The 72,089-nt window shown below is 42.6% G+C and overlaps 1 protein-coding gene across 1 annotated transcript; it reads left to right on the forward strand.

Annotated features, from left to right (window-relative positions):
• Window positions 1-2,830: 2,830 nt before the first annotated feature.
• Window positions 2,831-18,353, forward strand: Gp2 (glycoprotein 2). Its single transcript, XM_003478174.4, has 11 exons — window positions 2,831-2,975; window positions 4,173-4,303; window positions 6,847-7,287; window positions 8,092-8,199; window positions 9,065-9,276; window positions 9,744-9,892; window positions 11,319-11,564; window positions 12,369-12,531; window positions 13,946-14,030; window positions 15,193-15,237; window positions 17,939-18,353. The coding sequence occupies exons 2-11, from the start codon at window positions 4,231-4,233 to the stop codon at window positions 17,995-17,997; spliced, it is 1,581 nt and encodes a 526-aa protein (XP_003478222.2). The 5' UTR covers window positions 2,831-2,975; window positions 4,173-4,230; the 3' UTR covers window positions 17,998-18,353.
• The last annotated feature ends 53,736 nt before the right edge of the window (window positions 18,354-72,089 follow it).

The following is a 72,089-nucleotide window of genomic DNA, read 5'->3' on the forward strand; positions in this document are numbered from 1 at the left end:
GTTATTTTTAAGAAGTTTTTCATTTCATTCTCCCATATTACAAGTCTGCCCTCCAGCTCAGATAGTCTGTCCTTAGTTTCTTTCAAGCTGTTATGCCAGTCTTGGATAGACTTCTTAATTTCTTGATAGTCCCTTTGAACCTGCTTCACGTACTCTATGCTTTCTCTGTTTTCTCCATCAAACAATTCTCCCCTCTTTTTCTGTTCTTCCATTCCAGCATCTGTTTTTTCCTGGGTGGTGCTTAGCATTTCTCTAACTATTCTGCATACTTCTAGCTTCAGGTCGTTGATAACTTCATTCCTGAATTGGTCTATGAGGCTCTCTATATGGCGCTTAATGTCTATTGGTGCGGTGTCCGCTATTGCCTGTTTCTCAGAATTGGGGGCCGAGGAGCCTTTCTTGTTGCTTCCCTTCCCCATATTCTCTGTTCCTTATAAAATGCAAGCTTACATAGGAGGCCCAGCTTCCCTGCCTGTCAGCCACAGCCTGATCAAATTGTGCTGGCTAGGTGTTCCCGCCCACCGCTGCGCACCAGGGAGTTACGGACTAGGCAGCCTAAGCGGGAGTCAGTCGCCCCTCTGGGCCACCGTCAGGCTCTGGGATCTGGGTTAGGCCAGCCTACCAAGTCCGCCCGCAGCGTCACGCAGGCCAGGCACTTTTCACCAATCCCGTCCGAGAGGGGAATGTGTGGCTGGAGTCACCACCGCGCCCTGCTCTTACAGGACTGCCTGAGACCAGAAAGTCCTCCACTGGAGTCAAACTGTGGTAGAGTGTCAGTTTCTCTCACTCACCTCGCCACCAGTCAGTGTACGCCTCCTTGTCCGTCCTGTTTTCGACTCCGTTCGCAGACTCCCGTTCACAGAGCTTCTGCGCGTCTCTCCTTGCCGAGTCGCTGTGGAGGCAGCCAGCTGCTGAGTGGCGGGAAATCCAAACCGTGGTTTCCAATGGCGCAGGGTCCAGCCTCCACACCCAGTCTTTTCTGTTCCTATTTTAGCGCCAGGACTGCATTCCAAGTTGGTTTCTCTCAGCCCAGTTCGTTCCTGAGTCAGCAGAGCATATCTCTACCGGCTCATGTCTCCTTAGTCCGCATCATTCCTGATTTCTGAGCCGAGCCTTTCAGAGAGCCTCCGGTAGTTGCTGTTATCTATCCACCATGTTCTCCCGGAAGTCAGAAAAATTTTTTTCTATGTACTTCTGTGTAGCTAATTGGCAGACCAGAAAATTATATTACCTTATTTTGACTTTACATCAATAAAACACACCTTGGAAACTCAAAAAACTTAAAGTTCAGGGTTTTTATATATTCTCAGTTTTTTAAAAAAAGGTAACTATAGAAAGGCATGCATTTGATCATTAGCTAGATCTAAGCACCCTATCATGTATATGTCCTTCAGCATATCACGTTGAATGTGAGAGAAACATGCAATGTTATCTTTCTGCTTAAATAACTTAATACAACAAATGTTTAAAACAGAAGAGCAAAAGGGGAAAGAATACATCTTAAGTTGGGTGGGGGATTGAGTGGGGCTGGGTATAGAATGGTGATACCGCACTTTTCTGGCATGCAAGTAGTCCTGAGTTTGATCTGCAGTACTGCTAAGAGGAGAAATAAGAGGAGGAGAATGAAGAGAAGGAAAATAAAAAGAATGAGAATAAAGAGGAGGAGAAAGAGGAAGAGGTAGATAAGGAGGAGGAAAAAGAGGAGGAGGGCAGAGAGAAGTGGAGGCAAATATTTATACATTAGTGGGAGAAAGACCAAGGTCGGGTGCTGTGGACGCAGGATATCTGCCAAGAATGACGGGGTGAGGGGTAATGGTTGTTCCAGACATAGTTGATAAGAATGGAGATGGTGAGAAGTGACCACTGTGGATCCTGGGGAGAGTATCTGGGCAAACTGAATGATGTAGTGGGCTATACAGTGGGTCCAATTCCTGTGAGTTCCACATATGGGGGACTTTTCCCCATCTGCATCCAGAGTAGCATCTTTTCGTTGTCCAGATTAAAGTTTTGCTAGAAGGTGTCAGAGAACAGTGTTAAAGATTCCCCATGTGCCTCATCTCTAATAACCTCAGCCCCTTAAAGAATCCCAGAGCAGCAAAGAGAAGGCAGGGGCCATTTGTTCTGCAAAAGAAATAACTCTTTTATTAACCCCATGATTTCCATCATGTCTTGGAAACCCAGTGCAAGCCTGGAGTTTAAAGATCCAAGATCCTCTCCATTCCCATCTATGAAGTAGCTCACATGGTAGAATGGATCAGGGAAGGAGCTGAGTTAGTGCTGATTCTGTCCAGAAGCTTGTTGTTCTTTTCCATTCTGAGTCACCCTGACAAACTGCCCATTTCAGGCTGCCTCAGCATTAATCTCTGAAGTTGAGTAGAATGTAGGGGTCAGGGATTGGAAATACTTCTTAATTTTTTTTCTCTTGCTCTTATGGGCTCTAGGCTGCTTGAAGCAGAAGTGCTTTAAAGTAATTAGCTAGGAGCGCAAGGTACATTGGAAATCCATTGTGCAAACAAGTACCTGTTTTGATTTCTTTCCACTTTCCTTTGAGTATTAAACTTCCTTCTCACTAGTGTTTGTTTGGGAATAAATATGGCACCGGCTTCATGGGTTTATTTTAAGGATTAAATGTAAGAAGCAATGGTTGCAAAGAGCTTGACATTGCTCAGGGTAGTCAGCATTCAGTACATATTGTAATTGTTTATAAAGAAGCATTTGTATCAAGGAAAGACTTGCTTATATCGTGAGAGAAAGGGCAAAGGGATTTTTTTAAACCATCTGTTGCGGGAAATCACTTATCTTACCTACACCCAAGGCTGGTGTGTGCCTGGGAATCTAATGCCAGTCCTACCTAAGAGCCAATCCTGGAGAGCCACATGGGTGGGAGATAGCAATAAAAAAAAACAATCCACAGCAGGCTGCATTCACATAGTTAACTGGAGGAGGAGGAAGAAGTCTCTGGGTTCTCACCTAAGGTAAGTGTGGCTCTGTGACCCAGCAAACTTTCTCTGAATCTGGGAGAATTCAGTCTCTTGATCCACTGCAAGTGCTAAGGTTTTTTTTTTTTTTTTTTCTTTCTGGGAACTTGCTGAATCGTGGCAAGAAACTTGGACTTTAGCCACTGTCAAATGCTCTCAAAATCTCTCAGGTCCAGAGCAACTATAGTTCCAGCCACTGGCTGTCTGTTCCAAGCCTGAAGATCTCCCCTTCACTCTTTCCACCAGAAAGACAGATGTCCATCTGGGACCACATCTCCTGAAGTGTGGACCAGTGCTCCTGACCCTGCCTGCTCAGGGTGTAGCCATAATATTCCTCCCAGAAACGGACTCTCCCCAAATCTTTCAGGGAGAAGACATGCCAAGAACCATTTTCTCAAGGAGAGGTTCCCAGAAGAGGATGTGTCATTTGAGTGCCAGCAGGCTTTTCAAAGTTCTTTCTTTTCTGCCTGCCTGCTCATTTATTCATTTATTCATCCTTTACATCTCTCCAAGGCAGCCCTTGTGTGCCAGATTCTGTGTTAAGAGCGAGGAGCACAACACTCAGTGTGATATGGTTCCACCTTTATGAAAATCTACTTGTGTAGAGGACATTTTGGGGGCTCTGTAGCAAGACCTGACATATACAACAGAGGCAGGAAGTCATTTCTTTTGTTGGTAGGCATTCACGGGCTCTGTACCTTCCTCCCTCCATCAGTCTCCTGGCAGCTTCTACTTCAGCCTGAAAAGGAACCATCCTGAGACCCCTCTAGGACAGTCTACAACACTGGCATCTTTTGGCTTCCTATTAACTTCATCCCCTTGGTAATTCCCTACTCCTATCATCCCACTCCTTTTCTGTGACTCATGCTTGCTTTGAAACTATTTAGCACTTTGTGAAGGAAACCAACAGTTCTGTTTCTGAGATCATGGCCATCAGCAAGGTGCCTGTGCATGGGGAAGATGTACCATATATTGCTTGAATTAATGCCTCCTGAATCTCACATGCTTTGTCTGTAATCGGGGTCAATAATAGCATCTTCCCTGTAGGATGGTTTAGAGTTTTAAATGAGAGAAAGTATGAACAGTGCTTAGTGCAAATGCTGTCACACCATAGGTGTGAACTGATGTGAGTGCCTGTCTTGTCTCTGCACACAAGTGTGCCTCAACCTTATATGGGCCTTTCTTCTCCTGCAGCTGCATGAACAGTGTCCGCACTGGGGAGTGAACTTGTGTGCCTCGCCTTGTAGGAAGGATGGTGGGTTCTGATCTCCTGGGGCAGACCTTGGCCTCTTGCATTTTGGTCCTCTCACTGAGTGTCCAGCAAGGTGAGTACTCCGCTCACCTGCATCACAGGTGGCCAACAGGACGGGAGGTGTGAGCAGGGCAGACCAGAAATAGCAGTTTGGGTCAGTGAAAGGAACAGGTAGGTCTAAACCAAAGACTGAGTTGGTGGTGAAAGGGAGGAGCATAAGACAGAAAGGACTCAAGTCACAGTGTCTCAGAGCCAGCAGGTGAGATGCCTGAAAGGATACCTTCCCACGCCTGTGTCTGGGGATGATCAGAAAGCCAGGAAGAAGAAAAATGAGGGAATAAATCATCCTCGCCGTGTGCTGGCAAGTTCTTCCTGTTATCATCACACTCATCTGTTAGACTTATCGACGGTTCTGGTCTCTTCCTAAACTATTAAGACCGTTTCTGATTGCTGATCTTCCTTTTCTTCTGGAAAGCTTTCAGGGATGTGAGGTATGAGAAGGTAGAGATGTAAGGAAGAGGTGAAGGGTAAAACTGGCTGCTGGCCAGACTGGCTTTAAGTTCAACTCTGTGCCTGCTGACGCCACACCATGAAGATGAATGACGGAGCACTCTTAAGACTCATCAGCATCTCATCTCTGTATGCATCAGGCAACTGAAATACTCGTAGAAAGAGTCTCAGGTTCCAAACTGGGGTGCGACTTCAGCCTTACAGAGAGAGAGCACTGGGCAGAGAACTCAGCTGGGTCTCTGATGGGAAAATACACAGCATGTGGGAAATGCCCCAAGAATAAGTACAGTGGTTTCTTTCCTTAAAACACAGGCATGCATGAGAAAAGCTTAAGGATCTCTTCTTCTAAGAAGTCCCTCTGACAAGAATCATAAGAATGTAAAACAACATTTTAAAGTGTATGTTAATTGGTTTCATTCAACCTGCTAGTTTCTTTTTGTTCATTGAAAAAATCTTTTGTCCTTCTGTTTATTAGTCTCTTGCTTGTAAGAGAATTTTTTTCTTTGTCTATGGCTTGCACTCTGAGGAACACTTTGACCATTCTTTTAAGATCATGACTCATCGTATCTATTATTATATTATTCTTTATTTTGTTTTGAAATTTTGTTTTATTTTTTCTTAGAAGAGTGATTTTATATTTACTTTATTAATATAAATTGCTTTTAAATTCAAAAGGGAAAATAGACAAAACAGAAAAAGTGTCAGCCCTTGTTTGTAGCTTTCTTCATCACGCATTCATGTGCTAATCAGAGCATTCAGCTGATCAGAGCCAGAGATAAGAACAAGCTTGATTCCAGTACTGAGATTGGTGTTTTACGGAAATCATCTCATTGCCTCTTCTAAGAACCTTTAAGCTTTTATTTCCCAAATGGTGCATGTGTATCCCAAAATGCCTGGCAGTGCCTGGCAGATTCTTTAGATACTTAAAGTTTGTATAGTTATTTTCATGCATATTTAAAAATATAATTCATTCATTGTACCTTCAATAGTATTCCTTTAGGTGAAACTAAATTTTAAAGGAAATCACTTAAAGAAACATTGTAAGTCCATAACAGGACAGGCAGACGAAGGTATAGCAACATTATGACACAAGTTGTCAGAACCAAATTTGGGGTTCTCACTAGCTTGAAGAAGTCTCAGAAGACCTCAGTCACCTGCCAACTTGTGACCACAGGAGGTGTGGGCCTGGGTTTAAATCCAACATGACCAATTACATCTCTGCCTTATCATATATCACATTCCCCTGAATCTTAAAAAAAAAAAAAAAAATGGAAGATCAACAATATGAAATGATCCCATAAGATCAGTGGTTATCAATTGGAGGTGATTTTGCTCCTGAAGAGGGACATTTGATAATGCCTAGGGACAACTTCAGGATAATTCTGGCACCTTGCTGATAGGGGACAGAAATCCTTTCAAAATATACAGGACAGGGCAGTTCCACAATGAAGAATGACCCAGACAACCTGTCAACAGTGCCAAGGTTGAAAAATCTTAGACTCTATGTCTGATACAGAAAAACACCTGTGCTGTATTAAATAAAACTGCAAATGGGAAAAAATTAGCACTAACTTGGGTTTTATTTCTAAAAAATCATTATCAATTTATATGCATGGGAAGAAACTAAAAACTACAATTTTATGAATACCTTGGGGATATGGTGCACTCACAACTTTCATTTCAGTATATGCGAGGCTGAAGTGGGCACTGTGACGCATTTCATGTTTACTTTTTTCATTTTAATATTTGAGGGTTTTACCCCCAGTGAGCCTGCATTATGATTCCCCCTCCCCAAAAAAACAAACAAACAATAAAACCCAAATATACGTCAAGGTCTGCCTGGGGCAGTCCTACAGGAATGTTCTCTGTAACTCTAGGTGGGGTAGTGGCGGTTGGTGCAACACAGTGGCTTAACTGTCCTCAGCGTCTATAAAGTACTGCACAAAGTTCTCCCCACGGTGATAATGTTTTATGTTTCATTCATAGAGTGGGTGCTTTTGGCCTCACTGGGGTCCTTAGCACATCAAAAGGAAAGTGTAAGGGGGGGTTAGAATTCTGTAGTCTTGAGTTGCTCAGTAACCCGAGCATGCTCTGTCCTTTTCACAGGTTACACAAACGTCACAGAAGCCAGTTTCTATGAGCAGGGCCTGGTCTGCGGAGACCCTGGCACTCCAGAGGCCGAGCTCTGTTTTGACCCCTGCCAGAATTACACAGTTCTGGATGACCCCTCCCGAAGCAGAGAGGACACAGGGAGTGGCAGGTTCTGTGATAACGGTTTGCGCGGCTGGTACCGCTTTGTGGGTGAAGGAGGAGAGACAATGTCTGACAGCTGTGTCCCAGTGTACAGATGTCAGACAGATGCTCCCTTGTGGCTGAATGGGACTCACCCTGCCCTTGCTGACGGTATCGTCCAGCTCACTGCATGTGCCCACTGGAGTGGAAGCTGCTGTCTCTGGCACACTGATGTGCTGGTGAAGGCCTGTGAGGATGGATACTACGTGTACAGGCTGGAGTCCACCCCAACGTGCTCTCTAAGATACTGCACAGGTGAGCAGCACCTGCAGGCAGGGCTTCTGATGCGATGCCTGAAACTCACAGAGTGAGGAGAGCTGGTTAGCAGGAGACCAAGCAGCTTCGGCCGTTTCCACTTAGCTCCCGACAACAGTTACCTGGCAGAAAAGTATCTCAACAGTTACCAGCCCTTCTAACAGTGTGAGTCAAGCCAGAAATTTTGATTCAAGAGTAAAACGTCCTGATTTGTGTACACAACATATCAAGAACTCAAACTTATTCAGATTTTGTTTTCATTTGAGGACATTACCTCTCAGAGCCTCAGTTTTCTGATCTGAGAAACTGAATAATAGCAAAGTAACGGCCAATGCATAGAGTTCACAGCACACCTACTGCTGTGCTCATCACATTCAGTGTATTAACTCACTGATTCCTCCCAGTAGCTCCATTAAATAAGTGCTCAGTTACCCAGATTAGGGGTCTGGGACACTGAGAGGTTAAGTACCTCTTCCAGTATCACAGAACTGCCATTTGAACCCTGGCTCACTCGCTCTGGCATCAGTGAGCTGAGCTATCAGGCTGTCTTGTCTCACATTGTCGCCATGAGGAACAAATAGACTAAAATGTGGAAAATAATAGCTCCTGCCTGGCCTGTAGTAAATGATTTGATGGCAGATTCAGCTTCCCCATCACACCACTGGATTGAGAATCAGGCATTTTCTACCAATCTCACATTGTTAACAAGGTTGCAGTGCATTGCTGGAAAGAGGGGTTGGACTTGGGGGCCTCAGACTTATCTGCTCTGCATCCTGATATTTTCTATCATTCTCTGTCTCCGAGACCCTCCCCCTATACCAACATGTGAGTCTTCCTGCCGCCCTGAGGAAGAGTGTCGTGAAGAAGATGGCATCTGGGGCTGTTTCTGCAGACAGAACATCAGTGTCTCTGGTGAGCAGCTCTCAGGGCTGGTGGCCACTGTCCTGGGTGGACAGGGAAGGAAGAAGGAGCTTTGGAGGGCCAGGAGAAGGTATGGATCAAAGTCAGAGGTATGGAACTGAGGTTGAGAGACAAACTCTGGGTTCTGCTATATCTTTGCTTTAAGGTCAAGGGGTTTGTAAGGATAGGAGACCAGAGTTGGAAAATTTTTGGACCATAACTTCAGTAACTGGTTCTGGCATGAGCAAGCTTGATCTAGAAGGGATAAAGATGTTAAGGATGAGAACTCTACACGTGTAGGAGTTATCCAAATACCTAGAGTCCTCATGTTTAGGAAAAGAGCAGATTCCTGGGGCAGAACTCAAATAGTAGATGCTCAAGAAATGTTTGTGGAATAAACAAATGAGTGAGTGAATGAATGAATGGATACAGTGACTCTGAACCTCATCAGATGTGCTAGTTTCACAAAGTAGAGTGTACCTAGCTTTGATGCTAGTTTGGAATGCAGGATCATTTTGCCTCTCCAAACATACCAATCCCCAAGGGGAACTCAGCCAAACCTGCACATAGGATGCTTGAATGAGTTCAAGTTCCCAAAAGGTGTTGCTAGCATTGTGTGGACATCATAAAATACGGCAGAAGCAAGTGTGTTGAAAGTCAAAGTGGGTCAAAGGGCAAGGGTCAGGGCCATACCTTACAATGGGCTGAAGTGAAGCCCATTGAAGTCCTGGGCCAGAAGTCTTTGCCAGGCTGAGTGTCAATCCCACCTGGATCCAGAATCCTTCTAGTCTATCCAACTTCCTGATGAGCATAGTGACTTTTGTTCACAGCTTTCAGATCTCTTTTCACTCTACCAAGCTCCCTCTTGGTTTTCCAGATGGTGAAAGTTTGCAGCCTCAGTTGGACTGTGGGGCCAGTGAGATCAAAGTGAAGCTGGACAAGTGTCTGCTGGAAAACCTGGGTTTTGGGGAGGAGGTGTTAGCCTACCTCAATGACAGGAATTGCAACAGCATCTTGCAAAGAGAGGATGACAACTGGCTATCTGTGATCAGTCCTGTCCAGGCGAGCGCCTGTGGGAACATTCTGGAGGTAAATTGGTGTGGCTCAGGCTTATTGGTTTAGTTTAGAAACTGTGAGATTTGGGGAAGGTCACTTAGCCTTTCATAGCCCTCTAGGTGATGTGAGGTCATACAACTTGGTTCATTTAAAGAACTTATGACAGGTGGACACTTGAACTTAGTCAATATAAATTGTAATTATGACTATTTTAATTAAGGCTGGCATGGGAGAGGTGTACTGAGGTTCATTCATGTTGGTCTCTGGCTCTCCCCAGTGTTAGTCACTCATAACAACACTTTTATTTAGTCTAGGCTCCTCATTCCCTTTCACATAAATATCAGTGCCACAGAAAAAGGAGGAAGAGGCCTCCTTATTTCCTTGAGACAGAAGGCACGGTGGCTGCATGGTTGGTATCACTGACTCTGAAATCAGACATATCTAAGTTAGAGATAGACCTAAACACATCTATGTAGATGTGATTTCATTTTGTCTCAAAGAAAAATGGAACCCATGCCATCTACAAAAACACCTTCCACTTGGCCAGCGATTTTATCATCAGGGACATGCTCCTCAACATCAACTTCCAGTGTGCCTACCCCCTGGACATGAAGGTCAGCCTCGAGGCTTCACTTCAGCCCATTGTAAGGTATGGCCCTGACCCTTGCCCTTTGACCCACTTTGACTTTCAACACACTTGCTTCTGCCGTATTTTATGATGTCCACACAATGCTAGCAACACCTTTTGGGAACTTGAACTCATTCAATAATTCAATTTACAAATATTTGGTGATTGTATATTAAATAATATTCATATATATTAAAGATTATTATTATGAAACAATGCTGCAGCAGGAAACTATGCTTGTGAATGTGCTCAAGAACCATGACCTTGAATAAGATATTCTCCTTGTGGAGGATAATTAAATCAAAAATTTCTTACAAATATGCAATGTAGGAGAATCATGGGGTACTATGGGAGTAGGATACAAGCTGGACCTAATCCTAGTGAGTAGGATGGTAGACAAAGGAAAATTTCATAGCTGATTTGAGAATTAAATTGAGGTCACCTTTGTTTGAATAAGCAGTGCCTCCTTCCACACCAAAGCAGTTTGCATGGGATTCTATCTAGCTAGGGTTCTTGCCTATTTTATTCAATACTATAATTCTTTACCTGGTGAGGAGCCCTGTTAAGTCAAACATTTATATTTCTAGACTTGCTGAGTGGTTAGGTGTTCAGAAATCCAGAGTGCCTGTTCCATTCATTATTATTTTCTCGGTTCCAGGAGTAAAAGAATCAAAAGGATCAGAAACTTTCAAGTTCAATGGTTTTCAGAATATACTATTTTGAGACCCACGGTTCATACAGAATTAAAAATGAAGGCTGAGGGTGTAGTTCAGAGGTAGAGCACTTGCCTAGCACATGGAAGAGTTCCTGAGTTCCATCACTAGCAACAACCTCCCACACACACAATTTTTCTTGTTAAAATGGTGTTTAACAAATGGTGTTTAATTGTGAGCAGAGGAATGAAACTAAGGCTAAAAATTATGAACCCGCAGAACTGATCACAAATCTCATTCTCCAAGTAATAAGACAGCAGTATACACTAACCCTTATTTCTTAAGTGAGTGATAGATGGTCCTACAACATAAAGTCAGTGAATGTAAGGGTTAAACATTAAATCAGACCTGTTGTAATCCTAGCATTTGGGAGGCTGAGGCAGGAGGATTGCCTCTAGTCTGAGGCCATCCTGGGCTTCATAGTGAGTTCAAGGCCAATTTGGACTTGGTAGGGCACCCTTGTGTCAAAAAGACAAAAAAAAAGGAATAAAGATTAATTCATATAAGGAATAAAGGTTAGTGCAGGGAGAATCAGTGCAAATTATCAAGACAGACTTGTTTGTATGTCAAGTTTAGCACCTAGAAGCTGGTAAACATTCCATTTAAATGGTAGGTTGAATACTTTATTTAGAGGTCAAATATGTGCTCTTATTTTTTATCCAAGTAGATTGGTTGATTTATATTGTTTTTTTGGTCAAAATCTGATGTTTCTTCTGCATTTTTCCTTGTCTCAGTTCCTTGAATATCAGCTTGGATGGGTATGGAGAATTCACAGTCAGGTTGGCCCTCTTCCAAGATGAGAGCTACATAAATCCTTATGAAGGGGAGTCAGTTGTGCTGTCAGTGGAATCCATGCTCTATGTGGGTGCCATCTTGGAGAGGGGAGACACCTCCCGGTTTAATCTGCTATTGAGGAATTGCTATGCTACCCCCTCTGAAAACAAGGATGACCCTGTGAAGTACTTCATCATCAGAAACAGGTATCAGATGACTCTGGGATGCATTTTGGGGCTTACCAACGTTTGGAGGAGAATATTCATTTCATCCATACCTGGTGATTATGTACATTAACTTGCCTCTTTGGGAAAAAAGTCAGTATTGTATATTGTAAGTACATCTTATGACCCAGGAATCTAACTCTTGATATTTTAGTATAAAGTATTAATACAAAATAGATGAACAGAATAAAGTAATGCCAGTTATTTTCCATTTTGGTATTCTTTATAATGTTGATCATGGGTTCATTGTTCAAAAAATAGGGATAAATTAAGTAATGATGGACTATTATACAGATGTTAACATTGATCAACATGGAAAAGACATGACAAGTATTATAAAATATCATTGAGTAACATTAACTGACAAAAACAAAGGCAAATGCATAACCATAGATCATGATTCAAAGCATAGTAATACTATCTGGTGATATTTATCTTTGAGCTTAGCTACGTGCCAAGTTCTGTGCTAAGCAATATGCACAATATCTTATTAAGACTCCACCTCCATTCTATGAGGTGGATATTTTTGTTTCCATATTTTTATGAGAACACTGAGGATCACTAAGGTTAAGAAACATCTTAGGATCATTTAGCTAGAGATTGGGTTGTGCTGCGTGTAAAATCAGTCTTTTTCACTCCAGAGATTGTGCCTCAAGTAATTTAAAGCATATAAACTTATGGCAGAAACAGAGGAACAGAAAGTCTGTGGGACCGTGACGGAGGAACTGCAGCTGGGCTGTGCAGCTTCTCACTTTCTCCAATGCTTGCTCTCTCCCCTCATTCCAGCTGCCCAAATCAACATGATTCCACTATCTCTGTGAAGGAGAACGGGGAGTCTTCGCAGAGCCGGTTCTCAGTCCAGATGTTCATGTTTGCTGGAAATTATGATCTAGTTTTCTTGCACTGTGAGGTTCATCTCTGTGACTCCTTTAAGGAACAGTGCCAACCAGTGAGTGTCTTTTTGAACCGGAAAATTCAGAGTGTGGCATAGAGCCTGCAACTGGCAGCTTCTCTATTTGTATCTTTTGGGAAGGTGGACTGATAGATGAATGAGTGAACAGATGGACAGGTGGGTGGGTGGAATGGATGGGAAAATGTAGATTAGCTGGATAAATGTCTAAAGAGATTGAAAGCCAGATGAGTGGCTAAATATGAAGAAAAGAGGGAAGAAAGAAGGATTAGTAGATAGACAGCATTTAAGGATTTTGAAAGCTCATTTATAGCAATTTTTCTGTCCCCAGAAAGGCAGGTAAGTTTTCCCTGATACAAGATATATTTTGAATGACTATAACAATACAGGTTGAGAATCCCTCAAACAAAAATCTGAAATCCACAATGATCTGCCTTCCAAAGTTTTTTGAGAACCAACATGATGTTGAAACTTCTAGATTTTTGAGCAGTTCAGGTTTTAGATTTTCAGATTATTAATGTTCAACCCATAAAGTCTATTTGAATATTCCAAAACCAGTAAAACTCCCAAATGAAGAATACTTCTGTACCCAAGCATTTTGGATATAAGATTCTCATCCCATAATTAACTTGTTTAGTGCTCACTCTGCTAAGTGACATGCCAAAACTTTTGCCTGCCTTATCTAATTGAAATAGATTTTAAATAGATTTTTTGCATTGGTTTCATGCCTGTTTTTACAAATAAAGAAAATGAGGTTTAGAGAAGCCCCTTGCCCAAGCACCATACACAGCTAGAAAGAATTAGGACTGGAATGGGGCATGGCTCACTCCTGTAAATCCTAGCTATTTAGGAGGCTGAGGCAGGAGCATCACAAGTTCAAGGCCAGCCTGGGCAAATTAGTGAGATCCTGTCTCAGAAAGAAGGAGTGGTCAGTAATAGATCACTTGCCTGGCATGCACAGAATCCTGTGTTCAATCCTCAGTGTACGGTGCACCACAGCTGTGCTGTGACTCTAGTGCCCACGCGCATGTCTCCATCGGGCACTACCTTGAAGAGTTGGTATCTGTTGAATGTTTACTATGTACCTATATATTGCACACATTCTTCATTCTAGTCTTTGAAACCAAGTACGTTCATTTAATCATCATAGAGCAGCAAAATTATTTATCCCAAACCACACAGCTAGAACTGGGATGAAATTTCAAACCCACATTCGTTTGGCTTGACAGGTGAAATCTCTCAGTGGAGAAAAAAAGGACAGCACATAGTCATGATTAGCCCAGAGATGCCTTGGTAGGGTCTCCATAGGTATTTATTAGGAGGATGGATACATGAATGGATGGGCAAGATGGGTGGATGGGAAGATGGATGGATGCATGGATGGGTAAATGCACTAAAGCAGAGCACTTGGGTTTACATTTTGTTACATAGTAACAGTTCTTCATTCCCACAGTCTTGTCCAGCAAGTCGGCTCCGTAGTAATGTGCCGGGCCTTGACCTAGCCCAGGTTCTGGATTTGGGACCCATCACTCGGAAAGGTAAGAGGCTGAGTCCTCATGAGAAGGTCAGCTGGCCAAGTGCTGAAAGTTAACTACAGACGCCCAGGGTGACCACTGCTTACTACTCAGGACTTTCTGCCTCCTAGTCCACAGGTGCCTTTATGTCTTTCTCTGACGTGTAGTGACATCACCATTTGTGGTGGGCCTCCTGTGTGCTGGAGACCTGGCTTAGCACCTGTATCTGGTCATTTGTTTAATCCTCCTGTCACTGTGTCTGTTATAATAATGAGAAGACAAGAGGTAAAGGGACTCACCAAGGGTCACCCTGCCCAAGAGTGACAGCAGTTAGATTTCAGCCCAGCTCAGGCTGATTCCAAAGCATGTGGCCTTTTTCTTATTCTAACTGCTTTAGGTCGCTATACCTCAGACCCTTTTGGGTGAATTCTAAATCTTGACTCCTACTTAAGTGTAACTTTGTTTTCTGGTGAGCCACTGTGGTACAGTATGCTGGAGTGTGATATTGGGGAGGCTTCCCAGCTGCTCCTCAAGTTTCCATCCATCATACATACAAGTTCAGGATACTGCAGTGATTTTTATTTCCATCAGAATGGGGGAGTCAAGAAACCCAAAAGAAAATAAAGCATGTTTTTTAGCCCTGAAAAATTAAGATGTAGTACTACTAATGGCAGTCATTGTAGAAATACTTTCTGGAGTTTCTGTGTAGCCTGGCACTGTGCTACACACTCTATATTCATTAACACTTTGAATGCTCACAACAACCCCAGGGATAAACACTGTTGCTCCCATTTTACAGATGAGCAGATGGAGAATGTCTCAGGAGCAAGACTTGCCCTGAGTTGACCGGTTCTTTATCAATTCCCTCAACTTGAAATCTCATGTGAAGTTTGAGCCCAAGCTCTGCTCTTAGTGACAAGGTCAATTTGGCAAGTCACTTATCATCGCTAAGTCTCAGTCTTCTTACTGTCAAGTGGGAATGAAGACGCTTCCCTCACAAATCTGTTAGGAAGATAAAGTTTAAGATGCATGTGGTGCTTTAGAAAAAGTATCTACTGGATAAGTAGAGATGCCTCCCCCTTGAAGACAGTCCATCATTGTAGAGATTGGGCCCCATGCAGCAGCCACGGTGCAGTAGGTATCAGAGCACACCTGAGGAAACTCTGCCTTCTGTTCTTGTCCATAGGAGCCCAGGCTCTTGGTGTCATGAGTGGAACCCCCAGGACTGCAGGTATGTGGTTTCCTTGTGCCTTTCCCACAACCGTCCAACTCCCTCTCCTTACACTTTTCAATCCTACACGCACCGATTCAGCTTCTGTGCACCATGCCCTGTTCTAAAGCCTGTGGACACAGAGAATGAATCAAACCCAAGGCTGTGCGGTGTAGCAAAGAAGACAGTCACTTACAAACAAATATTTATCAAGTGCTCCCAGGGAGCCAGGCATTGTTCTAGGTACTGAAGACACAATAGGGAGCCTAGTGAGTAAGACAGGTCATGTACTGGCCCTCCTGGAGCTTATGTTCCAGAGTGGGATGTAGACAATAAAAAATAAATGAAAAATCATTTGGGGTTAAAAGGTCATGTGATAGCATATTACCAGTGTAGATAATAAAATCTTAAATCAAATAGAAGTTCATCTCTTGAAAAGAAAAAAAAACAAGAAAAAGAAAAAAAGAAGTTCATCTCTTTTACACAGAAATGAAATCTAGAGGCTGAAGTCCTAGGTTTATATGGTGGCACCACACAGTCATCAAAGATCCAGGCTCCTTCCAGCTTACCCCTTTACCTTTTTTAAGGTGTGACCACCATCCACATGGTCCAAGGTGCATCCAGAGCCCCAACCTTTGTACTTAGGTATCAGAATGGTGGGAACACAGAAGAAGTAGAGTGTTAAGGAACATCCTTGGAAGTTGGCACCTTATTGTGCCTCCACTTACATTTCACTGGCTCAGTCACATGGCCACACCTATTTGCAAAGGAAGCTGGGAAATGCAGTCTTTATTCTGGGTGGCTACATGCCCAACCAGTGTTTGATGGTTTTATTATTAGCGTAGAAAAGAAAAATAAGGATGAATAAGAGTCACAATAACTATCAAAGGAAGTGGTATTTAACCAAATGAAGGAAAGAAGCCAGATGTACAAGGGGAATTGAGCCCCAGGCAGAAGGAACAACAGTTCACTGCACAATTGACATTGGCACATGAGCAAATAAGCGGCAAGCAGGTAGGTAGCACAGAAGGAGAATGACCAGTGAACTGCATTGAGAGCAGTCAGGAAAACATGTCATCAGGCAGTGACATCTGAGTGGGGCTTTGATGAATGACTTGGAGTTTAACAGCACACAAATTGAAGAAAAATATTTTGGACAAAATAGCAAGCACATAGTTAAGATTTTGCTATTCTCCAAAATGACCTAAGTTAGTGACATGAAAAAGTTTTTTCCATCCTTAAATCCCCAAGTAGGGTAGAAGTATCTCGAAATCAGGACTTCAGGTCTTGTTCATTTCCATCAGTCCTTCTGGTTAGTCACAGAATGGCTTCTCAGCAGTTTCCTGAATTGACTAATTTCCGGAGTGGCCTGAATTTAGGGTCTTCTGGAAGAAGAGAAATAGATATGATACTGAGATGACAAATCACCACAAGAGGGCCTTCATTGTTTCCTAGGTTGCTATTTCCTGGTCATTTCTGATTTTAGAATTAGTTGAACATAAACCTGTTTCATCATTATAATCTGGTTGTCATATAATTATATGTTTCCAAAAATTTGGCTCTTCCTCTCCCCGCTTTTAGGGACATTGGCAAGTAACTCTGAACTTTGGAGAAAGAGGTGATCCTCTACTTTGACAGTGTTATGGGACTGGGGACATGTTTCTCCTCAGCCCTGATATAAGGCAATTATCATTTCTGCCCTTCCTTGGCACTCAGTAGACAGAGATGTGCAAAAGAGACATGATCACGGCTCTCCCAGATCTAAGGGCCTAATTTTTTAAACTATCACTTTTATGGGGTTTACTATGTGCATGCTTTATTCTAAATGCTTGACATATTTTGGTCCACTTCAGCCTTACAAAAATCCTATCCTCGAGGTGCTATTAGTATTTTTGTTTTGCATACAGGAAAATTTAAGCACCAAGAGGTTTTATTTTCTGCCTAGAATTGCCCAGTTTGTTGTAGAACTGAAATTCTAAGTTATTTATTCAGGCCTCAGACGTCATGCGTTTTAACTCCTTTGCCTTACTTTCTCTTCAGTTTAAGTCCTCTTCTGTTTGCTGCAGCAAACAATTGCCAGCAAACAATACTCTACACAGCAGTATAATTTCCCACCAAATCAATAAGGGGTACTGTTCCATCCCTAGATGTCACTAGAAATTCACATTACCACTGCTTCTGGTAACATCTGGAAACTCCATTATCCCCTGTGAGCCCTATGCTGAGTTCTGTTGGTTTCAACTGGTTTCCTGATGATAGATGAGAAGGCATAAAGCAATATATTAGAGGTTTTAAGGACTAGACTGCAAATGGCATCCACTTTTCATTAGCCAGTTTCAGTCACATGATCCTAGCTACTTCAGTCTGCCTTCCTGTGCCCATAAGAAAATGGAAATGGTTCCAGCACTCTGGAAGACTAAGGCAGGAGGATCACAAAGTTTGAGACCCAGCTAGGGCAACTTAGGAACTGAGCAAGATACTAGGAAGGGAGAGACAGACAGACAGAGAGAGAAAGAGAGAGAGAGAGAGAGAGAGAGAGAGAGAGAGAGAGAGAGAGAGAGAGAGAGAGAGAGAGACTGGTTGATGGTTAGACAGCTTTGCCTCTACTATATGATGTGCAGGGTATAACCCATATCAGATAAAGCAAATGATAAGAAGATAGCCTGTGTGTGTTACTCAAACCATATAGTCTAAAATGTGACTGTCACATCTTGTGTTTCAGGGTTCCTGGTGGCCTGGCCCGTGCTCCTCCTGCCTGTCCTCCTGGCTTGGCTAGTCTAAGAGCATAGATGGGCATCTGGCCTTGAAGTCCAAGTTCTTCACCCTCGCAGTCCTTCCCATTCTGAGGGAAGAGATTGCCCATTCTTCGACACTCCCGTGCCTTTGGATTCCTGTTTTCCTCATGGTGGGGTCCTGTCAGCTTGTCCTGGGATGGCCTTTTCATTTTCTTATTTACTAGTGGGACCTTGAACACAAACTTGCTAAATGACTCTGTGGCATGTTGATAATTTCAGGCAAGAGGTTTCCTGTCACTGGGTGAGGGGCAGTGAGCACACAAAAGAGAGTCCTCCCATGAGTCCTCCCCAAGCACTTCCTGCCTCACTGTGGGTATATTGAATGAACCAACCCTTACATTGTGTTTGCCTCCTCTGATGTGTTTCTTTCCTGGTCTCAGCAGTCACTGTGTCACATGGGTCCTTTTGAGAGATTCTCACAGGGAAGATGGATCCTGTTGCTCCTTTGTCCCCCACTCTACCACAATGGCTTGCTTAGTACAACACAGCTTTTTATGCCTAGGATCTAGAATCTGGATAAGCTGCTTAACTTTGAGGCAGGGGCCTGTCACTCCCAGAAAACAACTCTTGTAGAAAGTTGCATACTTGCTGTGGAGGATATAGCAGGGAATCTCAGCTGAAAATGATACATTGATTCTGCTGTGAGACCATAGCAGCAAAAACTAGGAGATAAGCAAAATTTCCTCCTGAAGAGCTTGAGTGAGGACTCTTTAAAGATATCAACAAGAAACCTCCCCTTTCCTACAGCTGTACATTACTCCTCTCCAAGCTGACCTCAGGCAAATATCAGGAGCCAGGATAAGACTTGTGTGTCTGCTAGAGAGACAGTTTGCAGTGCTCTGCCTGGAGATTATCCTCTTTGTAGCTGGTTAGCTTTCCATTGTATGAAAATTCCATATAATTCTTTTCTGATGGATTCTTGCTTTTTTCTGGTCTCCTGTCACATGGTACAATTGCTTTCTCTCCTTTGATTTTCAGTCTATGAATTTCCTTTCAAGTTAAATGTGTTTCTTTATACAGTATACTGATGGATCTTGTTTCTTGGTCACTTTCTCTGTGTTTCTTTTTATTGGCGAATTGAGGCCATGTACATTAATGGTCACGACTGCCATGCACTGTTCATCTCTGCCATGCTATCCTCCTGCTGTTGGTCCTCCAGTTTTCCTTTTCATTCAATTGCCTGTCCTTTTGGTGATCCTCCTCTGCTGCTGTATCTGGAACCATGGTTATTTCTATCTCTTGCTACAATATTCTTCAGCCTTCTCAATAGAGTTGGTTTTGTGGTCATGAATTCCTTCAGTCTTTATAATAGAGGTGTCTTATTTTTGCATTAATTTTAAAAGATAGTTTTTCAGGGTACATCAATCTAGGTTGGAAGTTGTTTTCTTTTAGGATTTGAAACACTTCACTGACTTGATGGTTTGTGTTGATAAATCTGCCATGATTCTGACTGGTTTTCCTTTATAGATGATCTGCTTCTTTTCTCTAAAAGATTTTAATATTCTGCTCTTGTACTAAATTTCTGGAACTTTGATTATTATATGTCTGGTACAGATTTTCTTTGGTTATGGCTAGTTGAAGTTCTATATGCCTTGCTTATCTGTATGCTAGATCCTACTCCCATGTTTGGAAAGTTTTCTGCTATTACTTCTGTAAATAATCTTTTTATTTCATTTGTGTTGACCCCTACTTCTTTGCTGATTCCTATCACTCTTAACTTATTTTTCTTTGTGTCATCTTGTAGCCATTGAATTGTTATTTCCTGGTTCCTTGTTATTTTAAGAGATCGTTCCTTTTGTGATCTCTAGCTGCTATCCAATCTTCAAGGTCTGAAGGTCTACCTTCAGTTTCTTTCAAGTGGTTTTTCCAGCTTCTGATCAACTTTTTAACTTCCTGAATATTTCTTTGAATCTGTTTCATGCACTGTAATTCCCTCCTATCTTATTCCTTTAAGGTTTCCATTATTTTCCTATGCTCTTTTTTTAATCTATGTCTTCTTTAGATATGCTCAGAAATTCTTTCACTATGCTTGTGATTTATTCTTTTACCTGAGACATTATTTCTGATTTGATTACTTTTACAGTGTCATGAAGTTGTTTCTTTACTTTGGTTGCTATCCTTTCAGAGATTTCAGGTGTATGACTTCCATTTTCTTCCATGACTGTATCTCCCATACTTGTTCTATATGGGATGGAGGTCTGAGATTGCTTTCTGCTCCTTCCTCTTGACATTATCCTTGGTTGCTCCCAACAAGCTGGTTGTGGGATCCCAAGCACTTCCCACACTGGCTGCCTCTCTGCAGTATAAGAGAATGTGACGGGCAGCTGGGTTTCTCTGAACCTAGGTTCTCAGGGCAGTAGCCAGTCATGAAATGGGCTTCTCCTGATGCTTGCAGCTACAGTGAGGCTTCCCTGTGGGCCAGGGGCATGTGGTGGCATGGCTTCTTCTTCTCTCAGTCTGCATGTCTACACTAGGACTCCCCTGATGGTGGCAGGCACACAGGGATGTGTTTGTCTGATTTCCTGGTCAGTGCTAGCTGCCCAGAGGAAGCAAGCTTTCTAATGGCAGTGGATCTGGCTGCATGTCTCTGCCCACAGGAAATGTAACAACAGTTTTTGACATGTTCTACTTGTAAGCACTTTTTGAGTGCATTATGGATATTCTATCATTCAACTATCACCTTAGACATTGCAGGTAAGTAGTATTATCCCAGTTTAAAGATGAGCAAACCAAGGCTCAAAGAAAATAATCACTCACTCTGGTGTCTATCACTTTTAAGGGATAAATTCTGGACTTGTACCAGATTTCAGAACACATGACTTTCACTAAACACTGGGTTCCACCTCTGTTTACATGACAAAAACACATACAAACACAACATAGATACATATGAAGAATGATGAACAAAAATGGAGAACATTTAAATTTTAAAAATGTATTATAGTAAAAGATATATGTTACCATTAATTTCCCTTGCACACTTTGAGTCTACTCATCCAGTTGTTGTCACTCTCTGAAGCAAGCCTGGAAGCCCTCTTTTGTGAGTGTCCTTGGCTGAATTATCTTGGCTGCCTGGATGTGCTGAATCAGTTTAAACAGTTGATGGTCTTTTTCACTGTGAGGGAGAGTCAGAAGTTGCACAATGCCAGATTGGTTAATCAAGTGGATGAGAACACACTGCCATGTTTTTTAAGCCTATATTTCTGTTGGATGGCTCTCAACAGTAGCATCTACTACATTTTTAAAAATCACATAAAGACACTCATGAAAGAGGACTTCCAGAACTGCTTCAGAAAGGGGCAAGAATACTGAGGTAAGTGTGTGGGAATATTTTGAGGGGATTAATGGCAATGTGTCTTTTACTATAATACCTTTTTTTGGATGTAAACATCCACCATATGTGTTCACCACACTTTGTATACGCATGCAGACACAGGGGAACATGTACATGTTGACATTCCTATGTAGACAGACACACAAATTTGGCAACAGAGTCCCTCACATTTATACAGGCATTGACATTCATGGACGCATAGATGTTAACATATGTATATTGACTTGCATACATGGTTATTTAAATGCACACATGTACACAGATCTTCACATAATACAGAAGTGAATACAAGAACACTCAAAAGTCATACTCATGAATGTACACACACTTACACAAACATAACCTGCATGCCTGTTTGACACTGAACTTGGATATAACTTCTTAGAGCTAAGCAAGACTCTATCCATGTCTCTTCTTTCTCATCAGCTCCCCACTCCCACCTGCCAAGTGCTATCCACCTGGGCACTGAGCAAGGAAAAGTCCAGATCAGGGTACAATGAAAATGGACTCTGGACCAAGTTGCATCTAGAAGTTCTGGAGCAGGTAGACAATGAGGACAATGAGGAAGAACCTGACCCGGATTGGAGGCAGTAGCCTCTCAGTCCTGAGGCAGCATCTGCCAGGAGCTGGTGGAGAAGCAAGGGGTACAGCACCATCCATCCCTGTAGGAATTAAAGTTTAAGTGGGAAAAAGAGCATGTAGAATCCAGGCAGCAAAGGCTAAGGAAAGTAAGGCTGAAGCAAACACTGCTACAAGATGCAGAGAAGGGAGAGCTCAGCCTAGCCTGGAGGAAGAGGGTAGCCTAAACCCCAGGGGTTTAGTCCTCTTATTTTACAGACTGAAACTGAGGTTCAGCAATCAACAGGGTCATTAACCCCTCACAGAGTTGTGACCAAGTGGGCTTGAGGGGGCAGGGAGAAAGGCATGGGAAATGGCATTCTAGAGAGTCAGATTACCCATTCTAATCTGTTTCAACATTTCTCTTTCCCTCCTCTCCTCTAACCTCTTTCTCCCATGAAGGGCTGGAAATCACCATCTTATTTTACTTTATCATCCTATTACATTTGCTCTTCTAAAACTCTGTTAAATCCACCCACTTTCTGCAACCCTGTTGACCCTGATCTTTCCTAAGTTGCTGTCTTCTCTTATCTGGCCCCCATAATAATAGTTTCCAAACATCTCTTTCTCCAGGAGACCACCTTACTCTCTATCCTGCAGCTCATAAGCACTTAAAGCAAAAGTTACTTCTTTGTTTTAATTCCTCCACCAATTCCTTACAGTCTGTGAGATGAAGTCTGCCTGCCTACCTGACTTCCCAGCTTTACCCACTTTGCTCACCCACTTCAGAACCCAGTTCTAGCCTCAAGAGCTTTCTCATAGTTCCTTGAGACTTTTTTTTTTTTTTTGCAGTACTGGGGATTCAATCCACAGCCTTCACTACTGAGACACATTCTCAGTCCTGTTCTTATTTTTAAATTTTTGAGACAAGATTTCCCTAAATTTCACAAGCTGGGCTCTAATTTGGAGTCTTCCCACTGTCGCCTCCCAGTGTGTGAGGAGAACAGGCTTGTGCTACTATATCTAATCTGAGCTGTTCTACCTCACTCCATCCTACTGGAGTGCCAACTTCAGACTCCACTTTGGAATAATTTCTCTTGTGACCTTCCTGTACAGTCTAGAATCAATCACACCCCTGTTACCCCTTCCCATAGATTTATTATCATATATATATATATATATATATATAAAACCTGCAACTGAGGTGATCTGTTTCTACATCCACCCCACTCTCTGCCTTCTACTTAAGACTATTAGGTCCACGAGGGCAGAGACTTTGCCACATTCAAATATTATTAGCTCAATCAGTGAAGAAGCAAACCACTTAATTGCTTGTTTCTTCCTTGACCTCCTAAATAATCATGTTGTCATCTTCTGGAAAAGAAAAAAAGTATAAAAAATAAAGGAGACTTTCTCACCTAGTTAATCATGGCAGAAGAGCTAAATCAGAACATGAAATAGGAATTCTGGGCTCTACCCCAGATATGCACTGGCACCCCATTTCAGTTGACTTTACAAATAGTCCGTTTCTTTTCCCTCACTTCCCATTTCCTGTGGCTTCCAGGGAGGTTGTTTGTTAAGCAGGTAAATGTGTGTGTGTGTGTGTGTATTTCACTGAGGAGGGCTGTGATGAAATCAATATACAGGTTATTGCTGAGCATAAGCTCAAGGGTAATCACCATTTAATGACAAGAGGAGAGGAAAAATGTAAACCCATAAAAGATGTGGGAGGCTAAACTAAGTCCAGAACTCGATGTATATAGAGCAGCCAGTCAACGTTCAAATCTGAGAAAGTCTGAGAAACTTTCAGCTGCATGGGGGTCTGGGGATATAACCCAATAGAAGAGCACTTGCCTAACATGCCTGAAACTTTGGATTTGAGTCCCAGCACCAGAAAGGAGAAGAAAAGTATTTGTTTGAAAACCAACCAAAATACCAAATTCTTGGCACCCTGGAGTTAGCATTGCTTCATAGAATACCTTGTAGTTCCACTGGGTTGGCAGGGAAGGAATGGGTCCTGTTTGTACATATTTCATTTCAGTGACCAAATCTGGCTCCATATTCACTGAGAAGAACTACAATGTGAAAAGGTAGAACCTTGGACTCTGCAGCCTACACCATGCATGCAAGTATTCTCCTCTTATACATAGAAGGGAGTAGCTACCTAGCAGTTCAGAGGGTTTCCAGGAAATACAGAGCCAAAGACTGTGAAGTCACTTTGTAACTCATAAAATATCATCAGAAGATAATGAGCATCATCATCATCATCATCATCATCATCACTGTTGTCTTCATTTTAATGACTTAAGCTGCTTCTCACAAGTTGACTTGTTCTCTTACCTCCCAGATGTAACCAAAGGAGATTGTCATTAAAAACCATTGTTTGAAAGAAATTGGGATGGTGGGGGATGTGGAAGTATTTCTCTCTTTCCAGTTAGTACAATTACCCACTTGTGGAATAATACTTTATGAACACTTAATATGTGGAAGCCAGCTTGATAGACATTCTATATTTGCTCTCTAACTTAATCTCTACAATAGTCCTTTGGGATAGAGGCTGTTATTCCATTTTACAGAGGAAGAAACTGAGGAACAAAAAGATTTAATGGACTGCCTGACATCGTATTGAAAACACCCACCTGTGTTTATTTATTGCCCACAGGTGGGTCAGCACTTTGCACTGTACATTTTACAGAGGAAGAGGGAAGGGGAACAATAGGTCACTTGCCACAGGCTGTGCAGTGGGGAAGCAACAGTATCTGGGATGGAACTCAGGTCCACATAAGTACAGTACTCTTTTTGTCACACCAAATTCCCTACCTTAAGGGGCTGGGGATTTAGCTCAGCAGCATAAGCACCTGCCTTGCAAGCAGGCGGTAGTGAGTTCTTTCCCCGGTACCAATAAAAAAAAAGTTTAAAAAAAAGAAAAGAAACAAATTCCCTACCTTGGAGATGTGGCAGGATGTGTATGTGTGTACATACATGTGTGTTTTTATGGGCTGCATGTCCCTGCAAACATGCATGAGTTTTCATATGTGCCTGCGGTGCATGTAAGTGCACCCCCCTGGTGTGTGTGTGTGTGTGTGTGTGTGTGTGTGTGTGTGTGTGTTGGAAGGCAGCCAAAAGATGAAAGATATTAAAACCATTTTTTTCTGGGACGTTACTAAGGTCTTTCCATCCTCAGCGGGAAATCAGAAGAGTCACTGAACCCAGGAGACCCAAAGAGCTTCACTGTCTTATCCAACCCCTTCTTTCTGTCTGCAAGGAAACTAACATCAAATGTAATGGGCTAGGAACCAAGGGATTCTATTTCAGTCTGGCTTTTGCTGATGCGAGAGTTCAAGAATACCACCTAACTGCCCTCAGGTCATCTCTGGATTAAGATAATGGTATACTATTTCGATTCTCGGTGGTCTAGGACTCTGTTCCCAGCACAGTCCTGTTACCCAGTCTATCCCCAGACAGATTCCTATGGGTAAACTTGACCCCAGAACCTTCAGGTTGGTTCAGAAACCAGGAGACTGTCCTTCTGGTGCTGAGATGTCAGGCAAGGATGGAGTCACAGTCAGAGATGCCCGGAGAGGAAGCTCTCTCCTTTTTGATTCTGCCAGGACCCTCTGAATAGTCCAGCGAGTCAGCTGGCTAGCCTGTTACTCTTCACTCTTCAAAGTCTCCTCGTGGGACTAGTCTGCCTTGTCAAGCATTCCTCTTACAGAAAAGTAGCACGAGAAGATTGTCCTCAAAATAGTCATGTCTGTATTGCTTCTGGTGGTCGTGACAGCAAGTGCACAAGATGATGTCACTTTGCAACTGCACAATGCTTTTGCAACATTTTCCTGGCATATAACACACAAATCAAGCACATAGCTCACGGGAAGCTTGATGAGTTTTAACAAAACAAACTCTGCCATGAAACCAGCACCTACTTTGACACATAGAACAGTGGTCAACCCTCAGCTTGCCTCTCCAGTCCCTACACTTTGTCTGGGATCCCTTTTTCTTGATGTCTGGCACCCAAGTGTAGTTTGTCTATTTTTGAGCTTTGCTCCAAAGTAATCATATAATATGTATCTTTTGACCCTAGTTTCTTAGGTTCAATGTTATCTTCGTAAACCGGTCCCCATTGTGTTTAATAAGACACAGGTCATTCTAGTTGCTGACATGCATCTGTTGGGAGAACAGAGCCTACTTACTGACATTTATGGATCTTCTCTACTGCCCAGTGACTTGTGGGCTATTTCACCTTCCAGCTGTGGGAAAGCTTGCTGGTATGTGTCTTTTGATGAGCATGGGTTCCTGTTTCTGCTGAAGCATGTGTCTCCAGGTGTAGTAGATACAGCCATGCAACTTCCTAAGGGCACACCTTCACCAGATAATGCTTTGAGCACTGTCTGACTCTTTAGCCTTCAGTGTCTTGTAACTACTGACCCCAGGTCCTTTAGTTTCCAGAACACACCAAGGTCCTAATCTCCTCTGGGTCCTATGCACCAGCGGTTCTCTTGGCTATCACAGTGCTTTCAAATAATCTTCAAGCAGGCAAATCTTCATTCTTTAGGTTTTATACAGGCATTGTCTCCCTTGGCCAGAGGCCATGCCTGTTTCTCTCCTCTTTTTCCGCACCATCTAGCCTGGGCTTGGTAAATCTTTAACCCTAAGCAAATGTTAGCTATTACTGCTACTGCAATAGCTTTTAAGTCTCTCTTTTAAAAACTGTATGATTTGGGGAATCAAACTTCCTGACTTTATCCAGTGTGGTGATCCAAATGTGTTCCTGTGGTCAGCCTGCCCACAGCTGGTGTGCTGGTTTCCCTAGGTTCCCAGCTGCCAGTGTCTGAGCAGTATATGGTGTGGTCCCTGCTCTCTACTGAATGGCCAAGAGAGGGCACTGTGGGAACACAGCCACAGAGAGAGGAAGTGGTGGCGTTCTGGTAATACAAAAAGCTGGAAAGGATTTTAAAAAATCCATCTAGACCCAAACTTTCATTTTACAGGTGAGCAAACAGATGCCCAAGCTACTTCGGGATGGGCGGAGATGATTCTTTGCCCCTGGGCATTCATCCTGTAGATGAGTAGCCCAGCGCTAGATGAGACAGCTATCTCAGTTCCGGGGTCTTTGCAAGTCCCACAGTGCCCTGAGTTTCTCCACCCTCTGTGCTCTTCCGTGAGAGAAAGGCTTGAGATGCTGGAGGTAGGACAAAGCACACGCTGCCACCTGGATTCTACCTTTTATGTTATTATTATTAATTTTTTGTTTGTTTGTTTTTGATATTGGGAATCGACTCATGACCTTGCACTTGTCGGGGAGGCGCTTATGCTGTTGTGCTAAATCCCCAGCTGGATTCTACCTTTTAGAAAGCATATCAGTTTTCTTAAAAAGAGCTACCAGTTACACAGAACTTTCTGGGTGCCATATGCTGTGCTGCAGGCATCACATGCATTATCAGAAATAGTTTTGAGTTTCAGTTATTACCTTTCTTCTGGATTTTCTGACTTCCTGTCACATAAGGCAGATTATATTCTTCACAGCTCTTAAAATTATTTTATACAATCATTTTGTTTACTGACTTATCTACTTATCCACTACTTTTTTCAGCTCCTCTCTTCCTCCCAATATAGTCCAAACTCTTTGCAAAGGATTCTAGAACTGAAGAGATCAGGGGTCAGATCTAGCTCATTCCGTTCTAGCACTGGGGCCCTGCATAAATCACTGAAATTCAGAGGCTATTTCTCCCTTTATAAAATGGGGATTCCTTTGTCTTTTCCCCAACCAAATATAGGGAATCTGACACGATGGTCTGAGGAGGGCAGGGCTTATAGCTCTGTGGCAGAATTGTGCCTAATGTGCAAGGCCTGGGGTTTGACCCCTAGTACACACACGTGTGTGCATGCATACACACACACACACACACACACACACACACACAGAGCTTTGGGAGTCTCAAGCAAAGGTCAAAGGAGAACACATTGGCAGGAATGTAACCATGAGGCCATAACTGGGCACATGGTTTTCTAGACCCAAGTGGAATAGAAAAGAAGAGAAACTAGGAAAAGTCGAACCCTAGAGGTCAGTTGCAGGATCCATACTTTTAATTATTATGTTTCACAGTTTTCTGAACGGTAGGTAGATGTATCCTTTCAGGGTCTCTGGACCACTGACAGTGGACCAGTTATTGAATACGGGCCTCAGTTACCTTGCTCCGGTATTTCTGAAGCTTGGAGTTATTCACTATATTACAGTTGAAGAAGTAGAGGTATGAAGAAATTAAATTATTTACACACAACTGAGCAGGATTTGAAACAATTTGATTCCAAAACACAAGTGTGTTCTACTCTGGTTTTCTTTGTGCTTGGAGAAACCAATCCTGTTCTCACTGACAGCCACTGGACTCCAGCCAATAAACACCAATGTGTTGTTAAGGCCTCTTCCCACTCAGGCTAAAGACCCACAGGACAGACACATGGTATATTTCCATGTATTCAGAGTATGTTTATGTGTCTACTTCCGGTCATCTCCTGAAATATCTTTCTATTCCCATGTTAAATCCCAAGGCTTGGATTCCCCTTTTCTTGTGGTTACTCTCAAACACATTTATGAATCTGTACCCCAGAAAGGCCTTGCCCTTGTCACTAAGAATGACAGATGACACAGTGGATTTTTACTTCTCACCAGCACTAAGTGAACACATCATCACTGGGCAGGGTCTCTTCCCCCACACCTCTTGCAACTCACTGCTGCTAACTGAACTGTGATGATTTGTTTTGTATCTCTCCTCACCCTTCTAATTCATCAATTCTTAAGAAAACTACATCATTATATTCACCTAACAAATCTGGTGTAAAAACTGGCACTTATAAATGCTATGTAAATATTTTTCAATGGATAGGAGATGATGGATGGATGGTTAAATGGATAGATGGATGGGTGGATAGGTGAATGGATGATTGGGTGGGGGAAATATCCAAGTAACTCTCAGTAGAACCATTCCTTAGCACAACCCCTCTCCAAGTCTTGCTTAGCTCCTTTTCAGATGGGTATTACAGCCTCTAAAGGTCTTTTCACCTCACTCTGGCTTTCCCAAACACTATTATTTGCACAACCTCTAGAGAAATCTTTGTAAAGATACAGGTTTGCCAATCTCTGCCTAAAACATGCAAATGGCTTTCTGTTGCCTTTAGAATAAAATCCAAACCCTTTCCCAGGACTCGTCAGGCCCTGAAAGCTGTGGGCTCTACTGCATGCTCCAGACTCATTCCATGGCAACCTCCTCCTCCCCAGTGATGTCTGGGCATTCAGGCCATCTTTCATTTTCTAGAATGAACCCAGTTCTCTCCTGCCTCAGGGCCTGCGTCTGAACTTGGAGTTCTGTCTGCGTGCACTGAAATCCTGGCTCTTTGCATAGATCACTTTTCCTGAAAGTCTTAGTATTAAAGTAAAATTTGGGTGAAATCCCCCCATCTAAATTATAGCCCTCACATTTTCCAGGTAGCACATAATGTACTGTCTCTACCTTCAATATTTTCAGGATTATTTGTTAATATCTACCTTCCTGGTGAATCGGTAAATTCTTCAGGGGGCTGGGAGATCAGGACAATGCTTGTCTTACTTACTGATGTATTCATAGTGTTTAATAGATAGTAAATTCAATACTTCAAGGTGTTCTCGGTAGGTTGTTAGGTGAATGGAGGGGACAGGCATGGGGTATGTTCTCACATTTCACTGGACAAGGCGCACTTAGGGAGATAGCCAGACCTCTGTCCTCTTCATGAAAATCATGTCACAGATAAATACATTGAGGCACAGAAACTTGGAACCTGAGGACTTTGGAGTTGGGTGGAATCTCTTTAATCACTAAGACCGCTTCATAAGCCTTTCCTGATTCCTCCAAAGTCTCCCTCTCACCCAGGGACTTGTTAGATGTACATATTCTCAAGTCCTTGAAGCCAGTGAGTCAGACACTCTGGGGTGGGGTCCAGGAACCTGCATTTTCATAAGCTTTCCAGTTGACACAAACACACACTAAAATCTGAGAACAAATGCAGTTGCAAAATTGTAGTTTACTTATAGGTAGCACAAATTAAACAGGTCATTTCTAAAGCTGGGTGAGGCTATCATAGGAAACAGAAGATGCAAAAATCATTCCCACAGAAAAAAGAAGGGAGCTCTCTCTGAGTGCAAGAATGTGGGAGCTCCCACAGATCAACAGGTGCATTGTGGTTGGATTTTTATCCGCTTGCTTCTCAGTGTAGTCTGCAGACCCGTAACATTGGCTTTCCCAGGGAATGTGTTGGAAATGCAGAATATCAGGTTGCACCCCACCACCATTGAATCAGAACCTGCATTTTGATGATTCCCAGGGGGTGATGCATATGTTAAAATTTGCATACCCAACTCAGTGAAGATTGTGAACAGGACAAGGTGTTTAGTTCCTGCTCCTTAGAAATACTACACTGAGATGCTTGTGGGGAAGATGCACCCATGCCTGGGGTTAGACAAAGGGACTGGGGACATTGAGCTGACAAGCAGAACAGCTGCCATATGGCACCTGTTACCTGTCTATCCACCCACAACCTCTTCTGTCTTGTTGCCTCTGCCCGCCCCCACTGCAATATTCTCCTCTCCCCCTTAGTGGCTAGGACAGAGAATCCTGAGGTTAGATCTGCCTTGATTCAATCTTGCAACTTCTTGCTATGTGATCTTTGAGCTGAAGCTTGGCATCGACTTCATGGAGTTGTCATGGAGATTAAATGAGTTAGAGTTTCTAAAACACCTTGCCCAGAGCATCACAATCCTGGATCCATATCAGCATTACCTGAGGAGTTTATAAGAAGTACTGATGGCTGGATCACCCAGACCAATTAAATAAGGATTTCTGAGGGAGACAGCCCAGCAGTCACATTAAAACAGATCAACATCAACCTGAGCAATCTTTCTACTATGTGGCCAGGAAAGCCACAGACCTAACACCGGTGTAGACACATGGCAAATGTCCCATCACACTGCATGCCCTCCCTCAGACACACTCCAGCCTGTCTCATGCCTGCTCCAGCACCACCCTTTGCCTTAGATGACCCTCTTCCTCTCATACAGTCTTGCAAACAGCTACTCTTCTAAGACTCTGCAAGGGGCTCACCACCTTCATGAAGCCTTTCCTGATCCTTCCAAGCAGAATTGACCACTGTTTCCTCGGGGTTCCCGATAACAAAAATATAGACAATATCCTAAATATTGTGGTGGATCATGTTCACATTTTCTTTTTCTACTTCTCACAAACACTCTGTAAGGTAGGTGGTACCAAAATCCCTACCGGATAGATGAGATAAGGGTTCATAAAGACGTCATGATGTGCCAGAGATCACCTAGCTGTTGTGTTGGGAGGCGATATTTGCATTCAGATTCTGTTGCTCCAGAGCCGGGCCCTTCCCACTACACTATACTACCCTGAGCTATCTGCCTGTCTGATTCCTGTCTCCTAGTGTAGTACTTGGGAGTCTCAAGGACAAGGACTGTCTATAATTTGTCATTGTATTTCTAGCACCTGGGACACAGTAGACACATAATAATGTTTTGACTAATTGCCCGTCAGGAGAGGATATGATATATAGTCCCCACCTACTGTGTGCCAGGCAATCTACTTACTGCTGTTCCAGTGCTGGAATAAGAAAGCAAAGGGCTCAAACCCAAGAACCCTGGAGAAGCCTCCTTGGGGTCAAAGACTGTCCAAAGGCCCCCAGCACAGGTGACCTCCGGCAAATCATATCTTCCACTCCTCATTTGGAAGTGAGTACAATGCAAGGGGTAACATCACAGGAGTGAGTTATGTACAGAAAATGCCCAGCATAGTGCCAGTGTATAACAGGGGCTCGATAAACGTGAGCTGCTGCAGGATCTCACTTTATCCTCATAGTCACCCAGTGGGCTGGATGCCATTTCAGTGTTTTTATTTCCCATTTTAACAGAGGAAACTGGTCCTCAGAAGTTTCCAGAAGATGTAAAACAAGTAAGTAGCACGGCAGAGACAAGGATCCAGGTCCATCTGAATTAGGGTCTAAGTTCCTGTCTCTTTAGATTCTCTCAGGCAGACAAGTGGTTCAGTGACCTTTTTCTCTCCCCTAAAGGAGGCTTTGATGGGGGACCAGGGATAGAAAGGCTGACTAGAAAGAAGAGGCTGCCCTGGGCATCCAGGCTAAGAGGGAATGCCCACCCTTTCCTATATCCTGCGTCTGTGTAGATGCCCAAGAGGGCTGGCTGGCTGCTACCGCAGTGGCCCAGGACCCTATGGCCTGGAGGGATGATAGCCTGAATTCTATCAGAAGTGATGGAAAGAAGAGTTGGGGGAGTATAATGGAGAGGAGGGCAGTGGTAGCAGAGTGACTGTCAGGAGCAGAAGGAAAGGTGTTTGGGACTGTGGGGGGCAGAGAGCTAGGGGGCTGAGGAAGGCCTTGTGCTGCTGAGCTGATCTCTCCCCCTGTGAAAGAGCTGTTGCCATGACAACACAGACAGCCAGATCAATGCTTGGCATTGGATGGAGCTCTCAGTCACTGCCAGCTCCCCCCCCCCCCCACCGGCCTTCCTCTCTCCCCTGAAGCAGAGAGCATATAAGAGAGGGGAAGGGCATGGAGGAATCATTCCACACTCCATAGAGCTGCCTGGAGGAATGATGGGGGTCCTCACAGCCCCCAGCTGAGGTCTCACACATCCTGCCCAAGACTGGGCGCCAGTGGGGATAACAGGAAATCCTCTACCTCCTCTAGGTCTTTCAACTTAGAAGAGATGGGATTAGGGAGGACAGATTTCTTTGGAGAGCTGGGGAAGCCCCTGGGTGTTGTCATCAAAGTTCAAGTGTAGAGGAGTCAAGTGGCCCCTCCCTTCCCAAGGTCATGCAGAAAGAGCCCCACAGGAGATCCTCACAAAGCGTGGGTCCAGATTCCTTCTAGGCCTCCTGTTCTGCAGGTTGGAAACTGCAGCAGGGGAGAGGTGTTCCCTGAAGTTCCTTCCAGCTGCAAAAGCAATGACTTGCCCCACAAGAGCCTTACAGCAGAGTCACAAACTGGTGTAATGGCTGGAGCATGGCCACATGGAATCCCCTTGCTACAAACATCTCCCCACTGACCATTCAATGCCATTCCAATAGCCCATGTGAGGGATATTTCTTTGAGCTTCTTATAAAAATGTAAATGCCTAAGGCAGAGCAATATGTCGGCATCTAACCCAGGCAGCAGGCTAGGCCCCACTGTTCACAAGCTTGGGTGAAATGTGACTCCTTTGTTGACTGATTGTTTAATCTTGGCCTTTGTTTCAGCCTGTAAAGCATAAAGTTTAGAAGACTAGTAATGTGGTAGGGTACCCTGGGCATTAAATAAGATAGCAAAAAGAAAGAAAGAAAAATATATTTAAAAGCAGAAGTCATTATGCAAATATTTGAAGTTATTACCACTTACATCTGAGTGATGGAGCAGTGGCCCTAACAGAAAAGAGGCTGGGGCAGCACTCTGAGATGACACAAGCCTGGAGCCCTCCTGGGTGCCAACCATGCAGCTAACATCATGCAGTTGGAGTTTCTCAGTCACCCTGGAGGCCTATTGTGTCCATTTTCAGATGAAGAAACTGAGTCTCAGAGAGGTTGAATTTATTTATTGATTTTTCCAGTGTTATACTGAAGGCTAGGAATATGGCTGAGATTCAAACTTAGGCCTCTGACTCTTAAATCTTCATTGAAAGTATAGTTATGGAACATAGATTCCTGTTCAAGGAAGGCCAAACTTGAGACTGTTTTGACATAAAGATGGAAGAGGATTTTTTGCGCTTGGTCTCTTTGGAGGGTACTAGTGTTGAATGCAGGGCCTTCACACAGAGCTAAATCCCCAGATTTCCTGTATTTTGCATGTTGAAACAGGGTCTCACTAAGTCACTTAGTTGCCCACAGAGGGCTTCAGTTTGTAATCCTCCTGCTTCAGCTTCTCAAATTAATGGAATTATAGGCATGAACCCCCATACTAGGCTTTCTAAGAGGTTCTGTCCAGAGGTGGGAGCAGAAAGCAAGTTCAGGGGTTTCTGTTTTCCAAATAACATTCCTAGAGAAAGCACGGCCTTGAAGACATGTGGTCCAGAAAGGCAGGTTGGAGACAGCCTGAAGATCAATTTTACACACCTCCCCTGTGGGGAGGGTCCAGAGGAAAATTTCTGGGTGAATTTAAGTCCAAGAGGAAGGATGTGTCAGGGGTGAACAGAATGTGAGCAGTTTGCTGTTGAGTTTTGCTAACCCCAATCTAAGGAAGGGCAGGGGAGACTGGTGAACAGGACATCTTGGCTCCAGAGTAACCACCTTCTCTTTCCCTAGTTCCCACTAGGATGGTGAGAGGAGGATCCCTCTTAGTCAGTGCCACTGGGCCCCAAAGGCTGGCCTCCTTGAAGTGCAGAGCTAAAGCAGGAAGGAGGCATTTCAGAGCCAAGGGTGACATGTCCCAGAGCTGGGGCTTTTCCATGAGGGGAAGGAGAGGGTGCTTCTCAGCTACATGGGTAAAGGGTAAACGGAATGAACCAAATGGGTGCCAGAGTTCCCAGGAGATTGCCAGAAAACTCAAGGCTGTCAAATTCTTGGCTTCCAGACCAGAAGGGTTGCAGTGTGTGGGAAGCTGTGGGTGGGTGCTGGCCCTGGAGGAAGGGAGAAGAGGTTCTGGGGAGAGGGCTGGCACCAAGAAGGCAGAGCATGCTGATGAATAGCAGTCCTGCCAATGCCAGCCTTCTGCTGTCTGCTTTGGTTTGAAAGTGAATAATTTCTTTTGCTGTTAGTTTGAAAATGAATTAACACATGTGCACAAGGAGGGTAAACTTGCATTTGAGGAGCAATCCTTGGGTCTACTCCTGGATCAGCCCCTTGTTAGGTGTTCAGCTCCCCAATATTAGTGTCTCTCCCTGAGAAATGGACAGAGGTGACATCTGTTATGGAAGATTGTAAGGACTGAATGAAATGATGTGAGAATGATAGCTTAAAGGACTTCTGTCTTACAGGTCCAGCATGCAAAGGGGATTTGTGAGAAATCTGATAGAATTTTGAGGATCTGGTGGCAGGGGATGGAATGGACTCTGATGTGCCCAGGAGGGGCGAGCACATCACAGAGCCTGGGAGGTAGGATTGCATAAAGTGATGGAGATGGGTGAGGTATCATGCAGGGCAGAATTTTTCCTTTGCCCAGGACAAGACCGCATCAGCCTCACTTTACACATGAGCTGACAGGCTGAGAGGAAAGATCAGTTATTCAAGTTCATCTGATTCTCAAGCCCCACACTCATTGGAACAGAAGTTTCTGGTTTCCAAATAATATTCTTAGAGAAAGTGCAGCATGGATGGAAAGTGGCCCCCCATGCCATTTCCATGTCTGCCACTTTGGCAGGGACTTCACTTCTCTAAGTCTCAGTTTCCTCAGTAGAGTAAGGAGTGGATGAGCCCAACAATGTAAGGTGCGCAATACTACACTTCAAATGTGTTATTCTGAAAACCAAGAGTCTTGGCATCTAGTTTTCACCTCTGTCTCTCCTTACTGTGTTTCCTTGGACAAGTCACAGACTCTGGGCTTTGGAGCATGAGTATACCCAGGGGAGCTTTGAACATATAGATGGCCCTGTAGAGTCAGACTCCCACTTATAGTCTCTGACTCAGTTAATCTGGCATGAGTTCGCACATCTGAAGTCTTTCACATCCTCCGGGTACACCAGATGTGCAATCAGGGTTGAATGTCAATAGTGGTTCTCACAGAGTGCTTCTTGGATCTGCAACAGCATCACCAGAGAGTTTGTGAGAAATGCAAAGCTCTTGGGCCATCCATGGATATAAAGCTGAAATTTTGAGAGTGAATTAAACTGTTTTTACAATATCCCTATGCTTCTGACATGTGTCCAGTTTGAGGGGCCCTAGGCGACAGGATGCAGCCCTGACATCCTATATTTTTTAAGTTGTGTACATCAGAGGAGCATGATGAAAGAATAAGGTAAGAGCAGAAGCTGGTCATGCTGGCACATACCTGGACATCCGTCCCTCTACAAGCTAAAGGAGGAAGTGCAAAAGTTTGAGCTCATTCTGGGCATTCAATGACTTATTGAGACCTTTTACAAATAAATAAAAGAGATCTGGAGATCTAATTCAATGGAAAAGGCCAGGTTCAATCCCCAGCATGAGGGGGGAGGAAAAAAGAACAGAGTAAGCCAATGGGAGAAGAGACTCAGCGAAAGAAGAGGAGGCCTTGCCCTTACCCTGGCCATGTGGCCTTTCAAAGTCTGCTATGAATTAACAGTCTCTAGGGACATAGTCTCAAAATGGGGTGTGTGGTGGCAGGCACTGAAGCTACAGAATAAGGATGGTGCATCTTCCTGGAAAGTCAATTTAACAGAAGATGCTCTTAGGAGGCAGTGCTGAAATTATTTCACAAATGAGAAACAGAAAACATGACAGTTAAATTAAAACAAACAGATCTATGATAACATAGAGCACCACTTGCTTATACCTGTCTGGAATAAATTAAATGCTTAGAGGCAGTTCATACGAGAATCTGGGAGTTTTAGACTGACTCCTGGGAGCCCAGGGAGGACAGCTCTCTCTTTCTCACCACCATATGGGCAACCTCAGTAGAAAGCTCAACCATTAATGAGTGAATTAATGGACTGACTGACTCATCAATTGGTTGAATGACCAGAAAAATAATTGAATCAATATTGTTTCCTAAACAATATACTCGACATCAAGGATATTCCAATAACAAGCCTGTAGTAAAATGCAAAGGTTTATAGCATGATAATGAGGGTGGGTCATGGGTGGTATTGGACAATAATCCAATCATTACACAAATAAACTAATCATTGTAAGCTGTGATGAGTGCTCTGAGCAAAAAGGCAAAATGAGGGGACCAGACTCTACTTTGAAATCAGAAAAGTGACATTTGAATTCTGATCTAGAAGCCCATGTGAGAAGCACTGTCCCAGGTGTTGGAAGCAGCCTCCGGCTTTGTGTTCACTCTGGCTTTTTGTCAGCCCAGAAGTCTATTTTTCTTGGATCTATGTAATATTCCCTGAGAGCCCCCATCAAGTACATGGGAAACCTTGCCCTGTCTGACCAGTCCATCCTCCACATTCCCAGAGTTCCTCCTTGTAGCACCTAGTGGAATGGCTAACTATTGATTACACCAGCACCATAAGGGGCTTAGTCATCTTCTTCCATCTTTATTTATAAGAGTATATGTTAAAGGAAACTTTTATTCAACCTCACTATATAAAAACCATCAATAAATAATGCTGCGAGTATTCCATAAGTAAGAAGTAACTGTTAAAATGAGCAGCTCTGCCTTTGTTACAAGGTGTTTGGAAAGTGTTCAGAGGGTTAGAAAGGTCTATCAGCTCTGTGTCATTATCCTGGACATGTCAAAAGGGTTGAAGAACATGTAAAGAGGAAAACATTGTTACTTTGTTATTTGATATTGTCCTTGTTCTATTGTCCTTGTCCTTGGGAGAACTTCATCTCCCACCATGGTACACAGTATTGCATGTTGGTGAAGATATCATGATTTATGTGCTTTATATTTTGCTCTGTTTTCAGAAGGATGTCATGGCTGTTGAACGAAACTGTAGAGTCGTCCAGGATAAAGCTGTCTTGCACACCCTGCAGCGCGTGCAGTAAGTGTTCATGTTTTTGAGCACTTTTTTATTTACCATGGCCTGAAAGTGCTGAAGTTTGTTGAGTGATTAATCTCCTGTAGGAACTGCACAAGACAATTTATTCGTGTTGCTTCCTTGCATTCCCAATACAGTAATCACGGGAACAGAGATAGTGCTGTCATATCTTCTACAGAGCAAGAAACTCAAGATCAAGACTGGGAGGAAGACTGGACGAAGCTTGTCCAAGATACAGAAGGCAAGACTGAGCCTGGAGCCCATGTCCAGGCTGTGATCAGTTGCTTCTGGCCTTTATATGATCATTCAGACATGGAGGTGTTTAGACCTGGATCGCAGACATTTATTCTGATGAACAGCACTCCCTCTTGCAGAGAGGAACCATCCTACAGGATTCTTATGACAGTCAAATGGAGACATGATTGTGAAAAACTAGAAAGTCAAAGTACCAGAGACAAAGTCCATTGTAAAATCCTTTATCTGCACAGCTGCTACGACTCCTTGTTGCCTCCAGGGTGAGTCCAAGATGCTCCACTTACATCTCTTGTCACCATGAGCTTCATCATTTATATTACTTGTGTTGTGATTAGTATTCAAAAATTGGGCTTTATTATGAATGCATTTATATGCACAGCTTAATGATTTTTCATCTTTACAATGATGTCAGAGCAATTCACATGTGATATAAATTGTACTTCAAGTTTTAACTTTTGATTATTTTTCCACGCCAGTGTTACGTGACACAATCCTCTCTTGGAATGCTGGGTGACAGAGGCAAATGACAGTGTGGGTCAGTCAGATGATCAACTCAGGAAACAGAAAGAGGAAGAGAGGAGGGAGGGAAAAAGGAAGGAAGGAAGTCAAGAGCATTATTTTCAGTTGTCATACTGAGATAAGAGAGTAGGGTGTGGTAAAGCTGGCTGGGGAGTAAGAGTGACCTTTTAGTTACAAAATCCCAGGACATACACAGAACAATTCTCAGGACTCTCCATGATAACTTCTCAGAAGAATACATGACTTCTGGCATGAACAAAAGAGGTAGTTGCCATTAAGTGCTCACTCTCAAGGTTTTCCTCATAACAGCCTGCCCTAGCATGTACTTTTATTTTATTTTTCTTCTCTTTTATTCAGCCCAAATTCACACTATAGAGTCAGGTTCTTTCTTATCCCTTACTTTTAATTTTTCCTACTTCAAATAAATCTGAAACTTTGGCATCATTTTTGTTTGTTTTGTTTAGTTCTTTGTTTGTTAAAACAGTAGGAATCTAGAAATCATGTCCAGAAAGAGACTCTAGCAACCCCAAACCCAGTAAAAATATCTCCTATTTGAGATCTAACTTACAGATCATAAAATATATTGATGGTAAATGTATTGAATGTACAGTTCAGTTCTGTTTCATTTAAGGTTTTCATCATTTTCAAATGCTCCTTTTTTTAAATCTATGTCTTCTTTAGATATGTTCATCAATTCTTTCATTATGTTTGTCATTTACTCTTTTACCTGAGATACTATTTCTGATCTGGTTACTTTTTCAGCCTCTGAAACTGTTTCTTTACTTCTGTTGCCATCCTTTCAGGAATTTCAGGTGTGCAACTTTCGGTTTATTCTATTTCTATGTCTCCTAGACTGATTCTGTGTGCAATGGAGGTCTGAAGTTGTCTTTTGCTCTTTTGTCTTTACATTTTCCTGGGTTCCTCTGAATGAGCCAGTTGTGGAGCTCTAGGCACTTCCTACATTGGCTGCTCATCTTAGTGTAGGAGAATGGGTCTGGCACCTGAGTTTCTCCTATCCTAGGTTCCTACGGAGGTATTGGGGGTGCCAGGCTGGCTTCTCCAGACACATGCAGCTACATGGAGGCTTCCCTAATGGTGGCAAGTGCGTGGAAGAATTGGCTAGCTTGTTCTCTCAGCTGATATCAGCTACCATTTCCTGCCAGCAGCTGCCAGATTTGCAGAGACATCTATGTTCAGTTTCTTCTTCTGGTGCTTAGAATTCCGTGATAGTGTCTATGTTGCATCCCAGAGATGTGTGGGTATGGACCTGATCGTGGTCTCTGGATGTTGGGGTTCAGATGCTTCTTCTGTCGGTGGAGTTCTCCAGAGTCCAACTGTACTATCTCCTCGCTGCTGATTCAGACACTTCCACATTACTGGCTTCACTGACTACTTCACCCTCCAGAGGTGTGTGTGCATCTGTGTGCTGGGCTGTTGTCTTGGGTCTTGGGGTTCCCATTGGTCTTAGACTCTCCTGGCCACTCTCTGGGATGCAGTAGATGAGGCCTGGGTCACAAATTCATTGTCTTCCAGACAGTCCACCCTCCAGGATGCAGTGGAGAGCACAAAGCACAGACACTCTCTCCTCGAGCCGGTCCGCCATGTGGGATGTCTCAGTTCTGTTTCATTGAATTTTTACAGTTGTGCAACCATCACCACTACTTAGTTTAAAAACTCTTCTGTCAACCTCCAAATTCCTTCCTGCCTGTTTCTCTCAATCCCTTCTCATAACTCTAGTCTCAAGAGCCTCCAATCAGCTTCCTAACTCCCTAATTATGCATTTTCTTGACATTTCATATGAATGAAACCATACACTGTGTATTCTGTTCTGTCTGGCTCTCCCCACAATGTTTCATTGAACTTTTTTAGGTCTTTCATGAGGTTACCCTCTTGATCAACATCCCCTTCCTTTATTTTCTGCACAGTAGTATCTTGTTGTATGGATGTACCACATGTTTCATCCACTTACAATTTTCTAACTGTTTGCATAGCTTCCAGTTTAGGGCTTATGAGTAATGGTGTCATGAAAATTATGTGTAGATTTTGGTATGAACACTAGTTCTTAGATCTCTGAGTACACCCTTAGGAGCAGGATTGTGTCATAGGATAAGTACATGAGGCTTTTGATGTTGTAAGATATAGCTCTTTTGGGGAGGTTCTACTGAGACCTATAAGAAAATGCTCCAAACTTAGTAGAGAAAAATGCATGTAAAACTCAATTTGAGCTGCAAGCTGGGCTCCAAGTCTTCAGTGCGTGGCCAATTCATTATGTCTGTGCTGGAAGTCCATTTGTTTGCTGTGTTTGATGTATTGTCTGTGGGGAGATGCTGAAATTTGCCAGCCTTCAAACTAACAACTGAGCCTAATTTTTCACCCAGTGATTCTAAAGAAGTTTCTTCTTGGCAAAGGTTTGAGCAAGGAGCAAATGATGAAATTGATTGTGGCAAGATGATGTGAGCGGAAGGGACACACATAGGAAAGGTGAGTGAGCAGCAGGCAGTGAATGCAGTCATGGAGATTTCCTGGTTCCTTTGCAGATTCGGGTACCTGCCAAAGATCCACTACCTCTGTTACCATCTCCAAGAGCAGGGGGGCTTGAAATCCAGGCCCCAGAACCCAAGATCTCAGATCCTGCCAATTCCTCACTTTAGGCTTTAAGTTAAGCTGTGCTTGTTATGATTAGGATCATCACGAGTCAGAGTCAGCTTTACTGCAGGTCACATTTATTGAAAGCACCCATACTGCCATCCCCTGCCTCTCCATAGCTGTTCCACTCTCAGATTTTGAAGCCTTCACCCCATAGGGGTTGACCTTCAGGTGAAAATCTTAGGTATAGACCTTCTCTTTCCGGTTTCCTTCCCTGCCTTCCCTATGGGAAAATGAAATGCTTACTGTGGCTGTGCTCAGAAATCTTTTATAGCATTAAATCAGTATTGGTCTTAGGGTATACTTTTGGCTTCAAAAGTCAATCCTTAATGTTCTCAGTTGAACAATACCCATTGCAAAAAAATTTTAAAAAGCAAACTGACTGAATGCAGAGCTTCTCAGAGATTTGGGTAAACAAATATTATACCTGATGGGTTTGCATCTCTCCACAAAGCACAAGGACACTGAGAAAATGATCAGCCAAGTGGGGTGTTGCTTTAGGAGTTTTTGTTTGATGCAACAGTGCTTTCAGGGAAAAAAAGGGAATTGAGGCCACCTGGCAGGTCTGATGGATTGAGATCTCTGTCAGCAGCATTTTGCTGATCCATTGTAGGAGTTGATTAATGTAGTAAAGACTGGAAGAAAGAAATAGGGGCCTCATGGCTGAAGAGAGGGTGCTGAGAGGTATCTTTGAGAACAAAAAGGACCTGACAACAGTTTTGAGGACTCAGACACTGTCTTAGTCTATTATCTATTGCATTAACCGAAGACCTGACTTTGAGTAATGCGTAAAAAGAGGCTTATTTAACTTACAGGTTTTTTTCAGGCTGAAAATCTAATATCAGGTGACCCCATTTGTTTGATCTCTGGTAAGGACTTCTGGCTGCACCATAATACAGTATAGAAGCAGAAAGAGAAATGGCCGTATCTGAAAAGGATCAATGCATGTGGTGGCCTCACCTTATAACAACCCACTCTCTTGAGAACAATACTAATCCCTTCCAAGGGTGGTGCTCTTATGGTCTAATTGCCTTCTACTAGTCCCCACCTCTACATAGCCACCATTTCTAAATACCAATACTTTGGAGACCAAGGTTCAAATTTCCTCCTTATCCTTTGGAGGACAATCAAATGATAGTGAGCCCCTAGCATGGTCAAAGTGTGAGCATATGGAAGGAGATAGCATCATCTGACTCATTTTGTGTATCACACAGTGTGGCTTCTGCTTAGGAATGATGAGAATGAGGTACTTTTCAGCAGAACCAACTGCAGGTCCTGGGCCGGTTGACCTGGGTCCAGATCCTGACTCTGCCTCTTTCTAACTCACTTTAGGCAAGTTGCTTTATTTGTCTGCACCATAAAATGTACATACTAATAGTGATACTTCCTAAGTTTGTTGTTATGAATAAATGAGTTAATGCATATGTGAGTGTAGACAGTATTTGCTACATGTAAGATGTTATTGGATATTCTTGTTATGATGGATTTCCAGCTTTGTAGAGCACCAGTTGACACCATTCCTGACTCACACATCAGTGCTATAAAGATGTCTCCAACAAAAACTAGTGAGAAATGGCCACTGAGAATGGACCTGCAGCAAACACAGGCTGGAAAGATTATGCAGATTGGACTGCCATCCAGTGATAGAGGTATTGCCTCTGTTAATAATGACCTCATTAGTCTCAGCTTCAGGGGGCTTGGGAATATGAGCTAGTATGAGGCTGGTAGTCACACAGTTAAACAAAAAAGCTGATGAGTTGCTGAGAGGATAGTCATCCATATTTTCAGGTTCAAATCCCAGATCATCTATTTGTTCCAGAAACAAGAAACCTGACTAACACACAGCCCCCTTCCTCTCCTGGGGAGTGTGTGGGGCAGAAAATTCTCCCCTTCTAATCACAATTTGGTCTTTCTGGTGACCAGCTGAAGCTGGTCTAGAAGCTCTCTAGTAGCTCAATTCTGAGTCACCTCATCACTATAAACTCAGATATGGTGGAAAAAAGCTGTTTTATATAAGTAAAATTATACCCACTTCACTATATACATTGTCTATTGCTGCTTTCACATTCAACAGAACTGCACATACTGCAGAAATTTTACTGCTCACAAAATGGAAAATGTTTACCATCTTCCCCTTTGAGGGAAAGTTTACTGACTCCTATCCTGGAGCTGAATCCCAGGAATATCTTGATACAAAAATCTGGAAAGAGATTTCTAAAGAGTTACTTGAAGGGCGCTTGGCAAGGATGGGGGCTTCTACATGGTGCATCTCAGCCTTCTCATTCAGAATCTTAAATCTCTTAAGGACCAAGATCAAATGAGGGTCCAAGACATCTGCTCAGTCAAAAATCAGCTTCCGCTCCCACACTGCCTCCCACTCCCCCCAGCTCCAGCACACAGACTTCAATGAGTTGACATCCCCTGACTGGCAGGACTCTCCATTTTTTTTTTTTTTGTCTTTGTCCTTTTTATCGGTACCAGAGATCGAACTCACGACTGCCTGCTTACAAGGCAGGCGCTTATGCCACTGAGCTAAATCCCCAGCCCCGACTCTCCACTTCTTATTTCCTCATTTTATTCCTGCCCATACTTCAAAGCCAATTCTCCATTCAGGAAACAGACTCAACTTTAGTTAATTCCAACAATGTCCCAGGCACTGAGCATCTATCTTATTTTCCTCATTGCTGAGACAAAATACTCAATACCTAAATTTAAACAAAGAAAGGTTTATTTGGCTCACACTATGTAGAAGTTTCAGTGCATAGTTGGCTGGATCCAAGGCAGGATGGCTTGGCAGAGGGACATTGTAGAGAAGAAACAGTTCATGGTCGGCAGAAGCCAGCAAACAGTAAGCAGCAAGAGGCAAGCTATGTCTCTGTTTCTGTCCCTTATATTTTATTCAGATGACCTACCCTAAGGGCATGTAGCACTCACACCCAGAGTGGGGCAGCCTTAATCCCAGGATTGCACCAGTGTCACATCCTTGATCCCAACAGTGCACACCCTAGATCCACCCAATTTTGAAAAGTGCCCCCCTATGATCTCATGAAGCTTTGGGGCCACATCTAGATACAAGACTTAACAGCATCCCTACTCTCACAAAACTTTCAGTTTAATGTAAGAGTCAGGGAACTTTAACACTTCTCAGTGAGAGTTGCACTAGCAACTTGCTGGGGCTCAGGTAGCACAAAAAACCAGCTCTTATCCAGTTGTGGGTAATCAAGAAGTCCTCCTCAAGGTAAGGATGTCAGAACCAAGGCTCAAAAGATAGGTAGGGATGAAGAGTCCTGTGTGATGGAGGCAGCATGAGGAAATGTCCAGAGGTGGAAAGAGAACAGACTTACAGGAGTCAGGAAGGAGGGAGATGTGGGGCTGCTGCAGTGGAAACTACAGATTTGTGCTGGGCTCACAAGGCTTCCCCTCAAAATGGAATGATGACGAACAAGGTAAAATTATGGGGCATTGCTAAAGGACCTTGTTTGTGTCTGGCTCATCAACGAAATTGCAAGCTCTTAGGGGACAAGGTGCTTGTTTCTTCATCTCTGTATCTGTGCACATTTTCCCTTCCTACATGAAGTGAAAACAACTGCCGTTTGCAGGATGTTGTTGAAAGCACTGAAAAGAAGCTCCTGATAGATTCTGGTTCCACTTTGGCCTTTGCTGATTCACTCTGGGACCACAGCCAAATCATGCCTCTGATGCTCAGCTTTTGCTGGACTAGCAGAGGATGGAAAGGACAGTTTACATCAAATATTAAGTTAGCAATAGCACCAGTGCTAGAAAGTACTGTCTCTGCTAAATCCAGTGCCCCTTTCCTGCTTGATTTCTTATAGGGCAGATCAATGAAAAATTTTGCTGTGTGGCCATGAACTTCACATCCTCTATCAAGCTTGCATATTTATTTTCAGTGAGCTGGCCAGTTTGTCTTAAGACTTCCTTCCTTCAAACCCAGGTGGGGATAGATAGCAAGCACTTACAATAATGATTTGAAGAAGATATTAATCCTCTATCACAAGTGGATACACTGGGCTTCAGAGTAACTTAATCCATAAACAGACTTGGTAGGAAAGTTGTTAAGCTCAGGTTTGACCTCAGGTCTTCTGATTCCAAATCTCATGGAATCTGCATACTGATGTGGGATTCTGGGTATTAGTCAAGAAGCTTTTCTTGGATACAAGGACTTCACTGGGGGTCTTGGGCTCTTCCCACACACAGAGGCCTCCAGAACAGAAGACTGGTTTAAGGATGATGGCACAGTTGCTTTGAAGGCTCCACACTATCTCGTTCTTAGCTGCTTGGAGGAATGATAAGAATTTCAAACCCCTTCCTACATCCTTTCTTCTTCCCTTCCCTGAGGGGCAATGTACCTGTGAGAAAAACGAAGCTTTCACCAAGCCCATCATCTGTACTGATAAACAGAAGTCAATATTGACAAAAATGTAACTTCAAAGCTTAAAACTACAGGAAAAAACAGAGCATGTTCTAGGCTATGACCTCAGATACCGCACAAAGGAGGTTGTTGGCCACCTTCAAGTTAAGAAGTCTCCAGAGAGTCTACAATTTCCTGTCTTCCAGTCCCAATCCTCTTCAAGAGACTCAGTGTTTTCTTTCTGCTGCAGCTGAAATTCACATTTCAGTCCCCATTAGATCATAAAATATGTCTCATCCATCTGCACAGATTTACCAAATGTATTACTGACTTTTGCATTTTTCCTGTAAAGATCTATCTTAACCTAATATTGCTTCATCTCCATTAAGACACCCCCTTTAATTATCTCAGCAAGAAAACTCCAGTGTCTGAAATTTTATTCCTGCTGTCAGCTAGAAAACTGTAAATTTTAAGGCTGGCTATAATATAGTAAGTGCCTACTATGTGTCATGTATCTTATGTAGTGATAAACATTATGATTTATAAGGATACATGCTGGTTGCTAAAGCAGGGATTTCCAAACAACAGTAGTTAGGTGACTTTTGTTTCTCACTCCTTTAACAATCTAGGAGTAGACTCAGTCCAAGATTGAGGTGGAAGTTCCACAATGTCAGAAAACCCAAGTTTCTCCCCTTGATGCTCTGGCCTCTTTAGGCATTGTTTGTGTCTAAGATGGTGCTTTTCTGTGTTCTAGCAAGTCATGAAAACATAGAGAAAAAGAATGCTTCTTTCTTTTAAGGATATGAAATTGTAGATGGCATAGATATACATTTCACATTAGCCAGAGCTTAATCACATGCCTATGCTCAGCTGCAAGGAAGGCTGGGAAATGCAGTCTGCAACTCAGGTATCATGCACTTGGTTAGAAATCAGAGGTTGTGTTTCTATAGAGAAAGAGGATAATGGATAGTAGAGGCACCATCAGCAATATGTGCCATATAAATTGATCCCAAGGAGACCAGACCCTAAGATCTTTGAACCTGTGATAAAAGCAGGCTAAAATTAAAATACTGTAAGAAAAAGAACTGCCTCCCTTAAACTGAGAGTTCTTTGCTTCTTTTGTGAGTGCACTTAATAGGATATAACTCAAAATATGGGTTATGGCTTGTTTTGTCTGCATAGAAGAAACAAGTCATACTCTATGGGTAGGAGGGAGATTCACATGGTAAAGCTTCTTGGAATTTAGTTAGTCCTAGACAAGAAATGCAGACTCTAGGTTTAGGCTCCACAGTGAAGACCCTTGAATTATTTCTGGTAAGAGGAGGAGGCAACTTAGTTCTAGACTTGAAAAAGCTGCCTGAGATGCACAGAAAGTGCAGCAGATTAGGGAACATGAGGAAACACTTAGGCCTATCCAGTCACGATGAGTTATTCTGCTTTGCATGTGCTCAAACTAGTTCCAAAGCATCAGTAAAATCTTATTAAGATATAGAGCTTGACCCATGATGAGTACCATGCAGTATCTGCAGCAGGATATTTTGATGAAAGCAGAATGGATCTCTGAGGTCTGTTAAAAAAAAGTACACATTTTGGTCTCTATTCCCATGTGAGGAGTTTAGCCAAAGTGTATAACCCACCCTTAGGATGAAATCGATATGACATTCAGGCTTTCCTTCAGTTTATCAAATGTGGCATGTTCACTTCTACTTCATAGCCTATGTCTATGCCTTCTCTCTGCTTCAAAAGCTTTCCTCCATCACTTGTACACTCCTATTCACTATGAGCTATCACCTAGGATGTCACTTCCTCAAAAAAATCCATTTAGAGTCCCTTAGTTCTCCTCAAGGAGGTTATTCATGATATTCCTCTATTACTGTAGCAAAACACCCAAGGCAGGCTAAATTTATAAAGAAAAGAGATTTACTTAGCTCACAGTTTTAGATGCCAAACTCTAAACAACATGGTGCAGGCTCTGACAACAACCCCCTTCACTGTATCATCTCATGGCAGATGACAATGAGGGGAGCACGTGTTGAGGGAGAGGTCCTATCTTGAGACAGGAAATCAGGGAGACTGGGATCCCACAATCCCATCTGAGCCTCTAGTATCCTAAGAGAACTGTCACTGTCTCCTCCTTCTTAAAGGTCTCACCATCATACCATTTCGTATAGTATAGAGCCAAGCTTGCACTACACGAAACTTTGGGGGATAAACCACATCCAAATCATACAAGCTCCCTATTTGTTGCATTTGTGGTTTGTGATTACATACACATTAGTGGGATTATCTGTTTAATATCTTTCTCTCCAATAGACTAGGAGTACCACAAAAACAGGAATCACATCCAATTTTTCTCACTCCTGAATGTCCAGTGCCTAGGAAATTATCTGGCAGGCAGCATATGCTCAAAGCCATTGATATTGTTAAGTGGGTGAATAAGAAGAGTCATTCACACCTGCAGCCAGAGTGACACAGGACAACATTAGCAGAGGGCGGCTGTGGCTACCAGTGTGTAGAATCCCCATTGGACACTGGCAAGGAGGCAGCACCATGGACAGAAACACAGTCAGTTGACAAGGGTCACCTAGAGTCTCTCAAAAGTACTTGTGAAGAAAAAAAAAAAAAAACTGCAGAGAAGGAACTTATTTGACGAGTTCTCACATTCTCAGCATTTGGTTATACATGTGTAAACAATCATATCTAATTTTCCCAGCATGCCATGGGGCAGGAGTTTTTTAACACCAATTAATAGATATGAAAACTGAGGCTCAGAAATGTTTGGAAACCACCCAAAGCCAGAGAGTCAACAAACGGAATCCAGACTGAAGCCCAGGTCAGTACACCTCCAAAGACCATCCTCCTTCTATACAATCGTTTGTCTCCCAGAGAAACAAAATGAAGACACTCCACCAAGGTCGGTTCACCACCATGACCTGCAAGACAAAGGCTTCTGGCTGATAGCTGCTCCTGGGACTTCTGTGTGAACCCTTCCTTGGCTTAGCTCTCCCAGCCCGTTTTCTGAGCCTCTGATATTTAAACTTGACACTTACTGCTTTTTAGGACTTTGATTCCACCTATCATCTCAGCTTTCCAAATCTTTGAAGGTTGCTGTTGGTATTCCCCCAAGAAGCCTCTCTCCCAGCCTAAAAGGGCTCTTTTCCTTTCTCCCTCTACTCTCATAACAAGTTTGTGAGGCCTGTTCTGAACACACAGATATTTACATATGCCCCCAACGGAACATATTGAAATGAGTCAAGTCTTTACAAAGAGCAGTTCAGGTTTGTAACTCCACAATGTGTAAAAAGTGCATCTATTTTTACCAGCATTTCTATTAGAGAACATTTATCTCAAGAGCATAATAAGAGAGATGCACAAAACTGTCAGATCAAAGACTTTTATTGGCAGAAGTGTTTATAATTGTGAAAAAAATGGAAAAACTCAAATATCCAATAAGATTTATAAAATAAATGGAGGTGTATCTACACAATGTTATATGATGTCATTGTTAAAAATGATAATTTAGAATTTTACTGACAATGAAAAATGTTCATAGTGAGAAAAGCTAGATTCAGAAGCAAATTGCATAGTATAATTTCATTTCTGTTAAAATGTAGATTTATTGGCCGCGCCTGGCCATAGGTCTGCAGAGGAGGAGCTGGGCAGATCTGGGGTGCCCTCACTGGCCTCTCTGCGTGTCTGGAGGACTCTGGATATCTGCACCCAGACTGCTGGAGTTCCCTCAACCTTCCAGGTGCAGTGAAGGAGAGAGGTGGGTTTGAGGCTTCCACATCAGCCTCCCCATTCCGGCTTCACTTGGAGACCTGCTGAGCTCCCGATAGGTGGGCTGGCCCACACTACCAGCCTAGCCCAGCCTGTTTAGCTGCCATGCCTGGCCATAGGTCTGCAGAGGAGGAGCTGGGCAGATCTGGGGTGCCCTCACTGGCCTCTCTGCGTGTCTGGAGGACTCTGGATATCTGCGCCCAGTCTGCTGGAGTTCCCTCAGGCTTCCAGGTGCAGTGAAGGGGAGAGGTGGGTTTGAGGCTTCCACATCAGCCTCCCCATTCCCGGCTTCATTTGGAGACCTGCTGAGCTCCCGATAGGTGGGCTGGCCCACACTACCAGCCTAGCCCAGCCTGTTTAGCTGCCGCGCCTGGCCCTAGGTCTGCAGAGGAGGAGCTGGGCAGATCTGGGGTGCCCTCACTGGCCTCTCTGCGTGTCTGGAGGACTCTGGATTTCTGCGCCCAGACTGCTGGAGTTCCCTCAGGCTTCCAGGTGCAGTGAAGGAGAGAGGTGGGTTTGAGGCTTCCACATCAGCCTCCCCATTCCCGGCTTCATTTGGAGACCTGCTGAGCTCCCGATAGGTGGGCTGGCCCACACTACCAGCCTAGCCCAGCCTGTTTAGCTGCCATGCCTGGCCATAGGTCTGCAGAGGAGGAGCTGGGCAGATCTGGGGTGCCCTCACTGGCCTCTCTGCGTGTCTGGAGGACTCTGGATATATGCGCCCAGACTGCTGGAGTTCCCTCAGGCTTCCAGGTGCAGTGAAGGAGAGAGGTGGGTTTGAGGCTTCCACATCAGCCTCCCCATTCCCGGTTTCATTTGGAGACCTGCTGAGCTCCCGATAGGTGGGCTGACCCACACTACCAGCCTAGCCCAGCCTGTTTAGCTGCCGCGCCTGGCCATAGGTCTGCAGAGGAGGAGCTGGGCAGATCTGGGGTGCCCTCACTGGCCTCTCTGCGTGTCTGGAGGACTCTGGATATCTGCGCCCAGACTGCTGGAGTTTCCTCAGGCTTCCAGGTGCAGTGAAGGAGAGAGGTGGGTTTGAGGCTTCCACATCAGCCTCCCCATTCCCGGCTTCATTTGGAGATGAGCTCCCGATAGGTGGGCTGGCCCACACTACCAGCCTAGCCCAGCCTGTTTAGCTGCCGCGCCTGGCCATAGGTCTGCAGAGGAGGAGCTGGGCAGATCTGGGGTGCCCTCACTGGCCTCTCTGCGTGTCTGGAGGACTCTGGATATCTGCGCCCAGACTGCTGGAGTTCCCTCAGGCTTCCAGGTGCAGTGAAGGAGAGAGGTGGGTTTGAGGCTTCCACATCAGCCTCCCCATTCCCGGCTTCATTTGGAGACCTGCTGAGCTCCCGATAGGTGGGCTGACCCACACTACCAGCCTAGCCCAGCCTGTTTAGCTGCCATGCCTGGCCATAGGCCTGCAGAGGAGGAGCTGGGCAGATCTGGGGTGCCCTCACCGGCCTCTTTGCGTGTCTGGAGGACTCTGGATATCTGCACCCAGACTGCTGGAGTTCCCTCAGGCTTCCAGGTGCAGTGAAGGGGAGAGGTGGGTTTGAGGCTTCCACATCAGCCTCCCCATTCCCGGCTTCATTTGGAGACCTGCTGAGCTCCCGATAGGTGGGCTGGCCCACACTACCAGCCTAGCCCAGCCTGTTTAGCTGCCGCGCCTGGCCATTGGTCTGCAGAGGAGGAGCTGGGCAGATTTGGGGTGCCTGCATCGGCCTCTCCATGTGTCTGGAGGACTGTGGATATCTCTGCAACCAGGGAGGGTCCACAGGTTCCTGAAGCACTGCGGCCTGTGGTGAGTACCCTAACCCGGCTGCGATTGAAGAACTGTGGAGCTTCCAAGGGGCAGGTGGGCGCACAGTGTCCCTGAGGCCCAGCTTGTCTGGAACTGCGGAGTTCTGAGCAGGCAGAGGAGGGCCACTGGATCTGTAGGCCTAATGGCTTGGAGTAGCGCGGCGCCAGAGTCCCAGTAGCTCCAAACATAGAAGGGGATTTTCAACAGATCCTGAGGAAGCTTTCAAATAACACTTGAAACACAGAAATATAGGAAAATGACAAAACGAAAGACCAAATTACAACCTCAAACCTCCAGCCCATCTCAAGAAACCCTAGGAGCAATGTATATAGAAGAAAATATATCCCATCCACCTCATATATCGGACACAATAGCCACTGAAATTGACAAGCAACTCCAGGAAGCTTTAAAGAAATTCAAACTCGAAATAATCTCCCAGATAAAAGAAGAAATGATAAAAGAAATGAAAGAGATTCTAAATATATCTAAAGAAAACACAGATAAAAAATTGGAGGAACTAAACAAAAAGATAGAATCCCTAGACGAGCAATATAAGAAACAAACAGAATACATAATGCAGATGCACAGAGATATACAGGAAATAAAAAACTCCACTGAAAGTTGTAAAAACCGCCTTAATGAAAGTGAAGATAGAATTTCAGACCTTGAAGACAGGATTGCAGCTAGTGAACAGGAAAGGAAAGATCTTTTGAAAATAACAAGGAACCAGGAAACAACAATTCAACAACTGCAAGACGATGCAAAGAAGAATAACATAAGAATGATAGGGATTAATGAAAGAGAGGGAGACAACATGAAGGATGTCAGGAGGATATTTAGAGAAGTAATAGCTGAAAATTTCCCAAGCATGAGATCAGAAACTGACATCAGGATCAGTGAAGCATATAGAACTCCAAACAGTCATAACCAAAATAAAACTACACCCAGACATATAATAATCACTATCCCAGAAATCCAACACAAGAATAGATTATTAAAAGCTGTCAGAGAGAAAAGACAGATCACTTATAAAGGAAAACCTATCAGAATCACAGCAGACTTCTCAGCACAAACGATAAAGTCAAGAAGAGCATGGAGTGAAGTATTCCAGATCCTAAAGCAAAATGATTTCCAACCAAGACTGATATATCCTGCAAAACTATCATTCAAAATAGATGGTGCAATACGATACTTCCATGACAAAGAACAGCTGAAGAACTTCATGAACACCAAACCAACCCTGCAAAAAATATTGAAAGACAGTTTAGATACACAAAGGAAAAAACCACTAAGCAAAGCAAATAATTAAACAGAACAGAAAGATAAAGATGCAACAGCAGAGAGATAACATTCCTACAATTAACCAGCATTTAACAGTAATAACCATTAATGTAAATGGTCTCAATGCACCAATCAAAAGAAACAGACTAGCAGAATGGATCAAGAAACAAAATCCAACCATATGCTGTTTACAGGAAACCCATCTAACCCAGAAAGATACTCACAGACTGAAAGTCAAAGGATGGAAAACAATTCTTCATGCAGCAGGAATCCAAAAAAAGGCAGGAGTAGCCATTCTGTTTGCAGACAACGTGAACTTTAAACCAACAATGACCATAAAGGACAAAGAAGGTCACTACATACTCGTAAGGGGAAAACTCCAAGAGGAAGAGATAACTATCTTAAATATATACGCACCAAACTCCAGAGCACCCAGTTATATAAAACAATTATTAACAGAAATGAAAACTCAAATTATCAGTAACACAATTGTAACAGGAGACCTTAATACACCACTGACACCAAGGGACAGATCAACCAGACAGAAAATGAGCAAAGAAATAACAGAACTGAATCACACCTGTGAACAAATGGGTTTGATAGACATATACAGAATGTTCCACCCAACAACATCAGAATACACATTCTTCTCAGCAGTACATGGATCATTTTCTAAAATAGACCATATATTAGCTCACAGAACATATTTAAACAAATGCAAAAGAGTTGAAATCATCCCTTGCATATTATCAGATCATAGCGCTCTGAAATTAGAAATTAATGACAAAGGATACTGCAAAAATTCCACAAACACATGGAAACTGAATAACACACTCTTGAGTAATCAGTGGGTCACAGAAGAAATTAAAGAAGAAATTAAACAATACCTAAAAGAAAATGAAAATGCAGATACAACTTACCGGAATCTGTGGGATGCAATGAAAGCCGTTCTGAGAGGAAAATTTATTGCACTGAGTTCCCACATCAGGAAAACAGAATGAATACAAATAAATAACTTGATGCTACACCTCAAACAGCTAGAAAAAGAAGAGCAAGTCAAGCCCAAAGCCAAAAGAAGAGAGGAAATTATAAGAATCAGAGCAGAAATCAATGCAATAGAGACTAAGAAAACAATCCAAAGAATCAACGAATCAAAGAGTTGGTTCTTTGAAAGAATAAATAAAATCGATAAGCCCCTAGCCAACCTTATTAAAAAAGGAAAGAAAAAGCTCAAATTCATGCAATAAGAAATGAAAAAGGAGAAATCACTACAGACCCAATAGAAATACAGAGGATCATCAACACCTATTTCGAAAACCTCTACTCTCAAAAATTTGATAACACAGAAGAAATAGACAGATTCTTAGAAGCATATGAAGTACCAAAGCTAGATCAAGAGGATATAAAACTGTTGAATAACCCAATCTCTGCTAATGAAATTGAGAATGTAATTGGATCCTTGCCCACCAAGAAGAGCCCAGGCCCAGATGGATTCACTGCAGAATTCTACAAGAAATATAAAGAAGACCTAATGCCGACACTCCTCAAACTATTCAATGAAATTGAAAGGGAAGCAATCCTTCCTAAGTCATCCCTGGAAGCAAATATTACTCTAGTACCAAAACCTGAGAAAGACCCAACTATAAAAGAGAACTATAGACCGATCTCCCTAATGAACACAGATGCAAAAATCCTCAATAAAATATTGGCAAATAGGATCCAGCAAATCATCAAGAAGATTATACACCATGACCAAGTGGGATTCATCCTAGGAATGCAAGGATGGTTCAACATACGCAAATCAATAAATGTAATCCACCATATCAATAAAGCCAAAAATAAGAATCACATGATCATCTCTATAGATGCAGAAAAAGCCTTCAATAAGGTCCAACACTTATTCATGATAAGAACTTTACAGAAAATTGGAATAAATGGTCTTTACCTCAATATAATAAAGGCCATTTATGACAAACCAACAGCCAGCATCATACTAAATGGCCAAAAATTGAAAGCCTTTACTTTAAAATCGGGTACAAGACAGGATGTCCTTTATCACCACTCCTATTTAATATAGTACTGGAAGTACTAGCCAGAGCAATTAGGCAAGAAAGAGAAATAAAAGGGGTAAAGATAGGAAAAGAAGAAGTTAAATTATCATTGTTTGCAGATGACATGATACTCTACATAGAAGACCCCCTAAACTCCATTGAAATACTCTTAGATACAATAAATAAATTCAGTAATGTGCCTGGATACAAAATCAATACTCAGAAATCAATAGCATTCCTATACACGAACAACAAAATTACAGAGAGGGAAATAAGAGAAACTGGACTATTCACATTAGCAAGCAAAAAAATGAAATATTTAGGAATTACTCTTACGAAAGAAGTGAAAGACTTATACAGTGAAAATTATAATACACTGAAAAAGGAAATTGAAGATGATCTCAGAAAATGGAAAGACATCCCTTGCTCATGGATAGGAAGAACAAACATTGTGAAAATGGCCATTCTCCCAAAACTGTTATACAGATTCAATGCAATCCCAATAGAAATACTATCAACATACCTTATAGATCTAGAGAAATCACTCCTAAATTTCATCTGGAACCAGAAGAGACCTAGAATCGCAAAGGCAATTCTAAGCAGCAAAGACAAAGCAGGAGGCATCACAATCCCTGACTTGAAGTTATACTACAAAGCAACAGTAGTAAAATCAACATGGTATTGGAATCAAAACAGAGCTGAAGATCAGTGGAATAGATTAGAAGATACAACCACAACTACGAACACACTCAACCACCTTATCTTTGATAAAGGAGCCAAGCAGGTTCACTGGAAGAACGACAGTCTCTTTAATAAATGGTGATGGAAAAACTGGCTCTCCATTTGCCGAAAACTAAAGCTAGACCCATGTCTATCACCATGTACTAAATTAAAATCTAAATGGGTCAAAGATCTGAATATTAAAACAGAAACACTAAATCTATTGGAAGACAAAATAGGTAGAAACCTTGGAGACATAGGAGTAGGTAAAGAATTCATGAACAGGACTCAAACCGCACGGGAAATACTTCCCAGAATCAATAACTGGGACCACTTCTTATTAAAAAGTTTCTGCATGTCAAAAGAAATCTCCAGCATAGTGAAAAGAAAACCCACAAACTGGGAAAAGATTTTAGTGAACTCTCTCTCAGACAAGGGCCTCTTGTCTAAAACATACAAAGAATTAAAGAAACTCAGACCTCCGAAATTCAAAGATCCAATCCAAAAATGGGCATCTGAGATGAATATGCAATTCTCAGATGAAGAAATGCAAATGGCAAATAAATACATGAAAAAATGCTCATCATCATTGGTCATTAGAGAAATGCAAATTAAAACCACACTGAGATACCATCTCACTCCTGAAAGAATGGCCAGGATCAAGAAAACCGACAACAAATGCTGGAGAGGCTGTGGGGAAAAAGGAACTCTCCTGCACTGCTGGTGGGAGTGTAGACTGGTACAGCCTTTGTGGAGATCTGTCTGGAGATTTCTCAAAAAGTTGGGACTGGAAATCCCATTTATTCCAGCTATTCCACTTCTAGGCATATTCCCAGAAGAACTGAAAGCATCATACCACAGTGATATATGTGCACCTATGTTTATAGCAGCACAATTTGTAATCGCCAGATCTTGGAAACAACCCAAGTGCCCATCAACTGAGGAATGGATAAAAAAGTTGTGGTATTTCTATACAATGGAGTATTATTCAGCTATAAAGAAGGATCACATTGAGATATGTATCAATAAATGGGCGCAGCTTGAGACCATACTCATTAGTGAAATAAATCAATCTCGCATGTGTGAATACCGAATAGTTTCCCTAATGTAAATAATGATTCAAATATATAAAAATATGTGGTAATCATGATTCCCCATTAGGTGGCCTTGAAGCCTTATAAAGTTTTCACTCATTAATTAGAAAGGCTTTATTCTGGGCTTCTTGATATGAAAATATTTGAAACTAGAGTATATGAAGTTTTATCCAAATATTTCAAGGAAAAAGACACTATGGTAACTACTATTAAGTCAGGTTATAAGGTGGTGAAGTACTAGGTTGTTGAAACAGTCATGCTGGGACCTCTATTGTTATATTGTTATGTCCTGTTTTATCTCAATCTCCCCCTTATTGTTTCAAAAAAAATTATTTAGTCATTTCTTATGTTTGTCTTAATTAAAGAAAAAATTCAAAAAAATTAGGATATATAAATAGTAACTCTTCGATTTCCTATTAACTTGTTTTGAAGTCCTGTAGTACTCCCACGATCTTGTTTTGACTGATTAGACTCTGTTCCATTCTATATGATAGTATCAAGTTTGAAGAAATAGGCAACTACTTTGAAGACAATAAGATTCACTAAGATACCCATTCTGGTTTGACTATTGTCTTCTTTGGAAGTTGTAATGTTTACAATGCCTAAGTTTTATTGGTCTTGTTCTCTACTGTTTTGTTCAACTTTATAATATCTAATAAGATAGACAATTCTTTTTAAGGAAACAAGGGACAATGTTGATAACCATTGTTGATAAACTTGTACTCTGTTCTACACCATGTGCTATGTCTATCCTTGGTATTGACTGACAGCTTTGTTTTGCCATATTTGACTGTATTCTTCCCCCCCCCCCAAAGAAAGTAATAAGCACTAAGGAGTAATAAAATCCAAGATGTGTAAATTTTGTTGTAAAAAAGAGAGGGAAAAAAAAAAAGAAAAAGAGCTCTAACGGATATAACAGCAAGTGTGTTTGGGGGTGTTAAATAGCTGACTTTATCAATGTTTTTGGAACATTGAACACAGCTGTTTGCAGTCTCCCTGTTTGAATGTCCACCTTGTGTTCTTTGATACTGTGATTTGAGGAACTATTTTCAAGAAGATAGTGTGTAATCTACTAGCAGGTGATTTCTTACTGTTATGTTTGTTTTGTTTTGTTTTGTTTTGTTTTGTAGTTCTGTATTGCGTGTACCCTTATGCTGCTTTGGTTTGTTTTGTGTTTTTCTCTTTTTCCTCTTAAATAAAAAAAAATGTAGATTTATTTTCAACTAGATATATCAAGAGGTTGCTATTTACCATATGTTGTAATAAGAGCTAAGAATGCAGTAATGAACAAAATAAGTATTATTTATCAGGGTAACACTAATCCATCGACCATTATCTGGTGATGTGTTAGTCCACTTTCCATTACTATTTTGAAATCCATTACTATATTGTATCAATACAATCAACTTATAAGGAGAAAAGTTATATTTATGATCAAAGGTTTGGAGGTTCCAGCTCAAGATCAGACAGAGCCATTGTTTTGATCCTTTGCTGGGGCGTGCTGGATATCAACATCAGGCAGTGAGTTTTAAAGCAAACTAGTCACCTTATGACCAGAAAACAAAAGATCAAGAGCTTGGGGTTCACAATGTGTCAGGGACCTGGATCAAGATCCCCAAATGCCTGTATAAGGGGTATGGCAAACGATAAAATAAGAAACAGAGAAGAATTTAGTAACGCATGATGGGAGGCTTGGAGGTCAATGCCTCAAGATGGGCAAAGACCCAGATGCTCCAAAGCAGCCACTATTTATTGGGCATGCACAGTGCGGTGGGTGTATACAATGATAGGAGGGGCTAGAGGAAGATTCAGAGGTCAGTGGAAGATTCAGAGGTTGATGACACTGCAGGCAGCAAATAGTCCAAGGATGAATCAAGATGGTGGAGATGATCTTATGCTAAGAAAGATCTTGTTCTGGAGTGTTTTTTTTTCATTTTAGTGGTTTTAGTTCAGTCTTAGTGGTGGGAGAGGATGGCCTGTCCCAAGAGGTAATCTCAAAGGGTGACATCATAATCCCAAGCCTCCTTTTTATCCCTTAGGGAAGTGTGCAAAATTAGCCATTGTGAATTCCTGGTTCCCAGTAATAATCCCCTTCAATGGCATATACCAGTTGCCCTGGTATATAGTTGTAGAGGGTTCAGTCTATGGCTGGGTGGCTCCAAGGCAGGGTGGCATGGCTGAGAGGCATCACAGAGAAGAAACAGTTCATGGCCTGGACAGCAGGAAGGAGGGAAAGATGAAGGCAAGAGGGAGGATATACGTTCCAGGTCATGCCAATAGTGACCCAGCTCTTCCCACCAGTCTTTAGCTCCCAATGTCAACCCTAACTATAAGCCCATCAGTGGACAATGTGTGTATCATAAATATATATAATTTTATTTATTAACCAATTTGAAAAATACAATGACAGTAATGTACAGAAATGTGGTAAAGTCAGCTGTGCAAGAAACTGGTACAAGAATATAAGGGTCAGAAAACATAAGACAGGTTTATCATATGAAAGACTAATTGGTACAATTCCCAATGTAGTTCTGGGATTTTTCATAGCATCCGGAGGCGGCAGCTCAAGTTCTGATCTCACCACAGACAAATATCTAAGACACACCTTCAGTCAGTTCAGCCATCTGGCTAGTCATGAAACACTTAGGAGCACCAACTCTGTGCCTTACCAGAGCACCTACATCTCTAGTTCTAAAACTCCCTTACCCTCTATGTCTGCCACCCCTCCCTACCCTGGCAGTGGCCTTCTTCAAGTTCCTCCAACATGCCACATTGGCTCCCACCTTAGAGGTCTCTTTGCTGTTCTCGTTTTCTCTACCTGCAATGCTCTTTCTGGCTCACAGGATCCTTCTATCTTCCTGGTCTCAATTTGAATGTCTCCCCGGAGCATCCTAGGGGACCCTACACCTCCTATTCATCACTCCATGTTATTGCCTTATAATTACCACTATCTGATACAATCTAATTTATTTTCTTCTTTATTATCTGTCTTCCCCTCCTACATTGTAAACTCCATGAGAGCTGGGATCTCGTTTGTCTAATTCTCTCTTAAAACATACCCTGTCATCAGTGGGTGTTTAATGAATGTTCATCAGATGGAAGGATGAATGGATGGATAGGTGAATACATGTGCCTGACATGGTACACACCACAGCGAGCAAGGCTCATATAATCTTTTGTGATCAGCACTTTGAGATGCCTAACGTTTTGGTCCTCCAAAAGATAATTACCCTTGGCACTGTCTGGCCTGAGAATTCTTTGGAGTTTTGACACCAATATTCATCTAAACATGCACAACCCCTATTAGGTCTTTTATCCAGGACTCTCCTCCCTCAGAGTGCTGAGTAATTATCCTTTAGAATCTACAATGGCTACAAATTTTGATTAAATGCTTTCCTGGCTTTTAAAATTCCAAGCCAGACTCTTAGGCTGTACTATGCTATGGCATTACAACGCAGTGATGGACGGAGATGGACTTTGTCCCTCTCTTACTTTGCAGCCATTTCCTTGAATATTTTGATGTAGAAGAGAAGTATGACATTATTGATTTGCTCTGCCCCACTCACCAACTGCCTCATCTGCAAGAGCTAGGATCTTTATGGCTTCAATAATTTTCCAGAGTGCAGAGAACTCTTTTATATTTCTGCTTGGCACTTTGCAATTCTGTAAATTTTTTATGGACTCAGAGGTTAAATTTCATCCCTTGCTCCTAGATTCTTTGGGATGTCTGCTTGTGTTCTATGAAAGAGCTGGACCTTCCTGTACCTAATGATGTCCCACCCCATCATCATATTTATAGGGAGGAAAGGAAGGACGAAAGAAGAGAAGGAAGGATGGAGGGAGGGAAAGAGAGAGGAGACAGAGAGGCAGAGAGAGAGAGACAGAGACAGAGATGAAGAGACAGAGAGACAGAAGAGACAGAGTATTCTAGAGCTTTTTATGTCCTATACTTGTTACTGTACAGGAAAATAAAAGAAATCTCAAGTAGAAAAGTATACTGACTTCTTTGAAATAATATACATATAACTAGGAAACATTCTCTTGTTCCTCAGGTGATCATTGGTACCATTTTCCTCCTGGGTATAAGGTACTATTGCCCTTCTCTGCCCTCACAAGGTACACGACTTGCTATGGACAATAATACATGTGTGGGAGCTGGCTTCACCATGTCCAGAAGGAGGTCTTGAAGAGCTCGTGCACAGCTGGTCTACCATGTCTTCTCCATACCTAGCTGGTGAAGGTTCCATCTGCCTCTACCCACAAAAGAAGACAGTGATCCAAGAATAACATGCAGTGTGAGCAGGAAATCAAGCTTTCTTCTTTGTGATACTGGGAATTGAACCCATGGTCTCTGCACTGGGTTATACTCTCACTCCTTTTTAAATTTCGAGTCAGGGTCTTGCTAAGCCACTAAACCGTGTAGGCTGGGTTTAAACTTATGATCCTTCTGCCTGTCAGAGTTCTGCAGTTACAGGTATATACTACCATATTTAGTTTTGAGAATTCCTTCATTTTACATACAAAGTTTCAGGAGTGTTTGTTACTACAGCATAACCTGCCTGATCCTAAAGATACAGCCTCCAACTTCAGAGTCTCCCAGGCAAGATGATTTCAAAATCTGGAGATGATTTTGACCAGCTGATTGGCAGTCTGGAGCACAAAAAGAATTTGGAAGCAGTAATTGCTTTAGTATCAACGATTTTCTATTTGTGTTAGTCAGCTGTTAGTCACTGTGACAAAATACCTAAGGGAAACAATATAAAAGATCAGAGGTTTATTTTGGTACACGGTTTCAGAGATTCTGGTCCACCACCACTGGACTGTTGTTCTACACCCATGGTGAGGTAAAGTAGTGTGGTAGGGAGGATACTTGCTGCATGGAAACCAGAGAGAGAGAGAGAGAGAGAGAGAGAGAGAGAGAGAGAGACAGAGAGAGAGAGACAGAGAGAGAGACAGAGAGAGACAGAGAGAGACAGAGAGAGAGACAGAGAGAGAGAGAGAGAGAGAGAGAGAGAGAGAGAGAGAGAGAGAGAGAGAGAAAGAACCCTTTAAGGGCACAGCCCCATCAATAACTTACTTCCTCCAACTATGCTTCACCTTCTAAAGTTCAACCACCTTCTAAAGTTACCACCACTTCTCAGCAGCCCATTAAGTTATAAATTCATCAATAAGTGACACAGTTCATAAGGTCAGATCCACATGATCCAGTCATGTCTGGAAGACTCCACCTCTGAACCCTGCTACACTGGGGACCAAGCCTTCAACATGGATTTCCTCTCCCCATTATACCCTATGCTTCAGTTTCAATAATGTCTTTCCCCACTCACACCTGTCCTTTATTCAACGGCTTCTGGTTGCATTTCAAACACAGCAAATCCTACAGACCCTCATTAGCCCACACCTTGACTTCTGATGGTAGAACATAGTAAGGTACAGCCTGTCTAGCAATCTCTGGTTGTTTCTCCAACAACACCGGCACTATGGACTCCAAGTTAGCTGAGCCTTCTGATGGCCAGCTGCTTCCTCTATTAACCTCCTTTACATTCTCATGTCTTTACAGAAGGTAGGCTCTCTGTGTTGGCTTTCTCAACCACAGTTGACATAATCCATATTTGCCACTTTAAATATTTATAGCAAACTTGGAAGAAAAACATTCTCTTTTCAAGCGGCCTTCTAATTTCACTTAACAATGAAGGTCAGAGCAATGAATGTTCTGCAAAGGAATTTATCTCCTTATTTTCAGTAGAGTTAAGGACAGAAAATTGAGATTTCTTTTACTCAGTTTCATCCTCCACATCCCACCCCCACTGCCAATCATTTCAGTGCCATGCTAAGGGGGAAAAGAGTTGAAAAATTATTTCCTAATAGATTTGTGGTGTTTTTCTGGTGATTAAAAAAATACAAGTCCTCTGCAATCATTTCAAAATGTAGATAATATTGTATAGCAAGGAATTCAGGTCACATTTAACTCACCAGCTAGAAGTAACAATTATTAACAATTTGGTGTCTAGTATTTTAGATCTTTCTTCCAAAATGGGTTCATATTTGTTAGTGTTTTCACTAAAATATTACGCATACCTTTTTGCAATATTTTTTCTAATTATAATTATACCATACAGCTCTTTCTTGTGAATGTGTGTGTCACTCACACTATAATTTTTAATGACTGCATAAAATTCAGTTGCACGTTAAGTACAAGAAATAATTAATCAGTTCCCTGTCATGGACATTTAGCTTTTTTGCTGTTGTTCATTTTGAAAAATTATTTAGACTTGTGGACTCCCCCTGAATACAGGTATCCTTGCCCTATAGCAATTTATTGATGCATAATTGCTGAGTGAAAAGATGTGAGTCTCTTGAAGGCTTTTTAGGTGCATATCACCACAAAGAAAGACAAGAACTAGTTTCCTTTCACAATCAGCAAGTGACACTGTCTAGTTCCTTACAAGCAGTTCTTGGAGTTAGCAATCATTAAATATTTGACAATATGTTAGCAGGACATAACAACTTATTACACTGCTGTGTTATTTCAACTTCTCTCATCAATATGAAGTTGAAATATTTATTAAACATTCACATTTTTCTATTGTGAATGTGCAGATATCTTGTTCATGTTTTGCATTGGGACAAGTTGGTGTGCTTCCAGGTTTAAATGTTAAAGAAATAGATGCTGCAAGTACTCATTTCAGTGCACCTTTGTCTTCTAATTTTATTCTTTTATCATATAGATTTTAAATTTTGTGGAATAAAATTCACCCATGTTTTCCTTGGTGGCTTCTGACATTGATGTCCAAAGGCCTTCCTTTCTCCAAAGAGAACAGAAAATACACTTATGCAATTTAACAAAAATGTGTATTTGCTTACTTATACATAAATAGTTAAACATGATCCTTATTATAGTATATAGAGTACAAAGAAGACTGTATTTTTCATATAAGATTAATTCATGTATCCTATACCTTTTTATGTATGACTCAGCATACTGATTACATTCTCCCACTTAAAAAAACATATCTTTGCATTTGTGTCATGTAAACACACTTTCTTGGATAGATTTATTCCTCTAGTTTTACTCTATTTTTTATTGCTTACCTTTGCTCTGAAAAGAATATCTCAATATTTTCAAATATAAATTCTTTGGAATGAATTTTAGAATCTCATCAGGTAATACTAAAATGTTAATATTTTAGTATGTATTGTATAGTATTTACTTAATTTAGATGAAGTGGCAGGTATACAATATTGAAAAAATGTTTTTCACTTATTAATATCTTGTATTCTTCAAAAAATTATAATTAAAGAGTATAATAAAACATAACAGCATAAGTATTTTTTATTAGTTTATGTCTAAGTAATTTATGTTTTTATTGTGATGAGTTTAATTCTAATTTTATTTTATTATTTTTATTGATCTGTAGAAAAGCTAGTGGGGTTTTTCTGCATGTGTGTTTACTTTGTGCTTGTAGTTATTTTTGAAGATGATTATTTGGCAGTTAAAGCCGTGCCACTGTACTTCATAGCTATTTGGTTACATTACAATAGGTGTGAACTATTCCGATTCATCTGGAAATCCTCTAGGTATAAGACAAGCTATGTGCTCAGAAATTGCACCAATGGTAATAGCATTAATTTAATTTTTAAAGTTTTTCTGTATCTATGATACTTTGACATCTTAAGACCTTGGTGACTGTGGATAACAAACCGTATTTCCAACAGCTGTCATTTTCTGACACCTAGTTACACTATACGTAACTAATAACACAGCTTGTGTTTCTTTTTTAAATAGTTTCACTAGAACATCAGGAATAAATAGTCTGTTATACAAAGAAGAGCTTGGGCTCTGGGGTCAGACAGTCCTGGAGTTAAATTAAAATGTTTGGTTTGCTGGGTGTATGATGTTAGATAAGAATCTTCTCTGGTACTCTTAGTAAGAGGTAGCAATGGTACAGTAAGAGGTAGGAAGTGGAACGGCTTGCAGGATTTCACTGAGACAGTGGGTGGCTGGACTAGGATTCAAACCCACCTGGGTGAGAAGTGTGAACGCATGACTTTGCCTGACCCTAGTCTACACTGTCTTTTAATTCACTGCGATATGTGAGGCTCCTTCAGGAGCCCAGCTACCATCCTGAGTCCCTGACATCATCATCCAAGTGTAAGTCTAGGGTTTAGATGTAGAAGGGGAAGATGGGGAATTCCTTCTGCTAGCTGACACTCAGCATTCCCATCACTCCTGGCAGGTTGTATTCTTATTGGACTCTACAGCAAGATAAGTCCTTACACACCCACTGATACACCACAGCCATTGTGAACAGGCTAGGGGGCAGATACCAGGGTAGTCACCTAGATTAGAGCCCCTGCTCTGGGGATGGGGCTGTTGCTCAGTGGCTGAGCACTTGACCAGCATACATAAGCCCTGGGTTCCATCTTCAGCACTTGAGGAAGAGGCACTTCCTGCACAATTTCTGAGATGCTTCAAGAACCTCAGCCTACTCTGTGACCTTCTCAGGTGGCCACAGAAAGAGAAGCCTCTACAGATTCACAGATTGTCAGTCTACTTTCTGCCATGCCTTGAATTGCACAATAAAATTTACTTTCTTAAGAAAAACTAAGACCATGAAATTAGAAGAAAAAAGAATTTATAATCATAAATTCATGTTAATCTCACAGAGGCCTCTGAGGAAGGGACAGTCACTCCATTTCACAGTTGAAGAAACCAAGATTTTTGAGAAATCAGTCTTATTTTAGATCACATGTCTTAGTTACTATTTCATTGCTGGTACAAGATACCTGACACCCACAAATTAAAGGAGGAAATTTTTATTTAGCTCACAGTTTTCCAAGGTTTCAGTCCCTAGTCATTTAGTAAGTTGTAATCCAAGGCAGGGCAGCATGGCAGAGAATAAATGGTTTATAGTGTAGCAGGCAGGAAGCATTCAACAGCAAGCCTCTCCTTTCCTTGTATTCCATTTAGGCTACAAGCCTATTGGTTGGTACCACCCAGGTGGGTCTTCCCATTATCCACACCCAGAACTATGCTAAACCAGTCAGTGGATTAATTTAGTTATCACACATCCTAGATCTAGCCACTTCCAAATAGCCCCCTCTATGAATGTATGAGGCTTAGGGGGGACATCTAGATATAAGCCATAACATCATATATCTAAGAAGAGGTAGAGTTAGAATTTGAACCCACATCTACCTGACTTTCAACTACCTGGCTTTGCTTCCTCCCTCCTGAAGGGGTCTGGGCCCATTCATTCCTTGTTCTGATTAACTACAAGGTGACTTTCTTAGTTCAACGATGAGTCTTTAATGAATATTCTTAACAGAGCAGTTGGCATGTGATATGTGCTTACTTTCTATTTTAACTAATACCATTGATTACTCTCCTGCTTGTCCAGAACAGCCGTGAGTGTGTCCCATGATGCAGTGTGTGAGTACAGAAGAGTTTGTGTTGAATTTAAAGAAACAGGCAGTAATGCCCAACACACTGAATGCTGCTGGTGAAATGCTCCCATCCATTCATCCCATGGGAAATAACTGAGAGGAAACACACATTCCTGTTTACCAGTGGGACCAACACACACTTGTGTAGAAATATTTTGCCCTGCAAACACAAGTGAGTGTCCCACATCCTCAGTGGCAGGCAGGTGATCAAGGGAGCCAAATCAGGACTTTTTATACTAGGACACCTATGTTGCTCACTTCATTAGGGAGCACAGTGCCAGCCTGTTCTGTCTACTCATACCTATGTTCTATAGGAGGCACCGGGGCCCAAGAAGTCATTATTGGTTTCAGACATTGCCAAAGCAGTTCCACACCCCAGGCTCCAATTTGCTGCCCTGTAATCTGAAGTACCTTATCCTCCCAGGAAGCCTGGAGAACAGCACTCAGGAAGGAGGAGGAACAGAAAATCCCTCTGCTAAAACATTATGCATTAATGGGAGGAAAACATCTGGTCCGGAAGCCAAGGACCCCAAAGCCTTTGGTTGATGTGTGACTTCAGAGAACCCTTAGTCATCATAGACACTGCCACCAAATCACATAAAAAAGGCCATTGTTCTCTGCTAAGGACACTGGGTCCAGAGTTTACAGAGCATGTGCTGGATCAGATTAGGACAAGAGGGACTTCCTGTGCGAAGGCACCAGGCTTTTTGACATGGGTTACCACTTACTAAATGAAGTCATTTCCTCTTAGTCAAAGGTGTTCAGAGCAAGACACCACCAGGCAGGCTAAGGAGTGAGTTACATTTAATGACTGCTGGTTTGGGGCTTTCCAATGAGCAAAAATACATTAGCTCTGACAATAGTGCAAGCCACTTAGATGTGGCTTGGATTTGACCGTGGAGATTGCCTGGCAAATCCTCAAAAGCTCTGGTTTCTTTATTAGCAGGTAAGTGCCCCACAGGCACCTCTGAGCTGCATCCCACAGCTCTGCCCAGCGCTGCTCTGCCTATCCTCCCTGCAGCATGCTAAATGTGCTCTATGCTTTGTCTAATTAAATCCTTAAGCCTAACTGTTACAGTTTGGATCTAAAATGAATCCCGCCTCACCAAGTCAGCTCATGGGATTCTGGAAAGTGATCAGACCGTGAAGGCATTATTAACTCACTGAGGAGTTCATCCCTAAATGGGTCTTTAGGAGGTGAAGCCGAGTTAAAGGGAGGGGTGATGGGAGCATAATTTTAGGGGCTATATCTTGTTCCTGGCCACTTTCTGTAGGGGTTCTTTCTTTCTGCTTCCTGGCTGGCATGAGGTGAGCAGCATTTGCACATCACTCCCTTCCATCGTAACATTTCTTTTTTGAAGTCAACCAATTATTGACTGATATCTGAGACCACGAGCCAGAAAAAAACCTTTCCACATTTTAGGTTGCTTATTTCAGGTGTTGCATCAAAGTGGCAAAAGGCTAATACACCACCCATGAGTGGCAGCCATGAAAAGCACAACGCAGGGGTCAAGGGCACAGGTGACCTGCACTTGTCACACTGTCACCTGCTTTCCACATGATCTGTCTACAAAGGGGGATGCATGGTGGCTCTCAAAGATAGTATGATCTCATCCTGGAACCTTTTACAGTTGCTTTATACAGTAATATTTTTGCAGATCCAATTAAAAAACTTGAGATGGGAAGGTCTTCTCAGATTGGCTAGGCAGACCCTGAGGGCCACCATAAGTGTCTCTCCAAAGGAGACAGAGTGATGTTTGACACAGGTACAGACACACTAGGAGGACACAATGTGAGCATGAACGCAGAGATACATTGAGGAAGCCACAGAGCCAAGAGATGCCACAACCATGAAGTACAGAGAAGGCACAGAGGAATTCTCACCTGGAGCCCCTGAGGAGAGCAAGGCCTGACAATCCCTTGATTTCAGACATCTCTGAAACTGTAAGAAAATATATTTCTGTTGTTATAAGCCACCAACTTTGTCGAATAGCTACAAGAAATTAATAAGTCAAGGTTATAGTATTTTCTACCTTCAAGGTTATTTTAAGAATCCAGTGACTCATGATTTTTAAAGCACTTGCAACTGTCTGGCATTTGGAAAGTGCTATAAGAATTCTTTTCCAAGCTGAGCATAGTGCACATGCCTGTAATCTCAGCACTTGGGAAGCTGAGGCAGGAGAATTGCTGTAAGTTTGAGGCCAGCTTGGGCTGTATTGTGAGTTCAAAGCAAGCCTGAATTATAAAGTGAGATCCTATACCAAACAAAGCAAAGCAAAGCAAAACAAAACAACAACAACAACAAAAAAACCCAAGAGAAGTCTTTACCAAGTAGGCATTGACACTATTAATATTTAAATAAAGAACAATCTGAGTTCTCAGGAGGCCCTTATGACATCAAAACTAAGCCCTGATGCCACATTTTCTCTTGCTTGAGAGCAAATCTTAGAGGTTTGAACCCTAGCAGGATCTGCGGGGTGGTCCCTCCTATATCCTCCCTCATTCTGCAAAGAAAATGAGGTTACAGAAGCCAAGAGTTAAACTAAAGCCACATGGTCAGACTCAAAGCCACGACCAAAAGTCAGACTGTGGCCCCAGTTCCACTCTCCTGCTCACTCTGGTCCTCCCGTGTTGGGCAGACTTCATTCAGTCAGGTACTTCTCGGTTTAAATCACCCACATCTGGCATCAACTCTCTCTCTCTCTCTCTCTCTCTGTCTCTCTCTCTGTCTCTCGCTCTGTCTCTCTCTCTGTCTGTCTGTCTGTCTCTCTCTGTCTCTCTCTTCCTTTCTTTCTTTCTCTTTTTTAGATGAGGTTTCACTACACAGTTCAGGCTGGCCTTGGGCTCACTTTGTAGCCCAAGCTGGACTCCAACTTACAAGATCCTCCTGCCTTAGCCTCCCAAATACTGGGGTTACAGGACTGTGCTACCACGCCCAGCTTCCAATCTGTTTCTATCTGGGGTCACAACACTAGTAATAATAAACAACAACTCTCATTTACTTTCTCTTGCTGTGTGTCAGGATTTGAACTAAGTACTTTAAACATCTTGTTTTGGTTACTTTTTCTCATTGTTGAGACAAAATACCTAATACTCAAAATTAGGGAAGGGAAGGTTTATTTGTCTTACAGTTTTAGAGGTTTCAGTGCTTACTCAGCTGGCTCCAAGGCAGGGTGGTGTGGCTGAGGGGCAGCCATTCATGGAGGTTGCAAGAAGCAAGACTTAAAAGGGCAAAAGAGAGGAAGCACATTTCCTTCCCACCCTTACTTTGTGTGCTGGCTCCCCGCCCCTGGGCAGCTGAAGCCCTCACAGTGCCAATCCCAGCACTAGATAATGAACCAGACATCAACACTAGACTCAGACACCTCTCTGACTGCACAAGGCTTAGGAGGGAAGGATTTGAACACAAACCACGACACATCTCTTGTATGCTTAATCATTGTACCCATTTTACAGATCAGATATGAGGGATATGAGGCTCAGTTGGGTAGTGGCATGGCCAAGCTTGAGTACAATTCCAATCTAGGTCCATCTTGTGCCAAGTTCTTACATCCATCAATCTTCCTCATCCGAACAGCTTCCTATATAGCTGGCACCTTGCTAAGGACTCCCACATGATCTACACCTGAGTCTTGTTGGGGTTCCCTATTTTCCAGGTATGCAAACTGGTACGCTAGCAGGATAACCTGCCAAGGTCATCTAGAGAACCAGCTTCTGAAGCAGGACTTGAACTCCCATCTCTGACTTGGAGCCATAACTCACTCTATTCCTGGTGTCTTTCTGCTTCATTGTGCTTTAGACTTATGTGCAGGCATCCTGGCAGCTCACAGTAACACAGGACACTAAATCCACTCCCTGCTTGCCTTCTCCCATCATATCCAAGGAGGTGGCTAGTAGTGAGCCATAAATATAAAGTGCACATGGTATTTCTAACCTATGTTGACATTAACTAACTTCTCGAATCATGCAGGCTGTATGTCAGCTGCAGGAAAAACAGAAGATTTTCAGTAAGGAGCAAGGAAGGACACTTCCTCCTGAAGCAGATAGATCTTCTCCTTTGCTGTGATCACAGATGCACTTAGTGGTGACCCTCTCCGTAGGAAATTATTGCTGTAGTCTTCATTAAACTTCTTGCTAAGCCCAATTCCCATAAGGAGGATTCCCCTGAATTAAGCCTTGGGATTCTAGAGCTGCTCCAAATTTCTGCTTGGTGATTGAAGCATCCCTTTACTTTTCCTAGAGCTCTGTCTTTCCCAACTAAGACTTGGGCATCTGGAGGGCATGTGCCATGGACATCTTTCTCTTTTTCATACTAGGAGAGGGGGCTGGGGATTTAGCTCAGCAGTATAAGCGCCTGCCTTGCAAGCAGGCAGTCATGAGTTTGATCCCTGGTACCGATTTTAAAAATACTAGGAGAGGAACACTGATAAAAACAAAGGTCGTCACCTGCCAGCTCACTGAGCACATAATCTGTGCCAGCATTTGTGTCCCCCTTTCTCCTTCTATTATCACTACAACTCTGGAAAGTAGATACCCAGGCCCTCATCTATAGTTCTAAGTCCTTTGGAGAATGTTGATAAAAATGATGAAGATGCAAATAATAATAATGCTAACTGACACTTATTCCTCACTCTCCACCACATATTGTCATGAGAGACCTCTTTCTGCACTGACACACTGGTTCTCACAAAAACTCATGGATGCCACCTTTAGGTTAGATATCAGTAGATATTATGATTCCCACTTTACAGATTGGGAAATTAAGGCACATGGTAATTAAATAAGATCACACATCTGGTAACTGGAAAAGGCAGGGTTCAAATTCAGGCGATTTAGATCAAGGACCAAATAAGCAATACATGCCAGCTGGCTGCCTATTTTTGTAAGGTTTTGTTGGAACCTTGCCATGCTGTGTGTTTACTTATTGTCCATGTCTAGAGCTATTTCCACACACAACAGCAAGGTGGGTAGTTGGAACAAAGACTGTGTAGCCCATAAAACCTAAACTATCCACCACTATGGGAACCTTTACAGGAAAGGTCTGTCAGTCCCTGGTCTAGCTCCAGAACTTGTGCTCTGACAAAGCCATGTCAACTCCTTCAGACGCCTTCCATAAACCCAGGTGCACAGAGAGAACTCAAGTCCAAGTCCTTAAGTCCTCACTCTGATATCTCTTCTCTCTGTGGCAAATTGAATTCTTCATCTAACACCTTAGTGAAATGGTTTGCATATGGCTTTAGCATCTTCCAAGGGTGCATTGTAATTTGAGGCTGCATCTTCAGGGTGGTGCTGTTGGAAGTGGTAGAACTTTTGGCAGATGGGACTAACTGGGAGGTTCTGAGGTTACAGGAGGTGCACCTTTGGAAAGTAGCTTTCACGAGCCCCCTAAAATTATTGGGAGAGAATGTTATAAGAGGAGAAATCCTCTCTGCTCATGCAATCATTTTCTTGCTCCTACACACATTCCTGCCATTGCTATCTGCCATCCACCATAAGGTCCTCACCAAAACCGAACTAATGCAAGTATCATGCCCTTGAACCTCCAAAACTGTGAGCTACATAAGCCTTCTTTTCTTCATTAGTAGCCTACCTCAGGAGTATGTTGTTATGATAACAAAAACCCATGAATACACTTATGGACAATCAATCCTTTCCAAGGGGATTGTGAGTGGGAGTCATATGAGATGCCATAGATAAAATGCCAGGCAAACAGCACTGTAGATCAAGGACCAAATAAGCAATACATGCCAGCTGGCTGCCTATTTTTGTAAGGTTTTGTTGGAACCTTGCCATGCTTGTGTGTTTACTTATTTTGTGTTTACTTATAGGCAGCCAGCTGGCATGTATGTCTTGATCTAAAGAGTGACCAGAAAACACAGACGGTCCAGGTAAGTGAAGACTTCCATCACTTCCTCTGCATCCCAAAAGAAGAAACATGTCAGCTCCATCCTCTATCTTTGGTAGAGAAATAATACCCATTGTCCTGTCGCAATTGAAAAATGGTTCCCACCTATTTCACATTTTCAGACAATCATCAATATGCTGCTTCAGCTTGGCAGATGCGAAGAGAATATGCCAGTCTTCAGCATGGTTGGCTGCCTTCCTGGAGAGCAAAGAAGAGGAGCAAGAGGAGGAGGAAGAGGAGGAGGAGGAGGAGGAGGATGAGGAGGAGGAGAAAAGGAGGTGGTGGGGAAAGTGGAAGAGGAGGAGGAAGAGATGGTGATAGAGTCAAAGTCCGGTACTTCCCTGGACAACTGGAGGCCTCTCAGCCCCTCCAACCTCTTGGTATCAAGTGGCCTTCACCTCCAAAGTGGACAAAAGGCTATTAAGGACCCGGAGATGGACTCCTCAGAATCTCATTAGCTGATTGTTCTACACAATTCTTAATACTGGAGGCTTTGCATAGGACAAGACCTTGACCTGCCTGAAAGAACTATCCCTGCTGTTCTCTGGAAATGCTAGGGGTGAGGGAGACAACTGGGGTGCTTTAGCAGATTGGCTTCACTGACTAGCCTTCCAGGAGCATTTCCAGGAGCCCAGCAACCATCGATTGCAATGGCTT

Source organism: Cavia porcellus, unplaced genomic scaffold, assembly GCF_034190915.1.
Source record: "Cavia porcellus strain 051 isolate PalLab524CR breed Dunkin Hartley unplaced genomic scaffold, mCavPor4.1 scaffold_16, whole genome shotgun sequence".
Classification (NCBI taxonomy): domain Eukaryota; kingdom Metazoa; phylum Chordata; class Mammalia; order Rodentia; family Caviidae; genus Cavia; species Cavia porcellus.

What these genes read in the sequence shown, in the direction of transcription:
- Gp2 (XM_003478174.4), top strand. Translation starts at nt 4,231, where the DNA reads ATGGTGGGTTCTGATCTCCTGGGGCAGACCTTGGCCTCTTGCATTTTG. An exon ending in CTCACTGAGTGTCCAGCAAG is followed by an intron (nt 4,304 to 6,846) that starts GTGAGTACTCCG and finishes TCCTTTTCACAG; the next exon opens with GTTACACAAACGTCACAGAA. An exon ending in TACTTCATCATCAGAAACAG is followed by an intron (nt 11,565 to 12,368) that starts GTATCAGATGAC and finishes CCCTCATTCCAG; the next exon opens with CTGCCCAAATCAACATGATT.